The 72,089-nt window shown below is 36.6% G+C and overlaps 2 protein-coding genes across 3 annotated transcripts; both read left to right on the forward strand.

Moving 5' to 3' along the window:
- Nucleotides 1-8,601: 8,601 nt before the first annotated feature.
- Nucleotides 8,602-31,376, forward strand: LOC106095953 (tubulointerstitial nephritis antigen-like). Its single transcript, XM_013263412.2, has 6 exons — nt 8,602-8,791; nt 28,954-29,196; nt 29,265-29,720; nt 29,794-29,977; nt 30,040-30,385; nt 30,452-31,376. The coding sequence occupies exons 2-6, from the start codon at nt 29,010-29,012 to the stop codon at nt 30,605-30,607; spliced, it is 1,329 nt and encodes a 442-aa protein (XP_013118866.2). The 5' UTR covers nt 8,602-8,791; nt 28,954-29,009; the 3' UTR covers nt 30,608-31,376.
- Nucleotides 31,377-43,954: 12,578 nt separating this feature from the next.
- On the forward strand, nt 43,955-63,065 carry LOC106095943 (uncharacterized). 2 transcript variants are annotated; one of them, XM_013263398.2, is made up of 3 exons: nt 43,955-44,430; nt 56,512-56,712; nt 62,188-63,065. In XM_013263398.2, exons 1-3 carry the CDS (start codon nt 44,382-44,384, stop codon nt 62,568-62,570), a joined length of 633 nt encoding a protein of 210 aa, XP_013118852.2. In that variant the 5' UTR covers nt 43,955-44,381; the 3' UTR covers nt 62,571-63,065. The 2 variants fall into 2 exon arrangements, with proteins under 2 accessions (XP_013118852.2, XP_013118853.2); XM_013263399.2 differs by having other exon boundaries at nt 62,191-63,065.
- Nucleotides 63,066-72,089: the final 9,024 nt, after the last annotated feature.

Consider the following 72,089-nt stretch of genomic DNA (forward strand, 5'->3'; position numbering starts at 1 on the left):
AAGGCACAGAGGCAGATGAGTGACCTAGCGACTGTTGGAATACAAATTGGGGTGCCCAAGAGGGTACAGTGATTATTTATGATCCCATGAGTCCAGACAGACATACAGACAGCGCAGCGGAGCAATCCTTCTCGAGTAGACATGACCCAAATTAAATTGACTCCGACTTCGATGTACACAGAGAGGCGGCGATGGGGTCTGAGGGATATCCAGATGACAGTTTCGTTGAATTTATGAACTGCAAAAGTCTTTACGGCAATGCCATTATCATCTCGACGCAACTTGAAAATTAATAACCAAAAGAACCTTCGTTTAATGACTTCGGCGTAAACATGAGATCATATTTTCAATATAGAATGTACAAATCATATTTTGAGTTCGAAAAAAAAAAAAAAAATAAAAAACGATAAAAAAAAACTGAAAATATTCAACCATAAATTTTTAGCACTCCAAAAAATTCCTTAAATACTGAAGTAAAAAGTTTTTTTATTTTTTTTTTAAGCCATCAACACCTAAGTGGAAAATCAAGTCAAACTCCTAATAGGCCAAAATGATAGAGGGCAGAATTATTTGCAAAAATGGGAGTAATTTGACGCAATAGCTTTGAGCTAAGTACCATACACTCAAGCAAAAATTATGCTTGATAAAATTGTACTTGTACGCCATTATTCCCAATGCCAGGTGTGTGATTGCTATCCCATGTACTTAATTAGGGCTGATGGCTTACGTTACTCTTGTAAAATACTTCCCTATATGGCATTGCCCACTTCCTACCTTCGACAATCGAATTTATTAAAACGTGTGCGTTGATCGTTATCAAAATGTATTCAATTACATTTTAACTTTTGTGTAATTGTATTAGTACGTGCTTGGAATTTTCTGGGAATTGTAAAAACGGCGTCTATGAATTACATTTCAAAGGGAAGATATCATAACTTTAACGAAAATTCATGTTTTGCTCAATCTGATAAAATTATTATCAAAATTTTCAATGACGCAATTGAGGTATCAATGTCATATTAACTTAAGATTTACGAGGATTTTAACATTGACCCCTTTTTTAAGACCTTAAGTGGTTGAAGAAGTGTTTGCAACATTACCATCGGAATGGGGGGCTTGGAACAGTGCACTAGTGAAACAGAGAAACATGCTAGCCCGTCAGAACTGGCTATCAATTACACTGGTCATCACGACTTTTCTCTTAGCCCGTTATTTCCAAACCAGATAACAGTTTTTCTTCATCAGCTTTTGTCTTCGAGGTATAGCTCTGGGCCATTAGCCGAACGTACAATGTACGATTTTTACACACATTATTGTATGTTGAAGGAAATTTTAAGGAAGATTTTGTGTGCTTGTTTTAAAGAGTTTTTTTCTATTTTCCGCGTATTGACAGTATTTTAAAATTGCGTATTTGCAGCGTTTTAATGTAGATTTATGTATGTCATCACTAAGAAAAGCCAGGGGTTGCTCAAATTTTGTGTCAGAAATCCACGGTTATGGCCCAGTGGAAGAGGTGATGTCTTTAAGTTCATAACTCCCATGATTTGGCGAGAACCTCTGGCGCAGCACCAACCATTTATTTATTACATTTATAAGACATGGCTGCGTATGTATACTTTTGTATCATCATGTTCACATATGTCATACCTCATACGCCACCGTGTTCACTCATATTACACACATAAATACTTGTTGTAGTTGTAAATAAAATCGCCGATTCACGGGTGCAACGGATTTTATGGCATTTCTTTTTTCACTGGAAAATGGCCGTGCACATACCATGCATTTCTGGCATATAAAATAGGGAACCCATAGCTTGCATTGACGATATAATTCGATTAATATTATAATATTTATTTGAAAGGAAAAGGAAATGGAAAGAGCGAATTAAGATGTACAGAAGTCAGAATGAAGTCCGGAAATTCTACCAAAGCATCAAACATCAAATCGATGGCTTTGGTGTAGGTACATTCTTCTGCAGAGACAAAGAAGTAAATCAGGCAACTTATACAGATAGTGTGCTGCAGATATAGAAAGAACATTTTACCCAGCATCAACAATCCCTGATGATGGTATAGAAAGTTTACCTCCTACCCAGAATAAGGTCCACGAAGCTGTGCCCGACAGAAAAACAGCATGGGTTGCCCACTGAACAATTTTAAACCAGAGGCGACACTCTGATAAGGCGTATGTATCAGCTTGTCTGCGCGATCTGGCTAGAAGACCAAATGTCCGATGATTGGAACCTCAGCTTACTATGTCCCTTACACACGAAAGAAGACAAGGCGGAATGTGCCAACTACGAAAGAATAAGTTACCTCCCCATCGCATACAAGATTCTCTCGAGCACACTGTATAAAAGAGTAAAACCTGAAGTCAATGAAATAATTGGACCCAATCAATGCGGCTTTAGACCTGGCCAATCCACTATAAACCAGAAATTCACACTGCGCCAAATCCTGGAAAAGACCCGAGAAGTATAAATCTACACCTACCATTTTTGTGTAGAGTGCAAAGCCGCTTTCGAAAGCCTTATACGTTCAAAGGTATTTCAAGCCATCCCTGTGTTTGGTATCCCTGCAAATCTAATAAGACTCTGCAGGATGATACTTGACGGCACGCGTTCCCCAGTAAGAATAGGAAAGAATCTCTCTCATTTAATACCAAAAGATGTTTCAGACAAGGAGATCGTGTGATCTCTTTAATATTCTGCTGAAGAAGATTATACGAGATGCAGATGTGAATAGATATGATACACTAATCACAAGAGAACACATGCAACTCGCCTATGACGACGACATCGATATCATAGGTCGGTTACCGGAAGTAGTAACTGCAGCCTTTGAAAGAATCGAAAGAAAGTGAGTGCAAATGGGTGTGGCAGACAAATGGCATCAAGTGGCATCAACTCCCAAAAAACTACCTCATGCAAACGAGTAAAAAAAGATAAAGAAAATGGAAAAAGTTGGGAACCATAACATTGAGATAGTCAGCAACTTTATACTCGGCACCGCCATAACCGAAACAAATGACCCCAGTTTTGAAATAAAGCAAAGAATAATACCAACGTCTGTTTGCTACTTTGGATTAAGTTGGCAGTTTAGAAACAAGGCCACCTCTCGACAGATGAAGATTACATATAAGACACTGATACTACCCGTGTTGTTATATGGTTCTGAGCCACGGATACTTGTGAAAGCAGACGAGGTAGTACTTGGAGTGTTTGAGAGAAGGATTCTTTGTAAAATTTAAGAACCAGTTTGCATTGATGAAGAGTATCGGTGCCGTATGAACCACGATCTGTATGATGACGTTTGCATAGTTAAACGTATCAAAATGCAATGTCTGCGTTAGATACGTTAGGTTTATGTGGCAGCTATATCAAACCACATACCGATTTAAACCATACTTAGCGCAGTTGCTGGAAGTGATACCAAAACATCACGAGCAAAATTTCAGTCAAATCGGACAAGAATTGCGCCCTCTAGAGGCTCAAGAAGTCAAGACCCAAGATTGGTTTATATGGCAGCTATATCAAAACATGGCAGCTATATCAAACATATTGGAAGTGATACCAAAACACCTCATGCAAAATTTCAGCCGAAACGGATGAGAATTGCGCGCTCTATTGGCTCAAAAAGTCAAGATCCAAGATCGGTTTATATGACAGCTATACCAGATTATGAACCGATTTGAATCATACAGTTATTGAAAAAGATACCAAAACACTACGTGCGAAATTTCATTCAAATCGGACAAGAATTGCGCCCTCTAGAAGCTCAAGAAGTCAAGATCCCAGATCGGTTTATATGGCAACTATATCAAAACGTGGACCGATATAGCCCATTTACAATCCTAACCGACCTACCCTAATAACAAGTATTTGTGCAAAATTTCACGCGGATGGCTTTACTCCTTCGAAAGTAAGCGTATGTAAGTTGGACAGACATGGCTAGATCGACTTTCAATGACATGACGATCAAGAATATATTTACTTTATGGTGTCTTAGACGCATATTTCGAGGTCTTACAAACAGAATGACGAAATTAGTATACCCCCATCCTCTGGTGGAGCGTATAAAAACTGTTGCAAATTTGGAAATAACACGCCAATTTAAGATAGCGATACTAAAGAACAGGAAACAGACGGTTTTTTTCAATCTCTGGTCAAAAACCAGTGTTATTTATTAAGGGCGTCACTTTGGTGGCTATCGGCGGGGAAGAATTAGCATGCCGGATAACACACAAGAAGCCTGGCTTCAAGTTTTGGCGAGAAAAATCCATATTTTCCATTATGTCTGCTTTATACCACTTGCTTATAAGTTTGACTTTATAAGATTCGAGGTTCAAATTCAAATGAAGTCCAGTGTATTGGATGTCAAACGATTTGAGGTGCCAACATCGGTTTAAATTCATTAATGGAGAAACTTGCAGGGTTTAGACTATCAAGGATGCAATAGGCAGCATAGCCCAGTGTGCTGGATCGGAAAATCTGGGCCGCAGCCGAGACTGCTTAAATTTGTTGTGGGACTATGTTTTCCATAAACTCTGTGAGAGCAATTTGCCAGGCTCCATCGAGGGTTCGTTATGGTCTGAGTACCGTTTCACCAGGGGAACTCAACAGCTGGTTATGATCATTCGAAATGTCTTTAGGTCAAAGGCTCAAAGCGATGCATATTATGATACGAGGATAGGCACGACCACAGGAATAAAACAATAAGACTGATGACAAGGGTTGTCTTTTATATTCCGCGATTGGACAACCGTTGTGTTGCAATCTGCCAACTGACAGCTCTATCGTAAAGCTTGAACTTTTTGAGGTTATACGTACTCAGAGCGTTTTGACATACGAGCGCCTTTTGTGTTGTTTACTGTAACTTACAAGATTCATCTTGCCCCAAAAATGTAATAAAATCGTGATCATTTCTGTGCGATTATTTTTTACAACTTTCGACAACTTATCAACAGTGCATCGATGAACTTAATTCAATTTTTGGCGATAAAGTTCCATCAAGAACCAGTGTTTATCGATGGTATGGTGAATTCATGAAGGTCATCTAAAAACAATTGTTGTTCCAAAACCTATCGTCATGTTTTTTTGGTCGAAAGAAATGCTCCAAAAATGCCATACACCTGCGTTTTGAGTACTCAAAACATCGATTTGATGAGTTATACGCCGTATAGTCCTGACTTGGCACCGAATGACTTCTCACCTCAGGTATATATGTAAACCACCTTTCATCACAAACCGGTGAAAAATGCATAATTTATGCCCCCATAACAGCTTAATCGAAATATGGTCCGATTTGGACCAAATTCGACACGGATAATGAGTGGTCTAATAAGTAAAAGTCACTTGTGTAGAACAAAATATTGGTCTTTTTGGTAGCTATAGAAAAATATAGACCGATCTGAACCATATATGACACGGATGTTGAAAAGCCTAACATAAATCACTGTGTCAAATTTTGGCGCAATCGGATTATAAATGCGCCTTTTTTGGGTCCAAACCTTAAATCGAGAGATCGGTCTATATGGCAGCTATATCCAAATCTGGACCGATCTGGGCCAACTTGAAGAAGGATGTTAAAGGGCCTCCCACAACTCGTTGTCTCAAATTTCAGCAAAATCGGATGATGTGGCTAATGTGGCTTTTATGGGCCTAAGACCCTAATTCGACGGATCGGTCTATATGGGGGCTATATGAAGATATAGTCTCATATAGCCCTTCTTCGAACTTAACTTAGCTGATGCCGATAGTTTATCAGCTGGGACAAGTTATAACTAAATACTGAGGTGACTTGTATTATTCCATATTCTGTGTTGTTGGTTAATTTTTTCGAGCGTATACCTACAATTAAAAGTTCTTAATACTTTTCAGGAAATACAGTAAAAACAAAAATGCAAAAAATATTAAATATCTGTAACAGAAATGGAATAAATACTCGTACATAATAAAAATAGCGATGTATGGTAAACACTTCTGCAAATGTCTTTTTTTGCTGTCTCTTTGTGTTGGTGTTATGTCCATTATGGTGCTTAATACGGTTGTTATTCATAACAACACACACACTTACTACATACATATGTAGCCATTTGAAAGCCTTATCGGCATGAGTAATCGAAGAAACGTTTTCGAATATATATCAATTGTCTGTTTTAGTTTGTCAAGCACCTATGTTCCATCCATCACTCCCTGCATTGGCTTGCTTTGTGAAATTCTATGAATTGAAAAAGTTCTTTGGGCGCGTATGTGTGTGTGTGTATATATGTTTGCAAAATAACGTCATTTGGATATTTGTGGCGAATCATTTCAAAGTTCAGCATTTAAACAGCGCTGCATCGAGTGACGAAAATCGGTAAATCTCCGAGTTGTTGTTGGGCCGTCTGCAGAGTGTGCCAAAAGAATTACAGGTGTAGTACAAACGCGAGCAACTGCGTGTGGGTTGTCTATTGATGTGATATAGAAAACAAAGTCTCTGTTAATGTAACAGCGCTCTTGAGAATGTAGCCAACAGTAATGTAGGCGATCAAGTACATACTTGCGAAAGCATAACGTTAATATGGTGAAAAAGAGGAGAAAGAGTAGGTGTTTTGCATGTTATTTGCAATTTTCAATAAAAACTTAATCCATGGTATTTAATATATGTATGTATCCATGGTATTTATAATATGTAAAATATCGAACTTTTCCAATAAAAACTAAGATTTTTGTATTTATGTATGAGGCCACGTTTAAATGCATTCGTCACTTAGGTTTGACATCATGTGATCGCTGAAGCTCTTCTTAACGCAGTTTGTTTAGAACATAGTTTTCCTGTTTCATTTTGTATTTCTACCTTAATCGATGTTATTTGAAGCTGGAGTCTCTATTTCTGATAGTAAACTATTTTTAGATTTTTAAATCTGTGCAGGTCTCGATCTACAAGTTTTCAACTCATGGTCCATTTTAACAAAGTACAACCTGAATTTGCCAATGAACATTTCAATAAGGAACACCAGGGAGATTCTTTGGTAAGAATGCTGCACGACTCAGATTTTAACGTAATGATGATGGACCTTCACTTTATAGGCTGTTGAATATCTCAGAAATGACACCAGCATTAGGGAGGTGACAACCGTAGCTGACAAATATTCGGATATTCTCTCCAGGATTCGAACTCTATTGCATAACACATCTTTTTTCATATTTTAAAAGAAGATTCTTTTTGGTGAAAGTTATTTTACTTTAAATTACGGAATTTTTGTCCCAAATATTAATAAACGTTGCGTCTTATTATTAAATACATAAATTTTGATACAGGTACAAATAGCTAGGTAGATACATAGATCGGAGGGAATTTCAAGGTATCGGGTTGAAATCTGAGCTAACATCTTTATTACCCAATCTTCAAATTTTACGCTCCGGTTGCTATTATTGGATGAAAATATGGCTTAGTGTTAAATTTTTTGACCCATTTAAAAAATTCTTTTTGTTTTTTGGGGCACTCTAATGTAGGGTATATAACATACGACCAGACAAATCTTATTATTTATGCTACGCTGACAAATTCGTTTTCCCCAAAGGATGCTTGCTTTAGCGTCTGCATTCAAAATTCTTGCGTTTTATGTTTTCGGAAAAATTTTGTATATTATTATCTGAAAAGTACAAATATTTCTAAATCAACTGAGAAAAATTTCATAATTTCTCCAAGATTTGTTCGTGCCATTTGATAAAAAATGTGTTTGGTTCCTTTTTGCTGATTTTAGCTTCATTAGCGCATTTTATTTTTAATAGTAATTTACTATTTTTGCCTTTTTATCTAGTTGCTAATTTATAACCACATAAATATTCATTTTATTATTGCTCCATCATAAATAAAGCCAAGTGTTCGACGCCAGGCCACTGTGCTGTAATTTAACATATTTACAGGCCAGAGCTAGACAAGACATTCGAGAGTATAGCAATTAAGAAAACTCTTTGTAAGCTTTTTTTTAGCCGGCTTTCAATAACCATTGAGAGACATTGGGGCACACATACGAATGTCTGAAATTGACATTCTAACGGCTTTTAATTTGATTTCAAATTCATACATATTAATATCAATAATACGAGTAGTAATAACATTTACATAAAAAATATTTGTTTTTTTTTCTCATTGGCTTTTTGATATTTATAGGGGGTGTATATAAACAAACACATTCATTGAGTTGTTCTTGTTCCGCTAATTACTATACGGTGTAATTGTGCGTATGTGTGTTGGTCAGCTTCTCTCACGCCAGAGGGTCTGCTGAGTAATGAACGTTACTTATGGGCGCTCTCTGTTGTGGGTTGTAGAACTGACTCTCTGTTGTTTTTTCATCTTTGGCCAAACACTACTCACTCTCTCTCTATCTCTCTTTCATTGCCCAGCACCAACGAAAGGCCCCACCAATACACCACAATCCTCTCGGTTCATTATTGGTGTGCAGATAAAGTGGGCTAAGTGTTGAGCATTGAGTGGGGGGGGGGAGGTGCTGTGTGTTTTCGCGTTGTTTGGCCAAAAGAAAAAAAAACAGTCGCCGCAGCAGCAGCAACAGCAACAATAGCAGTGTCAGAAAGTTTTGTTGTGTAGCGAATTTATCTGTGAATTCAGTTGACACCGAGCCGTGATCGCGAAATATCATTCTTCTTGTGCAGCGTTTCGTTAAGACAAATCAAAGTCGCAGGATAACTGCTGTCCTCATTTTCGAATAAAAAAGGACGAAATCTTAGTCGAAAGTGAAATAAAAGAATCTTATAGAAAACGGTTTATTACAACAAAAATAAAACGTAAATATCTCCAAAGTGATTTTGAAACTGTGTTTATTTATAGAATTTATGGAATAATTTCTTATTTTAAAAACTTGTGAATTAATTCAATAACTTTGTATGTAATAACTTCCCGCGCATTTTTATCGTAATTTTTTGAGTTTTTTCTATACAAACTATGAACTACATATAATAAGAATTATTTTGAAAAACAATGCGTGAAAATCTATAACATAAACAATCATCAGTGTCAGGGATAAGAAAATTAAAAAATTCTCACCTTCATTCAAATAACCATCAAATACATTGTCGAAATTGAAAAATGATTATTTTATTATGTTCAAGTATGGTGTGAATGACGTGTTCCTGAAAAACTTTACAAATATTAATGTCATGTTTGCCACACTGAAAAAAAAATTGCAACTTAAGTGGCAACTTGTATGCAAGATGACTTGAATGGTTATGGAACACTTATTATGGAATCCTTTAGATATGTAATACAAAAGATTCAATTTGCAACGAACTCATCCTTACACAAAATGTTTCTTAGGAATATTTTTCTAAGCAAATCTAAAACAAAAAATGAATTCGCACATTTTAATGCATATATGTCATTTTAAATGGAAAGACAATAAAAAAATATTCTTCATTGAAAAAATTGAATTGAAAGAAATTGGTTTCAAGAAAAAAAACTGAAACAAAAACATCATGTTGAATTTGTCATTACTTAATCATTTTCATTACTTGTATATATTTTAACCAAAGCTGCTTAACTTTAGTAAACACTGTTTGCTGTAAACAACAAACTTAGATTTCTTGATGTACTAAAAAACTACTTCATGAATATTTTAAATACCTGATCAGATTCCACCTGTCCAATTTTTCATTCTCAGTATATATAATTTTTATGCTTTGAAAGTAATTTGAGCAGATTATTATCTCTTCTGTTTCTTTTCTCTCCACAAAATTGTTGTTGAAAGCAAAATGGCATGTAATCAAAAAATTACCCAACTATTGTCTGTTTGCCTATTCACCCAAACTTAAGCTGATTTATTTATTTTACTTTAAAGCAAATTTGAACTACAAATTTCCTGTGTTATATTTTTTATTTACTTTGTCAATATTACCTTGAGTTCTTACATCAGTTGTTTGCGTTTTAAAATCTGTCACAGGTGAAAAACTATTCCTCAATAACTTGACAAAAAAGTTCTTTGAAACATTATTGTATTACAATATTTTGAAACGTTTGTCATATTTACATTTGATATCCATAAATACAAGCAACAAGCTGAGCCCACTTTTAGAAATCGGAAATTAAAAAACTTCAAATTATATATATATAACCCAAATTTAAAAAAAAAAAACCAAAATCTGTGCTTTGCAATGCAAATGCACAGGGGCAAACTTCTCTCATATCAATGAGTGCTGTCCGATTCAAGTTCAATGATAAGGGACCTCCATTTTATAGCCCAGTCCGAAAGGCGTGCCGCAGTGCGACACCTCTTTGTAGAAAATTTTTACATGGCTGCCACACCAAATGGTACAGTACGTCCCAAATGTCGCCAGCATTGGGAGGGAATAACCACCACTGAAAATATTCATGATGTCCATAAAAAAATGTATGTTGAATGTTTCCAAAGTACTATAGTCATGTATTATCTAACAACTTGCCTCATTATTGAGCAAATAAAAGAAATAAAAATTTACCTATATATGGTCTTGTAAATTGAGATCATGTTCTCAATTCTCGCAAGCCTTAATTCAAGAAAATAATTCGGCAAAAGAATTGACCTAAATGGAAGCTTCATATAGCTTATGTTCCCATGTTGGCATCTCGGAAGCTGAGTTGGTAGCATGCTGTGATTACCAGTGTGAAGGACGAGAATTCGATGCTATCCAGAGGCTTTAGTCTGTCACAATGAACTAAACATTTCCCATAAGAAATTTTGGTGATGGGTGCATCGATTTGAGCGAACAGAAATCTGGTGGTAAAAAATATGGGTCAAGAAACTTTAGAATGCAGACCGATCGTGACAATATGCATGTGAAGTGAAAGAAGGTTATTGAGGGTTTCCTATTATTTAAAAAAAAATGGGACAAAGATTCATTAGATTGACTAGAAAGAATGGAACCCAAAATTAAGGTCTTTGTGAGTTGAGAACGAATATGATATGAGACAATATGGAAACCATTGAGAATAGAGGCCGTTTCTTACTTCAAAATTTGAGGTCAAGCGTAGGGGAGCCCCTCACACTCAAGCCTCTGTTGTAGGCCCTAGGGAGCTGTGTAATTTAAAAACCTTTAATGAGGTAATTAAGGGACTCAAAAAAGTTTACGTGTCTGTCAATAATATTTGAGGTCAAGTGGCTTTGAGTCAGCTCCAACACCCTATTCCAATCAATAGGACATGGGGCCAAAATTAAAACCATTTAAAGCCATTAATCTGACATCCCACTTAAGATATATAAATCGATTTGTAGAATATGGGAAATTAGGCGAACATTACAAATCTGACATCTTAGTTATGGGTAAAATGACTTTTTGTGCGTAATTGACAGATTTTTTTTCTGAAGAAAATTGTCTATATTTTGGTTTTGTTGCAAAAGTTTAAATATATGTGCTTATGTATATAGCTGAAAGCCTATCCAGTCCGCAAAGGAGGTCCTTATCTGAAACAATTTTGATGAAGTTTAGCACAGCTTTCTGTTTGGGTAATAAAGCCATTCGAACCAAATTTATTCCAGATGGATTGATAATCGAAGATACTGCTGTTAATAGGGTGGTATATATGGGAGCTTTATTTACATCTAATGTTCACCATAATCAGTTGTTTTTATCCTTGAGCCAACAAAGTGGAGAAAGGTTGTGGAAATTCACGTGACGATTTGATAAAAATGCGAGCTGTTTCAGTTCTGTCTATGACCATTGATTTTTCGATCACGAATTTCTGTTTTTGTGACTTTTCAAAATCTATCTTCCCTTCTAATGAAATTCTCATGGTCGAATAGGTCGTCTCCCTTAGGAGAAAGGTAACTTTAGAAGACTTAATATGATAACACTAGTGATTCTTGTACTCCAATTATTGTTTGCACATTTGTGAAAAAGTTTTCTTTTTATACCCAACGCGCCTACTGTGGTACAGGGTATTATATCTAAGTGCATTTGTTTGTAACAACCAGAAGGAAGAGAAATGGTCCCATTTAAAATTATACGGATCGACTCAGAATCACATTTCTGTTCAAATAAACTATGTCCATCTGTCTGTCCATATTGATTTGTGTACAAATTACAATCCGCAATTTCCATCTAAAAATCTCCAATGCGGCACACGAATCCTATAAAACTTTGAAAGAAATCGTTTCAAATTTGGATATAGCTTCCATATATACAAATGTTCTTCCAATTTGAGCTAATGTTCCAAAAATGTGGTCACTTTTTAATCGATCTGCAGAAAATTATGAATCTTGACATTACTGGTGAATTTCATAAAAATCGATACACATTTAGATATAGCTCCTATATGCATGTATTTATCGGACGTCAGCATCTTTGTTCAACAATCATCTCAAAATTTTGCACAGTACGAGTATCTTTTATTGTGATTTCTACGATGTACAATAAAGATTTTGCTTAAAATCGTTTTGAATTTATCTATACACCGAAAGAAAAGTTGATACCGTATGGTATTGATAGTAAATCAACCCCATGAATAAATACCACAACAATACCGTATGATATCTGCAATGCTTCACATAATCCATGCGGATTTGTTTTGGTATTACTATACTATCAATACCGTTTGTATCAATTGTTCATTCGGTGTAGCATCCACCTAATATGTCCGTCATAAGTCCACTAGATAAACTATCCAGACGAAATTTCACTTCTGCCATTTTTTTATGACTGTTCATATTTTGGTGAATCAAACTTAGTTGAGATCAACAACAAGTTCCGATATATCAACCGATGTTTGTTCCGATATATCAACCGATGTTTGTGATTTGCCCAAAAACATCTGCCGAAGTACATCAAAATCGATTCAGAACTAGATATGACATCCATGTAAGGATATTGTCTGGTTTACATTTAAATGATTACTGAATATATTGTAGTCAGCACCACTCGACTTTTGGCCCACATTTCAGTTGCAGCAGTTGATTATAAAAGAAAAAAATACAGTCAAAACACACCTTCCCCCAAAAAATATATATATATCTATATTTGTGTCTGATCACTTTTAGCTTTTTTCATGGATTTGATTCATACTTGTGACACATTTCAATAAAATTCTATTAGTCAATAGATTCCAACTACTACTGTTCTCCACAGCACCGCACTGTAGTGTGTGTGTGTGTGTGTGTGTGTGCTGCATTGGACATTCTACCCACTTGAGAACATGAAAAGCAAACACCATCGAATATATTTCCGTTACCCGATATGGTATCACTACTTTCGGTTTGATAACACATGTAATTGGTCTTGTGCCTATCGTGTGCGTTCCTTGAACTTGACAGCTATTGCGGATGGCCTCAAATTTCATTACGAATAATTGCGAAATGCAAGGGAAGAAGAATGACAAAACACACACACACAAGTATGTTTACCAAAAAAAAAAAAAACAATTTAGCAGCCTTTTTATTAAAGGTAGAAGGTGTGAAACACTGACGAATTCAAAATATTTTCAAAAATTAATGCGGCTGTTAACACTATTTCTTCGTTTGTCTGTCCGTCCGTCCGTCTGCCTGTGGTTTGTACTTTGGAATAGGATTGTCATTAATGCTGTAGTTTTGATTTGTTTTTTCTTTAGTCAGCATTTCTTAAATGTTTTATGCTGAAAAGTGTGAAAATTGTTATTATTTGGCGTTTTGTGTTGTTTTGACAACTACCCAAACTTTGGATGGTGGTTGCTCGCTTACCTTTGCACACCAAGATGTAATTAAAAACTTGAGGAGTAATCAGAAAATGAAGTGAGGGACTTTAAAACACTAAAATCAAATGAAATTTGAGTGGGCGCTCGTAGCAGAATCACCGACGCCGCCACAACAGCTCGCTTCAGGTCCCCCATAAATATTGTCGCTCAAATTGAACCGTAAAACTGTCTGTGCCATGCGGTTGCCATTAAACTGAGCATGAAAAGGAAGCTTCAACACCACAGCAGCCAGCAAATCAGCCAAGCAGGCGGGCAGCCATCCATCCATCCAACCGCGGAACCAATCTCCCAACTGTGATCTGCCTCACATCTTGGTTTTTTTTCCTGTTTGAAATACTTTGGGCTTATGATGCAAATTTTGACCACAAAAACTTCCAGTCCGTCAGTCTGTTGTTGGGACGCATACAGATGTTTATTTTTTTTAGAGTCAGTGTTCGCTCAGCTGAAGATGATCTTTTTTGTTTTTAGGTAATCGCATGGCCCCATGATCGACGTTTAGACAACACAGGAGCAGCAAACGCAGTTAGTTAACGGTTCTGGTTTCGCCCCATGGTGTTATCAGAATCTTGATATCTACTCAATTTGCAAACAGAATGGCCAAAAATAAACAAAAACAGAGGCAAACTGACAACTTGACTGAGTCTATTGGAGTTAAAATAAAAACAGCAAAGACGCACACCATTTCCCACAATAATTATGGCGACAATGAAAATAACCACCATCAGAGCGCAACAGAAATTTATTTGCGGCTTGAAAGTCATTTGTGGTGGTCAATGTTCTAAAAGGCCCATCTAGTATTGTTTTTTCTCTTCTGCTCATTTGTTTGATTTCTTTATGTGGCAATCATTTTAGCCAAAAAATAATATAAATCTTGTACGACACGAGTTTTTTAGCCTCATTGTTGTTGATTTTGTGGTTTGGGATGAACGACACCTGTGGTGGCCCGGTGGTGGCCACATGACGATGTTGTTCACCGGGGCACATGGCAATGGGCCAGCGGGCAAATGTGAAACAAAAAAGCCAAGCAAAGCCCCGTTCATCGTTGATGTGGTTGTGGCGAAAAAACTATAACCACAAAATAAACTCAAATAGCCACAGGGAATCAAATGACCAAAAAATATTTGATTATCTTCGAATAGGTAGGCAGCAGTGACGCTGGTTTCGAGATCCCATTCTAATGAAGGGGGAGTTTGGCTACTTAACACCAGCCTAAACGCCTATGTTAAGCATTCAAAATTATTATTCTAATTAAATGAAGATGTCGGATATTGGGTCTAGATACGATTTGTCAACCCATCAATAAACCGGTCCAATTAAATCGCCCAGTAAGGCCATCCAACTGAAGCCAGTGACTTTGGGTTTGTTACATTGAAATGTTTCACATGATTGCTAGACTCAACAGACATTTCCAATGTGCGGACTTCCTGGAGTGGAGTAAAGCTGTTACATAGACAGAACAATGCCAAGTAATACCATGATAACGGCCCATTTTGTACCACCCAGTCAGCATGAGATCATCTGAAGTTGTGTGCTAATTTCGAACATGAGCGGATTATCAGAGAAGCTTCCATTCTTTTCCAAAGCCATGTAATGTTGCGTGTTTTTGCCAAAAATGCCCATCATAATTTTACAAGTTTTTCGGTGCTTTTTTTCCAAATTCATTTTTAATTTTTGAAAGCCAGAGAGAGAGAGAGGCCTTTGTTGTAAAACATAAATGAGAATTTATTAGAACTAATTTAAAGAATTTTTACATTCATAGTTTTATGGCTTAAAGCCTTTCAAGAATTATGGCAGGCGGTCATGTAAACAATACCTTTTTCATAGTACCCCATGTGGGGTTATTACTATGAAAAAGATGAGCGATTTACAATCCCAGTTACAAAACTAATTAGCGAACCCCCCAACTGTGTATGTGCTCATATAAAGCAAAAAAGATTTAGATTTAAATTTATATTTATATGTTTTATGTACAGGTAAACAATTTTAATTGAAAAAATTGATTTAACATTCAAATGTGTGAGATCATTTTTAAATGGTTTCCTAATTTTAAAAGCAATGGCTCTTACAAATCTGTAGACTACAAATAAGCTAGATTTTGATTACCGATTAAACCCAACTGCAAGAGAATTATAGCGGGAAAGATCAGATTACAAGCGTTTCCTTGTATGATAGTGAGACCTACTGTTTATGCCGATTCCGAACGGCTTGTCACTGAAAAGTGACACCTCTTGGTTGAGAAGTTGTACATGGCTGAAATACTCACAAATGTTGCCAGCATTAGGTGTGGGGATGACCACCGCTGAAAAATGTTTTAATGTGTTATCGCGGGCAGGATTTGAACCCGGGCGTTTGAGCACAATAGGAGGGCATGCTAACCTATGCACCACGGTGGCTCCCCATTAACTTGATGTAGCTCGTGCATATATAGTGAAAAAGTCATTCAAAGAAATTGACAGATGCGATCCATTGCGGAGGGTATATAAGATTCGGCCCGGCCGAACTTACCACGCTTTTACTTGTTTTTGTCTCATATTACCCCGTTAAAACCTAATGAAAAAAGTGTTTAGTATATGATTTCTAACGTGCTCATTTCGAAACAGTTGTATGATACCTAAATTCAACCGCCCAGTATGGATAAAATAAACAAGTAAAAGAGTGCTTAGTTAGGCCGGGCCGAATCTTGGGAACCCACCACCATGAATTCTGCTATAATTTTATACAAAATAAGTTTAGTTCAAGGGCATAAGTTTATGTTTTTTTTTTGGACCGCACTTGGCACATTTGTTGGAAGTCATAACAGAACGAATGTGAAATATTTGAACTAAATCGGACGAAAATTGCAGCTTTCAGAAGCTAAAGATATCATATCGGGAGATCGGTTTACAGCGCATGGACAATTTTAGCAAAATCGGAAAAAAACGTTGCGGCTTGTAAAGACTCATTAAGTTGAATCGGTAGATATGTAGGTTTACATGGGAGCTATATCAAGTTACAGGCCGATTTAGACCGTTCTTCGCACAGTTGTGGGAAGTAGTAACCAAACAATACATGCTAAATTACAGCCAAGTTGGATAAAAATTGCGGCTAGTAAAGAGTCAAGAAGTCAAATCGGGAGATAGGTTTACATGGGAGCTATATCAGGTTACAAGCCGATTTAGACCGTTCTTCGCACAGTTGTTGGAAGTGGTAACAAAACACTACATGGGCAAAAATTACGGCTTGTAATGAATCAAGAAGTCAAATTGGGAGATCGGTTTATATGGGAGCTATATCAGGTTAAGAACCGAGTCGGACCGTACTCGGCACAGCTGTTGGAAATCATAACAGAACACCGCGCCAAATCGGACAGAAATCGCGTCTTTCAGGTGCCCAAGAAGTCAAATCGGAAGATTGGTTTATATGGGAGCTATATCTAAATCTGAACTAATATGACCCATTTGCCGCTCCAAAGACCTACATCAATATTAGGTATCTATGGAAAATTTTAGGCGGATAGCTCTACGTTCGACCGCTATCGTGATTTCGATAGACGGACATGGCGTTTACGAATCAGATCTTCGAGACGATCAAGAATAAATATACTTTATAGGGGTATATTTCGAGGTGTTACAAACGGAATGACAAGATTAGTATACCCCATCCTATGATGGAAGGTATACAAACTATTATTATTGATTGGCATCATTCATATTATCATTATTCATAAATACTTTTTACATCAACTTTTGCCTCTTCTAGTAGAAACCTTTTTTTTTATAAACCTTGTTGTGTTACCCGTTGTTTGGGGGATGGGGCATTCCTAGCATTTTCTTAGGTGTAAAATTGTCATTCGACTGCCAATTTTTTTCCAGTTGATCAACATGTCCGGTTGGGGTGTTTATGGAGAAGTTTAATTATACTCTAGGAATATAAACAACATTTCGATTAACTTGGTTCTTTATCTCCGAGATACTTGTATCGATACATTCCTTCATAAAATTTGCCGTTTTAGCAAAAAAAACTCTGGTATATCATCCAGTAAAACGAATTTGATGCGAAATTTGATCAAAACATGTAGAATATCTTGTTTGATGAGATGATTATGACTACTATAAAATGGACTTAATTTTCGAAAGACATTTCTCAAAATAAACGAGCTACGGTAAAAGATATTTGTCAACATGTTTTTAAAGCTCTAGGGAGCTGTTCTTGAATATATTTTAGCTAAGATTTATCACCTTTTTTAAATTTTAATTTTGTCTAGTTTTAAGAAATTCTTGCCTTGCTAAACATTTCTCAAAATAATTTGTAGCAACCACAGGTATATTTACTAGGAAAGTATCTTCTATTTATACCCTACACCACTACTGTGGTATAAGGTATTATAACTTAGTGCATTTGTTTGTAACACCCCGAAGGAAGGAAGATAGACCCATTGATAAGTAGAAAGATCGACTCAGAATCACTTTCTGATTCGATTTAGCTATGTCCGTCTGTCTGTCCGCCTCTCCATTATGTACAAAGTAAAGGCCACAATTTTTTTCCGATCTTTTTAAAATTTGATACATGCATGTTTTTTGGCCTAGAGACGAAGCTTAGTGAAATTAGAAAAAATCGGTTGAGATTTGGATATAGCTCCCATATATATGTTCGTCAGATTTTTATACCCTCCACCATAGGATGGGGGTTTACTAATTCCGTCATTCTGTTTGTAACTACTCGAAATATTCGTCTGAGACACCATAAAGTACATATATTCATGATCGTCGTGACATTTTATGTCGATCTAGCCATGTCCGCTCGTCTGTCCGTCCGTCCGTCTGTCTGTCGAAAGCACGTTTACTTCCGAAGGAGTAAAGCTTGCCGCTTGATATTTTGTACAAATACTTCTTATTAGTGTAGGTCGGTTGGGATTGTAAATGGGCCAAATCGGTCCATGTTTTGATATAGCTGCCATATAAACCGATCTTGGGTCTTGACTTCTTGAGCCTCTAGAGGGCGCAATTCTTATCCGATTGGAATGAAATTTTGCACGACTTCTTTTGTTATGATATCCAACAATTGTGCTAAGTATGCCGCAAATCGGTCCATTACCTGATATAGCTGCTATATAAACCGATCTTGGGTCTTGACATCTTCTAGGGCCTTCTAGAGGGCGAAATTATTATCCGATTGGACTGAATTTTTGCACGTAGTGTTTTGCTATCACTTCAAACAACCAAGCTAAGTATGGCGCAAATCGGTCCATTACCTGATATAGCTGCTATATAAACCGATCTTGGGTCTTGACTTCTTGAGCTTCTAGAGGGCGCAATTATTATCCGATTGGACTGAATTTTTGCACGTGGTGTTTTGGTATCACTTCAAACAACTAAGCTAAGTATGGTTCAAATGGGTTAATAATCTGGTGTAGCTGTCATATAAACCGATCTTGGGTCTAGACTTCTTGAGCCTCTAGAGGGCGCAATTTTCGTCCGATTTGACTGAAATTTTGCACGTGGTGTTTTGGTATCACTTCCAACAACTATGCTGAGTATGGTTTAGATCGGTCCATAATCTGATATAGCTGCCATATAAACGGATCTGGAATCTTGACTTCTTGAGCCTATATAGGACGCAATTCTTATCCGATTTGGCTGAAACTTTGCAAGAAGTGGTTTGTTATGACTTCCAACAACTTTGTCAAATATGGTTTTAGTTGGTCCATAACCTGATATAGCTGCCATATAAATTGATCTGGGATCCTGACTTCTTGAGCCTCTATAGGTCGCAATCATTATCCAATTTGCCTAAAATTTGGTACAACGACTTCTCTCATGACCCTCAACATACGTGTAAATTATGGTCTGAATAGAACAATAGCCTGATTTAGCTCCCATATAAACCAATCTCCCTATTTTATTTCTTGGGCCCCTAAAGGACGCAATTTTTATTCGAATTAGCTGAAATTTTGCAATTCTTTTCTTTTATTATATGTTGGCCTAAAAAGAGATACCGGGAAAAGAACTCTACAAATGCGATCCATGCGATATATAAGATTCGGCCCTGCCGAACTTGGCACGCTTTTACTTGTTTTGCAATAATGTAGTCATTTGTCAACCGTAGTTATTACAGCTGGAACATATATGTCTTTTTGGAAATTTGATACCGATTGTTTAATAACCCAAACATCCGCCGAGGTCCATCAGAATTGAATATAGCTCCCACATTGTACTTATAGGGTAGGTGTAGGATATTATAAAGTCGGCATTGCCCGACTTTTGCCCTTCCATATGGGTTTTGAGGTTGATTTCTTGCAGATTTTTTTTTTTCGAATATATATTCAAAAATACAACATACATAAATTAAAATTAATTTAAATAGGCCTTTTTGCTTGATACTCCTATACCAGTGGTGTTGTGGAGGTAAACATTTGCTCTGGCACATGCTATTTGCTTGGGAAAATTTATTAGTTGGCGCAAATTTAAATATCACCAATATCAGGGAAAACAACAAATAGTTTATTTATAAATAAAAACCAATTGCGGAGAAACAAGTCTATAAAACAATCTACCAACCAACATTGGGAAGGATCGATACACTTTCGAAATAGGCAAATTGAAATGTATTTTGTCTAATAATAACTTTCAAAGAGCAAACATGAATAGCAGTTGACGTCATTCCTTTTTTTTGCTGTCTAAGAAGTATGAATTGTTTACAATAATTTTAGGCTAAATTTGCATAAATTTGTGAACAGCAAACCTTTTGTTTTTTTTAATCAGGAAAGTTCGCATTCCGGTTTGTTAAGCTGGCATTTATGAGATTTAAAATGCGATCATTTATAAGAATCCACAACTACCTCCCTGCCTTCACCCATGGCCACTCGGGCAGCTAGAAATATTAAGCACTGAATTAAGTTCTGGGTGTCTGTCTGCCTGCCATATTTATGCTGTTGACTGACCACCCGAAATTATTTTGTCTTCTAATCGAAGCTTCTACCACCACATTCACCCAAAAGAAAGGAGCAGGCAAAGACAAAAGTTATCAAAATAATCATAATCGTAATAATAACAATGCTTGACTAGGTTCCTTCTTAAGAAAATGTTTTTGTTTTGCTTTAAATTTATTTTAGCCCATTTGTTTATCAAGCATTTTTTAGCTTAACAATATCAGCTCTTATGGTGGGTTTTATGTTGTTTTTGCTGCTTCTGCTGTGGCTGCCTCCGTTTTTTTGGCTATTATTTTGGCTATTAGTTTTAAAAAGAGGTGTGTGATTCAACTAGAACAACATGTTTGAATCACTTCGACTCAAAAGAAAAGAAATTTAAATGTAAATGAACGGAGACGCATAACAATAAAGACCATTTATTGACACAAAGTCATTAAAATATAGATACTCTAGCCATTCTTTTGGCACAAATTTCTTTATTAATTATTCATAGATCGCTCTGCACTCACGATCTCGTTTACAAGTTTTGACTTTTATCGTCGGCCGCTTTTTATTTATGATGTCTAATGCGGTTTGAACAGTTTTTGTTTAAAAGGTGCTGCAAATTGTTCTCATTTTGCGGTTATTGTCATGTACTAACTGCTACACTGTGCTTAAGAATTTTCGGTAGAAAGTTAAAATAAAGAAATAAAACAATTGATAAAAAATTGATTGGATTATAATTTTTAAATATTAACCAAAAAAAAAAACTTTAAGGAACGTTTCCAAAAAAATAAATTTATACACATTTCATATAGTGTTTTTTTTACATCTTATATATAAAATTCAATTGTTTGTTTGTTCCGTATAGACTCACAAACGGCTAAACCGGTCTGGAAGGAAATAAAGGCTATATAATTTTTTGATATCGGAAGGGGGGGCGGATCCTCCCCCTTACCCCAAAAGTACTACCCAAAAATAAAAGTTAACCGATCGGGACAATATGGGATTCAAATGAAAGGTATTCAAGAGTAGACTACGAATTTCATAATAAAAGTTGGGTCCAAGTTCTTGGGGGGTCACCCCAGCCCCAAAACACCCCATAAAATAGGTTTAATTGGCGATCTTGACAATATGGGACTCAAATTAATGGTATTCGGGAGTAGATTACGAATATAGTCAGGAAATAGGAAAAGGCTTTATAATTTATTGATAACGGAAGGGGGCGGATCCTCCACCGTTACCCCAAAAACATCACCCAAAATCTAAAGTGGACCGATAAGGACAATATGGGTATCAAATGAAAAGTATGCGGGATATATAACGAATCTGGCACACAAATTAATCTCGAAGTATAGAAGGTCACCCCACCCCCACAAAAACGCCCAAAATGGGCACATTAGGCAATCAAAACCCAAAATCAAAAGTGGACCGATCGGTACAATATAGGTATCAAATGAAAGGTATTGGAGAGTAGAATACGAATATGGTATTAAAAGTAGAGTCTAAGTCCCCATCGGGCCGCCCCAACCCCAAAACTCCCCCCAACCAGACTTATTGGACGTTCATTTCAATATGATGCCCAAATGAAAGGTATTTGGGAGTAGATTTCGAATCTGGCATACAAAATCAGATTGAAGTATAGGGAGTCACGTCAACCCTCAAAAACGCCACTAGACCAATTATGACCATATGATACTTGGCTGAACCGATTTTCTTAAAATTTTCATAGATTGTGTAGGTTTGTTTGTAAGGAAACATAGGTTATATAATTTTTAGATATCGGGAGGAGGCGGACCCTCCCCCTAACCTCAAAAACGCCACCAATATCCAAAAGTGGTCCGATGGGCACAATAGGGGTATCAAATGAAAGGTATTGGAGACCAGAAAACGAATATGGTATTAAAATTTGGATTCAAGTACCCAGCGGAGCCCGCCGCCCCAAAACTCCTCTAAACCGATATATTCGTAGTTCATGTCAATATGGGACTCAAATGAAAAGTATTAGGCAGTAGATTACAAATATGGCATAAAACATTAGGTCCAAGTAATGGGAGATCGCCCACCCCCAAATGGGCATATTAGCCTACCATGACTATAGGGGACTGAACGGTATTAGGGAGTAAATTACCAATATCATATTAAAATTTGCGTTCAAGTCTAGGTGGCCTTTTCCTCCTTAAGATACGTTGATTATTTGACCCATTATGACAATATGGGACTCAAATTAAAGGCTTTTGAGAGTAGAAAACGAATTTGATATCCAATTTTGGAGCCAAGTGTTTTAGGGTACGCCCTAAAGCACGAATTTGATATCCATATTTGAGTCGAAATATCTGAGATGCCATCCTTCTCCTAATGAGAACATTACCACCAGGAACCGAGAAGGGGCAAATTCTCACACATCAATGAGAGCTTTCCGATTCAAGTTTAAACTCAATGATAAGGGACCTCTTTTTTATAGCCCAGTCCGAACGGCATCCCGCAGTGCGACACCTGTTTGGGGAAAATTTTTTAAATGACCATGCATTGCATTGTACCTGGCAAATGTCGCCAACATTAAGAGGGGATAAACACCGCTTGTCCGATGTTCTCGCCAGGATTCGAAGCCGTTCAGCGTCATAGGCTACAGTGGCACGAAATCGATATCCGCATTCAGGGCGAAGTGTCCCCAACCTAAAAACATATTAGATAGTTAAAAAGGCCCGGTTCGGCTAGTTATTTTTTATTATTCAGTTTTTTGCTAATTTTTTATATTTATTTATGATATTTTATTTTATATTTTTAAATTTTGTATTATTTTATTTTTTTAATATTATATTAATTCTATATTATTTTAAAATAATTATTTTATTTTACTTTATTTCATTCATTTCATTTTATTTTATTTTATTCTGTTTTATTTTATTTTATTTTATTTTATTTTGTTTTATTTTATTTTATTTTATTTTATTTTATTTTATTTTATTTTATTTTATTTTATTTTATTTTATTTTATTTTATTTTATTTTATTTTATTTTATTTTATTTTATTTTATTTTATTTTATTTTATTTTATTTTATTTTATTTTATTTTATTTTATTTTATTTTATTTTATTTAATTTTATTTTATTTTATTTTATTTCATTTTATTTAATTTATTTTATTTTATTTTATTTTATTTTATTTTATTTTATTTTATTTTATTTTATTTTATTTTATTTTATTTTATTTTATTTTACTTTATTTTATTTTACTTTATTTTATATTATTTTATTTCATTTTATTTTATTTTATTTTATTTTATTTTATTTTATTTTATTTTATTTTATTTTATTTTATTTTATTTTATTTTATTTTATTTTATTTTATTTTATTTTATTTTATTTTATTTTATTTTATTTTATTTTATTTTATTTTATTTTATTTTATTTTATTTTATTTTATTTTATTTTATTTTATTTTTATTTTATTTTATTTTATTTTATTTTATTTTACTTTTTTATTTATTTTTTTTCTTATTTTACGTTATTTATTTATTTTTTTTTTATTTTACGTTATTTATTTATTTTTTTTTTTATTTTATTTTATTTTAATTCATTTTATTTTGTTTTATTTTAATAATTTTTTATTTGTAGGCTCTGAGAGTAATCTTTGCAGGCGTTAAAATTGAAAAATTGATGTAGTTAAAATAGCTATTCATTCCATAGCAGTGGATGTATGATATAGATGTTAATTTAAAAACTGGAATTCGCACTTGCAATCCAAATATTTTGAAAACGAGATCTAAAATTTGAAGATAATGAATATTCTGAAACAAAATTTGCCTGAGCAAAACAAACAAAAGAGAAATAATTTAAAATTTAATTCAAAGGAACAAATAACATTTGAATCTTTAGGTATGCCATATAAATCTTATCCGAAACAAGCCATGAATTTGTGGTGTGATTTGATTATATATTCCACAATACAAAAGAGAACTTCTCATAGATCGAACTGTATTAACCATATATGTATGTATTAAATTGTTATTGAAATAGTTTGACATTGTTTGTGTGTGTGTTTTTGTTATGAATATTTTCCATCACTATATCAGACATTAATTAAGATATTTTCAAAGGTTTAATGTCAACTTAAACGGCAATTTAAATTGCAAAGGTGCATTGAATTACTTGGACGAATTCCTTATTTGTTTATTTTTGTTTTCGAAATGAAGAAAGTACCCAACGTACTTTTGTATATTTATTAAATCCACACATAATGAGTTCTACAACCATGACTGTATTTCAATGTTGTTCATTCCCTTTTTCAACTAATTAAGAATTGCTTTGAAAATGAATTGCCGTATGCTTTGAAAACGTAGAATAAATAAATGAAGAACTGTGTTTTTGTTTTCTTTCCGTTGTCTGTTGACAATTTTAGGTCATTCAAGCAAAGAAAATAAATAAATTTATAAAAATGGCAGTAAAAATATTTACAACGATTAATGTGCAGCCGGTATCTTATCAAGATGCTGTATAGATATATGCAAAAAGAATGAGATCAAACTTTTGTTTTTCATTGCTTAAGATTGCAGAGAATCTGCATTAACCTTTGATAATTTAATACCTGGTTAAAAAAATCCTTATGTTGCTTTCAAGAAATTTAGTATGTGTGAGGTGTTCTTTTAACCATTGAGGGAACAGGAATGTAAACCGATTGGCATACAAATTTTTTTCAGCAAAGTTTGCCATTTCATGATGAAAAGATAAAAAGAGCCAACAACGAGTGGTAATTATTAAAATTTACTACCGAAATTCGGAGTCAGTGGCCTCATCGTTTTCATCGAAAAATCATTTTCAGTGATAAGGCTTATTTCTGCAGACAGCAATCCACACGTATTCCATGAGTCATTATTGCATTCCGAAAAAATTAGGGTTCGGTGGGGTTTAAGAGGCGGCGGCGTCATTGGGCCGTACTTCTTCCGTGATGATGAAGACCGGCACGTTACTGTGAATCGGAATAACTACCGTTCAATGGTAACAGAATATCATAGGCTCCAATTGGAAAACAAGTTTAGAGAACGTGTTACTTCACGAAATGGTCCCGTTGATTAGCCGCTTAGATCGTGCGATTTTACGCCGTTAGACTATTTCCTGTGGGGCTACATCAAGTCTATGGTCTATGCCAACAAGCCACCGACAATTGATGAACTTCGTACGAATATCGAACGCCAAAATGCAGCAGTATCGGCCGATTTATGCTTGATTCTGCAAGCGTGCCCGCGGTGGCCATGCAAAAGAAATCGACTTCCATACATAACGGCATCGAACGTACTTTCACAGAAATAAAGAATTTCATTGATATCACAAACCTTTTTGTTTTATTTGAAAAAAAAAAATTTTGAAGCGCTCTTATTAAAAAACTCGATATAAATTAGGTTACTTATTGCCTATCATTGGGAGGTTTCTTTGGAGTGGCGCTGCCGCTCATGACACTTAGCACCAAGTTTATATGTAAGATACGCCCTCTACACCTAAATACATTTAATTTCAGTTCAATACTTTACACTCAACCAAAATTGTTATCCGAAACAGCAAAATGTTTGCCAAAACAGATGTTTTTGTCTGCTAAAAATGGGAAAACAGACAATACTGGTGTTCCAGCAAACATAGTGCTGCTGTATTAGCAAACATTTGGGTCAGCTAATTCAGCAAACAAAATCTGCTGTGTTAAGTATACAAATCTGCAGGAAAAAATTTTTAGGCAATTTTTATAGCCACCACCGAAGGATGGGGTATATTAATTTAGTCATTCCCTTTGCACAACATCGAAATATCCATTTCCGACCATATAAAGTATATATATTCTTGATCAGCGTAAAAATCTAAGACGATCGAGCTATGTCTGCCGTCTGTCTGTTGAAATCACGCTACAGTATTTAAAAATAGAGATATTGAGCTGAAACTTTGCACAGATCCTCCGAATTAGGGTCTTAGGCAAATAAAAGCCCCATTTATTGTCCGATTTTGCTAAATTTTGGAACAGTGAGTTGTATTAGGCCCTTCGACATCCTTCTTCAATTTGGCCCAGATGTGTTTAGATTTGGATATAGCTGCCTTATAGACCAATTTTTGATTTAAGGTTTTGGGCCCATAAAAGGCGCATTTATTGATACAGTGAGTTGTGTTAGGCCCGTCGACATCTTTCTTCAATTTGGCCCAGATCGGTTATGATTTGGAAATAGCTGCCATATAGACCGATCTGGTGATTTAAAGACTTGGGCCCATAAAAGGCGCATTTATAATCCGATTTCGCTTAAATTTGACACAGTGGCTAAGGTTAGGCTTTTCGACATCCGTGTTTTATATGGTTCAGATCGGTCTATATTGGGATAAAGCTGCCAAAAAGACCAATATTTTGTTCAACAAAATTGAACAGTGACTTCTATTTATTAGGCCACTCAATGTCCGTGCCGAATTTGGTCCAAATCAGACCTTATTTCGATATACCTGCTATGGGGGCATAAATTATGCATTTTTTTTTATCGGATTTGGACTAAAGTTGGTTTGCATATATACCCGAGATGGTAGGTATCCGCCCGGACGAAATTAATGCCTTTTTGCTGGTTTATGTTCGGTTGTTACTTGTTTGGATTACTTTAGGCATTTTTTTAGAATTGTTTTTAGAAATTTTGTTGGAAATGTTGCTGAGCTCGCTCGCATTTTTATGTCCTCCACCATAGGATGGGGGTATACTAATTTTGTCATTCTGTTTGTAACTCCTCAATCAATGATGTATATATATTATTGATCGACATGAAATTTTATGTCGATCTTGCCATGTCCGTCCGTCTGTCTGTTGAAAGCACGCTATCTTTCGAAGAAGTAAAGCTAGCCGCTTGAAATTTTGCAAGACTATTTCTTATTAGTGTAGGTCGGTTGGGAATGTAAATGGGCCGTATCGGTGCATGTTTTGGTATAGCTGCCATATAAACCGATCTTGGATCTTGACTTCTTGAGCTTCTAGCAGGCGTAATTATTATCCAATTTGGCTAAAATTTTGAACAAAAGATTCTCCCATAACCTCCAACGTGTCAAATACCACATAAACCGATCTCCCTATTTTACTTCTTGATCTTCTGGAGGGCGCAATTCCTATCCGATTTGGCTGAACTTTTGCTTGAGGTGTTTTGTTAACTGTGTTTAGTATGGTGCAAATCGGTACATTATCTGATATAGCTGTCATATAAACCGATCTGGGATCTTGACTTCTTGAGCCTCTAAAGGGTGCATTAACTATCCGATTTGGCTGAAATTTTATATAACTTTTTCTCCCATGACCTTCAACATAGCCTGAAACAGCACAACAGAGATACGGGAACAGAACACGAAAAATTTTATCCATGATCGAGGGTATATAAGATTCGGCCCGGCCGAACTTAGCACGCTTTTACTTGTGTATTATTACTCTACTAATTTGTACATGACATGACATGGCCTTTTGATTCTAAATTTAAAAAAAAAAAAAAAATGGTTGTGGAAAGTGTACATTTAGTGGTGATTATAAACATCCACTTAAAACACACATTTGATTTTTATTTTTTCTTTTAACATCCCCTCCATAATTAAGCAACAGTCGTTTTCAGCAGTAAGTCTGCTGCTCTGAAATTGCAGAACTATTGTTATAATAGCAGAACTTTTGCTATAATAGCAGCAAAATTAACTACTTATATGCAGCAGACAGTGTTTGCTATTATCAGCAAACTTGTCCCAAGGGTTGGATAAATCAAATCTGAAGTCGGCTCCCAAATACCTTTGCCATAAGTCCCATACTGTACGGATCGGATATTTGCTGAAGATGGGACAGCAGTAATTTTTGGTTTAAACAGCCAACAGTTCTGCTGTTTTCAAATGGAAACAAATTAAAAATAGTTGAAAATTAAATGAAATATGTAACAAATATATTAAAACATTTCAATACTACATCTCAACATTTATTTAAGTGGCATATAGGCAAAAATCGTATTTGGAACAGGATTCTAATAAAATCTGCTATTTTATTATTATGTTAAATTGTTAATTTAGTTTTATATACATTTTTATATTATTTAGTCGTAAAATGTAAGCGCAGACTATATGCAGTGGATGGTGATTTTTTAGTATAAATTTTTTTTTAAAACAACACTAAAACCCAGTGGCTGGTGGCAAGCAATATTTACTATGAAATTGTCACCCTTATCTCCCTAACTTAATAAAGTAAAACTTATATCTATTATATAAAGGTGCAGTTAAAAGCTTTTTTATGTTTAATTTACATTAGCTATTTAAGTGATATTTCGATACTTCCTCTACAAACGTTGAACTAATTGTGGTGTGGTGTTTGTTTCCCCTCCTATCTTCCAACAGATAAAATTGTTTTTGAAATATCTCCACACAGAAGGATTGATTGATTTTCTGTGAATATGGCCAAAAGTGGTATGCCAAGCCCAAGGCAGCTGACAGTGTGGGCAGCGTGCTTGTTCGCCTTGGTCGCTGTATCGCAGTGCTATTTCGATGAGACCTTGAGAAGGGATTTTCCAGGACCCTACTGCGCCCAGATCAAGAGATGCTGTAGCGACAGACAAGACAGCTGTTCAGTGCCTATATCAGGTGGGTCCACTTTTTGAAGGAACAAAAGTAGAGCACTTTTCTTAAGGTTTGCTTCCGATTACTTTCAGATACTCTATGCTACTGTGATGCTTTCTGTGATCGCGAGCGCTCTGCCGATTGCTGTCCCGATTATCGTTCATTCTGTATGAATGAACCAGATCCAATCATCAGCTGCCTGCACAATGGCATACACTTTAGTATTTACAACACGACTCGGGACAATTGCAACGAATGTCGTTGCACAGAGGGTGGTCATGTGGTGTGCGATAAGGATCTATGCTTGACCGATGAAGACTTGATTCACAATGTCAACTCGATACGTTCTCTGGGCTGGTCAGCTCGCAAATACAATGAATGGTGGGGCCACAAGTACTCCGAGGGTCTGGTGAAGCGTTTGGGCACCAAAGAACCCACCTATCGTGTCAAGGCCATGATTGGTCTACACAACAAAGCTGATCATTTGCCCAGAAACTTCAATGCCGTTGACAAGTGGTCCGAATACATTTCCGATGTACCAGATCAAGGTAAGGGTTGGGGGTTGGGCATTGGGCATTGGGCCAAATACATTTTCATAATTTTTGCATTCCTGTTTTTAAGGCTGGTGCGGTTCCTCTTGGGTCATTTCTACCTCCTCGGTGGCTTCCGATCGTTATGCTATTCAAAGTCAAGGCAAGGAAGTGATACAGCTCTCACCCCAAAACATTTTGTCCTGCACCAGGAAACAACAAGGCTGTGATGGTGGTCATTTGGATGCTGCCTGGCGTTATCTTCACAAACAAGGGTAGGCAAGAATGATCTTAAGTCAATGCGTTCCTTCTAAATTCCCCCTGCAATTTTTTACAGTGTATTGGATGAAAATTGCTATCCCTATGTTGGATATCGTGAAACATGCAAAGTTTATCACAAAAAACGTTCTCTATCATCCTATGGTTGCCGGCCAGCACCTGGAGTCGATCGCGATGAGTTCTACACAGTGGGCCCCGCCTACTCCATCAGAAACGAGACTGATATAATGGCAGAAATTTACAACTCGGGACCTGTGCAGGCCACCATGCGCATCTACAGAGATTTCTTCTCGTACTCGGGCGGTGTGTATCGCCACAGTGCTGCCAGCCGCAGCAGTCCCACCGGATTCCACTCAGTCAAATTGGTTGGCTGGGGTGAAGAGCATGATGGTCTCAAATACTGGGTAAGTTGAAGCATGAAATTTGAGTAGGAAGCGCTTATTTAGTCTACACTTTTACTTCATACCTAGATTGCGGCCAACTCCTGGGGTCCTTGGTGGGGTGAGCACGGCTACTTCCGTATTTTGCGCGGCAGCAATGAGTGCGACATTGAAGACTATGTGCTGGCTGCTTGGCCCAATGTCTACAACTACTTCAAAACTTCCAGTTTTACCAATAAATATTAGGACTACCATAATTAACCAACGACAAAGAGACCTCAGCCAAATTAAGCAACGCCAATTAAATCTCGTTACTTTTCCATAAGTTTAGTGTCGTTCTCTTTTGAAAACAAAACGAATCTTATACTACTTTTAAACTTAAGTCTAGATTTTAGTCCAAGCACCTCCGTGAATACTCGGGACGACACACGATGACTTGGTCCACGCTCCCTCAATGTCTTTGTAACGGAATGCGAACATAACAAAACAGTAAAGTATTTATAGCTTTGTTCTTTTTGTAATATTAAGATTTACTTTTATTATTTTTTTTGATAAGTTAGTTTTTTTTTGATTTTATTTATAACATAAAATTTTTTTATTTTTGTATTTGTTATTGTCAAACCTAAAACTGCCCCCTATTCCCTTCAGTCGGAGAGGAAGGCAATTCTGCCAGTTTTGCTGTTCATTTAGTTTGATGTAGCCTCCTGGCAAAGTCTTTGGAACTCTCTCTCTGCCTTTTATCTTAACTGCCAATAATTCCCTTATTAATAAAATAAAATACAAAATTCTTCCCTTATTTTAATAGACTTTTCAAATTGTGCATCCCAAAATTGCATGTTAACACCAACATCTAGTTTAGCAAGTCCCTCAAATTGTATAAGATTGTAAAACTATTAATAATAACTAAAATAATATTTAATATGTATTATGATACAAAATTTAATAATGTATACACATTTACACATAACTTATGTACAAAATCAAATAAAAAAACAAAAACATGAAAACACTAAAATTATTTTTTTTTTTCGATTTTATGGTCCCACAGAGATTTGGGCAACGTCGTTTGCTCCAAAGTCAGTTTTTACCCATTGTCAGAGGGATGTATCTATCGATTAAGAGAGGAGAAAAACGTAGCTGTGATTTCTACATACATAAGTTTATGCTGTATTGTCATTGTGTTATCATTTGGGAGTAGTGAAAAGATATGGGAAGTAGTGACAAGATATGGAGAATGGCAAAATAAATTTCCTTGTTCTTCTTGACCATTCTAAGGCATTTGACACTGTGGATCATTTCTTGTTATGTGATAAGATGAGACATCTTTACAATCGGCAATGGCTTCGTTCGATTTATTTCGAGCTTTCTCAGAGATCGCACTATTCGAGTCGTTATAGATGGGTTCTCATCCAATGAGCACAAATTGACCGCAGGTGTACCCCAGGGCTCTGTTCTTTCTCCTTCTCTTTTTCTTATTTTCATCAACGATCTGTTGGGTCACACATCGAATCCGATCTACTCATTTTCGGATGACAGTAAGCTATTTCATTCGTACTTATTCGATCATATGCCTTCGAGTCTTCGAGAGATTGAGGACAAGAGGCGAGTTATGGACGATACACTCTGCCAGGATTTGCCATTTCTGAGTAGGGTCGAATGAATCGAGTAGATTTTAATGCACGGAAGACTAAGTGCTGCTTGTTGTCACACAAATGATTCGCTGACCCATTACGATCATCTTTGTCTATCAACGGTGTAGATGTTGAGCAATCAAAAGCTCTTGATGTTCTGGGCATGAAAATACAAAGTGATGTAATGTGGTTGTTCACAAAAACAAAAATTTCAACATGCGACAACCGGATATTTACGTTAATGGTCAGACGATTGATATTGTATCTAGTGCGAAGAATTTAGGCGTGATTAGCAACAGTTCTTTGAGCTGGTCTGATCATGCTAACATTGCATTTATGGATCACACACTCCTTTACACCCACAAATATCCGAATTCTTCTGGCAAAAACAATCCTAGTTCCAGGTTTGATATATGGTTGAAAACATTTTTCGAATTGTGATTCTTCGATCCTCCGAAAATTGAATGTAGCTTTTAACTGCATACTCCGTTATGTGTATGGTTTAAAAAGGAGTCAGCATGTTTCGCAATATGTAGATTCTCTATTTGGACTTTCGTTTCAACAATCTTCTAAATACCAGATCATTAATATTTGTACATAAGATTATTGGAAACGGCTTATTCAATTTTTCTCATAGTCAGCTGATATTTAATTTCTTTAAATTTTGCTTAAACAATTTTTTAAATTATTTTGTTTCTGTATTAATTTTTTATTTGTGCTTTTTGTTAAATTCCTAATAACATACGGCTGTTTTTTTTTTAACACTTTTTATTTGTAAACACTGTTTTGTTCCACTTTTTATTTAGCCTTGTTTATTTATTAAGAACCTACTTTAGTCCGATGTATTATATAACAATAAATCTACATTCTAACTATAAGACTTTTATCTTGTTGTGTAGACAATAAATCCATAAATAAATAAATGATGTCCGTGGGGCTAAACATGTATTTGAAGTGTCGAAAGAAGCATTCAAGTGTTTAGGCTTCCTTAAACGGTGTAAGAATTACTTCAATCCTTCTGATCTTCATAACATCTACACCACTTTCATAAGGCCGAAAATGGGCTGGAGCTTCAAAATCAACCCTGGAGCTAGTGGACCGTGTACAGAGGAGAGCGATGGCGTTGATTGGGGACAGTGGGGTATCCAACTCTATTGCCTACCTTCATCATCGTCGCAGTGTGGGTTGTTTGGCGCTGGTCTATCGGTACTTTCATAGTGTGTGTTCATCTGATATTAGTCTTCTTATTTCTGATGTAAGGATGTATGTCAGGAATACTAGACATTCCAGGAACTCACACCCGTTTGTAATTGATTGGCCAGCGGACCGCATAATGCATTAAAGAGAGAATTCTTATTTCGTCCGAACCGTTCGTATGTGGAATCGACTTCCGGCTAATGTTTTTCCCACCCACTTTGACAAATGTCAATAAGCACTACATCCTTTTCCCACCCTCAAAAAAAAAAAAGAAATTAAGGTAAGTATATAAGAACAAAAATAAATAAATAAGTTAGTCTTAACATTCATCAAGTTAATGTAGTAAAATGTTTCCAAAGTCTGGTTTTAAATGTTGCCGAGTTACTGAGTAATTGCAGATCGTTAGGAAGTGAGTTCCAGAGACGTACAGCCAATATGAACATATGCCATTCAGATATAAGTCTTCGATGAATTTTGTGAATGGTTTTTTACCTCTTATAGATCTGGCGAAATCAATGAGTCCATACAGATATACAGCAGGAAAATAAGCGACCGCAGGTACAACAAGTGCTGTAAGGAGACGCTATACATCGATAAAGAGTATTCAGAGATAGAGTCGCGCCAGTTCAAGCCAAATACATAACGAGTAACGCTATTAAAAAAGGTGATTAGCTTACGTCTACTTACCTAGTCGCAATTAGCAAACAACCCACAGCCGTAGAGAATGCCAGGAGAGACCTTTGCTAAGAGAGACCTAACCCGCAGCGGAGTAACCGACTGAGTGGCCCACAGAGCATGCTATTTTAAATATCCCTGACCAACGACAGAGTCGATATGATTACTCCAAGTCAGAGTGCTGTTAATAACCACGCCCAAGTTCTTTGCATGATTAATGAATGTACCGACATCACATGAAAAACGAGACAGCCTGTTTCTTGGACTTTACAGGGTTGAGACACAGGCCGTTGGCTTTCGCCTACGTGCTAACTCTTGATAAATCATGATTAAGCAGACGCATGGTTTCAGCAATCTCATCCCTCGGACTGCCGATATATATCTGTACGTCGTCGGCGTACATATATACCTCACAATAAGACAATTGACTCGCCAAGCCGTTACTGTACGATGAAAAGAGAAGAGAACCCAGAATTGATCCCTGAGGAACACCTTTTAAAACAAGCAGAGGCGACGATACAGAAGACTTATAACTGACGGACTGAGTGCGGTGTGACAGGTACGACAAAATAAGACGAACGGACGTAGAAGAGAAATTGTAAAGATGTCTTATCTTATCACATAACAAGGAATGATCCACAGTGTCAAATGCCTTAGAATGGTCAAGAAGAACATTCTCCAAAGTCACCCTGATCCTCTCAGTGACCTCTGCCAAGGCAGTTACGAGGCTGTGGTTAGGTCGAAATCCGGACTATCTCACATATAACAAAGAGTTCTCGTTGACAAAAGACGACATTTGCAAATACAGCAATTTTTCAAAGACCTTTGACAAGTAACAATGAATCGCAATTGGTCTATATTTCTGGGAATTCTTAGGCAGTGGGATGACCTTGGCATGCTACCATGCTAATGGAAAGTAACTCGTGGTCAAAATCCTATTGAAAATATAGGTTACATGAGAAATAATAAGGGGGAGCAAGAGTCTTACAAATCTAGGATCAGTGCAATCATATCCGACAGTGTTAGACTTTACAGTCGCGATACACTCAAGGACATCGGCGGGACCAATACAGCTGAAGCCACAACCAGAGTCGTCATCGAGAGAGGGGAAGATATTGTAGCCATAGAAATTGGGATCAACTGGGATCTGTGGGACATTAACAAAGGCATTATTAAGCCCATTGATGTCCAAGTTTGTTGAACATCTATTAGTATCTTTCCCAATTCCTATTTCTCGAATAACCTTTCAAGTTCTCTTGGAGCCTATTGAAGAAGTAAAGCGTCTGTAATAGTAGTCTTTCTTGGCTATTTTAATCAACTTATTGACGTGGTCTCTTGCTGAGCGAAAGGCATCATGTAACTCAGACATCCTGAAACGTCTCCACCTGCGATGCGACATATTCCTCTCCTGAATAGCCGAACGAATATCCCGGGAGAACCACGGTTTCGATCTGGAGGACACTTCTCCAGTCTTGAGTGGAACCGTAAGTTCTTGTAGGTCACGGATATTCCTCTGTAGAAAGTCAGTTGGTTCATCGATAGTTTCCATACGAAATATCAGATCTCAATCGATAAGTACAGCACTCGAAAGCAAAAAATCATGGTCTAAACTGGAAAAATCTCTATATAATAAGTTTCCTTAGTCCTGGTGAGCTTAAATTCATAACTTAAAAAGATCAAGTCATGGTTCAAAAAACATGAGGCTGACAGTGGTCGTATAGGAGGACTTTAAAAGTGTCACTAATAAAGTACAGATGGAGAAGCGTGCTGGAGGATGCGGAAAAATGCGTAGGAATTGTTGAATTGACAGACAAAAGCCCCAAGGAAGACAGTTCAAACGTCAAACCCGTGTCTTGTAAAACGTTAGAGTTAAAGTCCCCAGCAACCACAATGTCTGGGTAAGCAAGAGAGAGAGAGAGAGAGAGCAAGGTTCAAGGACAGAAAAAAAAACTCGCGTGTCCGTACGGTTGTTCAGTCTATAAACGCACCACACTAGGAGCTTGTTATCGACAGCAGACACCTCAACAAAAACATACTGAATTGGGTCACCTGGGTTACACTTTATACATAACTGAGTATTCAGGAAGTTTCTCACATACAGAGCGGTGCCGCCCCCACGACGTAATCTATCAGCTCTGTGCACCATGTATCCTGAAGCCTAATTATGCATTTTCAATCTTACGGAGTATACATATTAGGCGTCGTAATATTCATAGACGATCTAGCCATGTCTGTCCGTCTATGTGTTAAAATCATTTTACAGGCTATAGCTCAAAGATGGTCTATATTTTGATATATTTATACCGATCTCCTAATAAGAATTCCTGAGTTCACAAAAGTCGTGTTTTTGCCCCGATATCAATGAAAAATGAATAAAGAGATCTCCCGATTTGACGTCTTGAGTCAATAAACGCGGATTTACCACACATTTTAGCCGTTACAGTGAGTTCCATGGACCCCTCAACATCTGAGTAGGGACCAGATTTGACAATATTTGATTATGACAGCCAGTCGGATGGATGGACATTGCTTTATAGAGGAAAGATACTGGGTAAGGAATTTATATTTCTATGTGTGGCAAACGAAATGACAAATTTTATGTGTTTTGCATTCTATGTTGAGGGGTACATAACACCAATTTATATTAATTTTAAGATAAATTTGTTTTTCTTTTATTTTGTCTTTAATGGGTTAATTTAATAATCCCTTAAGGTATGCAAAAATTTCTGTTTTAAGTTAGTTTTCAAATGGGTAGGGCTTTGGAGCATATCTTAAGGAATTGATTGTGCAATGCAGGCACTCAAACAAATTATTTGGTATTTGTAAATAGAAGAGTCTCTTCTTGGTTTCACTTTTGGTTATTTGAAATGCAAATTGGAAATTTGTCCATGAACATATCATTTAAGGAACAGGGGCAAACTTTTCACATATCAATGAGTGCTGTCCGATTCTAGTTTAAGGGCGGTATGCACTTCAAACCAAATTTTCGTTGCCATAAGAAATGCATTGACATATCCTAAGATTAATGTGCGGTTTTCCTTGCGTTACATGGTGACATTCAAAGCATTTCATATTTTTTAGTATCATTGCAAGAAAACTATTGGTTTTATCATTTTTGCACCATCAAAGGGATTTATTTCTAAATTGATAAATGTGTACATATCACACAAAAAAAAAGGATTGGCCAAACTAATGCAAAGGTTTTTGTCACCATATGTTTACTACCGAAAATTTCGTTTGAGGTGCGTATTTTGCCTTAAGCTCAATGATAAGGAACCTCCCATTCCGAACGAGGCACAGTGTATTAAGTTCATAATAAAGTTGACCAATGATAGAAGAAGTTAACGTAGGTGGACGAAACTTGCCACAAATATTTTTTATTATTATAGAAGACCTAGGACCAAAAATGGACCATATAGGTCCAAGTTTCATACATACGTTCCATATAGGCCGATCTTCCGATTTTATTTCCCAAGACCACAAAATGTTCATTTTCTACCCGATTTCCCTCAAATTTGAAACAAAAACTTATTTTGGCTCTCTACCCAGCCATATATTGGCCAAATCAGCTAGTTTCTCTATATAGTTATCATATAAATCGATCTCCCCATTGATGGTTTAGGCATATAAAATATCTGTTTTTTAGTCGATTGAGCTGAAATTTGAATCAGGGAGTTATATTTGGATCATTAATATATATTACACCTCTCAAAGCCAGTACCGAATATGATCAAAATTTGCCCATATTTGGATATAACTACCATATAGACTGATCTTTCGATTTTGGGTCTGGGTACCATAAAATACATATTTGCCATCCGATTGCGCTGAACTTTGGAACAGAAATTTATTTAAGTCCTCTGTACTACCAATCTTTGGTCCCAATCGGGCCATATTTGTGTATAGCCTTTAGAGCTCTCTAGACCACTTTTAATCGATATCTGGTTTGTAAATAATGGTTAATGTACATAATCCATTTAATTTAAAAATGACTTGATTCAATTCTTTTTCAATTGAATTTGAAAAATTTTTTAATCACAATCTTGAATGAAAAATTTTCAATTTTCAATTAAAGAATTGATTCAATCATTTACTAATCAAATCTTCAAAAATGTTCAAACATGGTGCTTAAGTAAATTCAATTAAAGGCTATTTTGTCCCCTACAATATAAGGGGAAGGAAATTTCAATAACCCATACCTCCCACATTTCGATCTGCGTGCCGGATTAACCCGATGAAGTCCTTCATTGGCCAAGGGCTGCCACCTCAGTGCACACTACACTGTTACGACAACAACAACAAGTCTATAGGGGGAGTTGTTTTTTATGCGAGTGCCCACGGACCTTTGCGAAACAACGCACCTCAAGTTCAAGTTCCAGGAGGTAAATATCTATGTAAAGAAATAAATGGCAATTTTCAAAAAAAATTCAGTCGAATTTTTAATTGAATCAATAACAAATTAATTGAAAATTGCAAACAAATGCAATAATTTTTTTAATTGGACCAATTAAAAAATTAGATGAAAGGATCAATCATTTTTTTAATTTAAATTAATTTTTTTTTATTAAAAATATTTTTAATAATTTATTCAAAAACGGTGATTGGTATTATCATTTTTGTGATTGAAGCAGTTTCAATTAAAAAATTAATTGGATCAATTAATTTTGTGATTGACACTGATTTTTACTTTTTTCGTGTACGTTGGAAGTCAAAGAATCCACTGCGTGCAAAATTTTAGCCAAATCGTAACACAATTTGTTTGACACTTTTCCTTTATACAATATAACTGTTAAATAACCCTATTTTAGGTTTTATAAAGTTTTGTGAATAAGGCCGTTAATATAAGTGCAAAATTTTAAGATGATTGAATCTGCGATCTATACTTTGCACAGATAAGCATGGACAGAAAGACGGCTATGGCCTCATCAAATCAGCAAGTGATTCTGAGCCGATCAATATACTTATCAATGGATCTATCGTTGGTGGAACACCCAAAAGGAAATTTTGGGTGTTCCACTTCTTTGTTGTTCGACATCCATAATGTTTGCTGCTTATACCTCCCCGACAAACTACTATTTACAAACCCTTGGAATCAATTGGGTAGGTATATGAACAATACGGGAAAAATGGAAAGTTTATGTTTTTTTTTTCGCTTTTTCTCATCCAAGATCCGGTTCGTTACTGTCGCTAAAATTTGTTTCTGTGTCATTTGTTAATCACTGGCCAATTTAAATGTCTGTTTCAGAAACCGTTACTTGTATTTGTTTTGGCCTGGCTTATGGCTAAGATGACTCATGGAAGAGATGAAATTTACGCTGACAGAATGAGGGAGTCATAATTAAGAGTCGACTAAACGATTTCTACAGCGATAAGTGGACTGCAATATAATCTTATGCAAATTGAAAGATTTATGTGTGTATGTCGGCAGTGTTATAATGTTTGTTTTCATATTTGTGTTATTAGAGGATGCCTCTACAGTCTCAATACAGTTGGCTATAAATATCATAGCACAGAGTAAACTTAACATCTTTATAAAAATAAACTATCTAGGGGTAAACAACGCTGATATATGATATGGGAAATATCTCTAAAGGGTATAAATATAAAGATAAAGAAAATAAAAGTCGTCCAAACCATAATAAAGTTAAGTATCTTCAAAAAATTGTAGGTAAAGGTGACAAATTGTTAAGCTGATAAATAAACAATTTTATATAGAAAAATTAAATATTTGGTTTAAAAATGGTTAAGAGGGAAAAATTAAAATGTTTGTCTCCGAGAAGCTCGCCTTAGTCTCTGTTAAGAAGATCGCCTTAGTCTCTGTCGAAAATTGACATTTTAAAGAATTAAAAAATAACAAGAAAAAAATCGTGCTAAGTTCGGCCGGGCCGGGCCGAATCTTATATACCCTCAACAATGGATCGCAATTGTCAAGTTTTTGAACGACATTTTCAAATAGAAAACACCAGTCAAAGAAAAACACCACATCCAAAATTTCAGGCAAATCGAGTAATAGCTCCCTCCAGAGGCTCAAAAAGTCAAACTGGGAGATCGGTTTATATGGCAGCTATATCAGGTTATATACCGATTTACACCATACTTGTAACAGTTGTTGAAAGCCATTACGAAACACGTATGGCGACTTTATCAAGTTATGGAATGATTTAGACTATAATTGGCACAGTAGGAATTGAAGGGGGAAAAAGGATGTAGTGTTTATCGACATTTGTCTTAAATCTTTGGATGTCAAAGTGCGTCGGAAGCCGGAAGTCGACTCCAAATACGAACGGTTAGGGCGAAATAAGAATTCTCTCTATAATGCATTGAGCGGTCCGCTCGCCAATCAATTAAAAAGGGGTGTAAGTTCATGGAATGTCTATTATCACTGACAAACGTCCTTACATCAGGATTAAGAAAAAGAGAAGAAGAAAGAACAGAGCCCTGGGGTACACCTGCGGTCAATTTATGCTCATTGGATGAGAACCTATCTTTAATGACTCGAATAGTGCGATCTCTGAGAAAGCCATTACCGACACCAAATGTGACAAGCTTTGATAGTAGTGCGACGTGCCAGACCTTATCAAATGCCTTGGAGATATCCAGAGCCACAACCTTACTATCACCAAACTGGTGGATTGAGCGACTCCAACGTTCCGACAGAAGTTCCATGAGGTCGCCCGTAGAGCGATTTCTGTGGAACCTATATTGTTGGTCGCTAAGAAGCCCATTAGACTCTAAATACCTCACAAGATGGTGATTAAGCATGCTCTCCATGACCTTGGAGAGAGCGGAGCATATCGAAATTGGCCGATAATTCGCAGGTTTGTTTGCCTCACCCTTCTTGGGTATTGGATGAACGTTTGCAACCTTCAAACGCGCCGGGAAAACTCCCGCACGGTAAGCAAGGTTGAAAAGGAAGAGCGAACGTCGAAGAACACCTGCGTAAGACAAGTGTTGATATGCCATCCGGGCCCGGGGATTTATTTACGTCTAGATTCTCAAGAACCCTTTTAACTCCACGAGTTTAAAAAAGTATTTGAGGAATGACGCCAGAAACATTTTCGATTGAGGGGAGTGATTGAAGCGTTCCCTGCAAATATATCAGCCAACAGGTTAGCCTTATCAACCGGGTCAAAGAACGTTTGAACATCTTTTATATTTCCAGATTGGACACCCCTTGTCTTACAATCTGCCAACTGACAGCTCTATCGTAAAGATTGACATCTTCATCATTCCAAGATGAATTTCGTGAAGGTCGTCCAAAAACCCTTGATGCTGTGCGCCAATGGACCTTTCGTCATGTGACCTAATGTAAGTTTGAGACAATCTTAGGCATTAGCGGGACCAGCAAACATTCAATATTGCATTAACATTTGACTGTCAAAAAGAATTGTTCGCGTTGTATCCCACAACATTTGTCAATCGCTCAAAAAAGGCTCATGTCGATTGGTCTTAAAAAATGCTCCAAAAATACGAAACAACTGCATTTTTGAGAACTCGAAACATTGATTTTATGGGTCGTCCGCCGTATAGTCCTGACTTGGCATTGAATGACTTCTTTTTATTTCCGTACGTAAAAAATATAATGGGAGGTCAACGTTTTCGACACCTGAAGAAGCGGTTGATGATTTCAGAATGCATATTTTGAAGTAACCTCATTGAGAGTGGCAAACGTGCTTCGACAATTGATTCAAAAGCATGCAATATATTTTGAAAAAAAAGCTATTTTCGATGATCAATATTAGTTTTTGTATTTAGAGGCTCAAGAAGTAATATCGGGGGTTCCATTTGTACATGCAAAAAAATAATTCGTTTCACATAAAGGAAAATTTCCCAAAGTAAACTTCTTTTCTGAAAAAGGTTAGGCATAGTTTACAATAAAAGTATATTTTTGCGATAAATTCTTGCAAAAATTTGTATCCATACTTATGCATATGTTTATTCTTTTTATACCCTCCACCATAGCATGGGGGTATACTAATTTCGTGTAGCACATCGAAATATTGTTCTGACAACACATATATATTCTGTATTGTCTTGACATTCCTAACATAAGTCAAATCAAATTTCAATGAAATCGGAATATAAATGCTCCTTTTATGGGGCCACGACTTTAAATCGAGATATCGGTCTATATGGCAGCTATCTGCAAAAGGAAAATCTGAACCGATTTGGGCTTAGTTTCAGAAAAAAGTTGAAGAGCCTAACACAACTCACTCTCCCAAATTTCGGCGAAATCGGGCAATAAATGCGCCTTTTGTAGCCCCAAGACCTTTAATCGAGAAATGGGTCCATATGACAACTATATCCAAATCTGGACCGATCTGAGCCAAATTGAAGAATGAAGTCGAAGGGCCTAACACAACTCACTGTCCCTAATTTGAACGACATTGGACAATAAATGCGCCTTTTATGGACCCAAGATCTTAAATCGAGAGTTTGGTCTATATGGCAGCTATATCCAAATTTGGACCGATCTAAGCCAAATTGAAGACGAATGTCGAAGGTCTTAATTTAACTCACTGTCCCAATTTTCGGCGACATCGGACAATAAATGCGCCTTTTTTGGGCTAAAAACCTTAAATCGAGAGATCGGGGTATATGGAAGATAGCTTTCAAATCTGGACCGATTTTGGCCATATTTGTCCTTCCTATATGGGCCATATAGGAAGGACAACCTCACTCACTGTCCCAAATTTCAGCGAATTTGGACTACAAATGCGACTTTTATGAACCAAAAACTTTAAATCGAGAGATCGGTCTATATGGCAGCTATATCTAAATCTGAACCGATCTGTGCCATATTGCAGAAGTATGTCGAAGGGCTTAACATAACTCACTATCCCAAATTTCAGCAAAATCGGATAATAAATGCGGCTTTTATGGGCCTAAGACCCTAAACCGGCGGATCGTTCTATATCGCAGCTATATCCAAATCTGCACCGATCTGTGCCATATTAAAGAAGACTGTCGGAGGCCCTAACACAACTCACTGTCCCAAATTATAGCAAAATCGGATAATAAATGTGGCTTTTATAGGCCTAAGACCCTAAATCGGCGGATCGGTCTATATGGGGGCTTTATCAAGATATAGTCCGATATAGCCCATCTTCGAACTTAACCTGCTTATGGACAAAAAAAAAAAAAAGAATCTGTACAATATTTCAGCTCAATATCTCTATTTTTAAAGACTGTAGCGTGATTTCAAGAGACAGACGGACGGACAAGGCTAGATCGTCTTAGATTTTTACGCTGTTCGAGAATGTATATACTTTGTAGGGTCTGAAATGGATATTTCGATGTGTTGCAAAAGGAATGACATAATGAATATACCCCCATCCTTCGGTGGTTGGTATAAAAAGGAGTAAGAGGTAGAAACCCATTTGGATGTCAACAAATGAAGTACCCTCTATCTCTGCGAAACTTGAAATTCTAATTTCAGCAATACCAGCCTAGTCGTTTTGAAGTTGACATGACTACAAATTTCTTTCCCACGAGAAAGCCCCATATCTTTAAGTCTTTGCTATTAACTACGATCAAACAAAATTCACTTTCTTTTCTAATAATCTGTATTCTGCTAATCTGGCCACCCCATTGCAATCGCATTGGTCTTTTGGTATGACTCATCGCCACGAAACCTGTTGGCCCCCAGTTTAAGCCTACGTGCTAAATCGATGCTGGAACTCTGTTGCCAAAGCGCCAAACTCTTTGTCTGTTGAAGTTCGAGGAAAATTTGTGAAATTACTGTTAGTCGTCGGCATACGGTTGATTTGTCGAAGCTTTTGCTATCTCAGTAAGGGCCCACATTGATTGAGCCGCTCACTGCCGATGATGAATCAATTCAAAGGGAAGAAGAAGAAAGTAAAGCCAATCCAATTTCTTCTCTGCAGTTTTGTTGTGTCACACAGCATTTGGCAAATCCCAACAAATTTATGTAAATCACCAGAGAGGGGGGCATACATGAGCGGCGTCGTCATTATCGAAGCAGCAGCAGCAGCAGCCACAGCAGTGGTCTGTCTCTCCTCTCAATTCAATGATCGTTGAATAGCTTGACGACTGTTGGTCTCCTCTATCAACGTTCAGTAACGTAAACAATCTTGAACTTGACAGTTGACAGTAGAACGTACCGGTGTGCGCGTAGTATATTTCGCAACTTGGACCGGCGTTTGCAAAAAAGGCAGAACATAAAATTGCCACACACACACACACACAAACTGTGATACAAGACAAGATATAAACAAATTTCGCCGAGTGCATAGAGATTTCGGTTGGTGTTGTAAAAATTTTGATTTTCGTTTACATCGTCTAAAAATATTTCTTTGCCTACACAATTGAGGAATAGAGCCATAAAAAACAAAAGTTAACAAATATTTTGTGTCTTTCAATAAACGTGGGCCTTTAAGTGTTTTAGACGGAACTGAGACAAACAATTGCTCGAGTGATTTTTTTTTTTGAAAAGTCAAGAAACTCTGCGGAAGTTGTCAAACAAATAGCATAGCAACAAACGGAAGCCAGAAACAATGACGTCGCCAAAGCCTCGCAGCCATTGCTGGCCATTCATAATTTTAGGTAAGAACATGAAACGCGTGTTTCTCCGTCTGTCGAGCAGCTACCATGCTATTGACTGTTTCGACTGATTACCAGACATAACTATAATTGTCTGCCGCGGTTATGTGGAGTGAAGCTTTCGTTTGCTTACACCATGTTAGACTGTCTACTGAATTGAAAGGCTCGGGTTATACTTTGCAATTGTTGGCCATGAACCAAACCAATCCATTAAATTGAAATAAAAAACGATAACAACAACACCAACAACAAGCCAGACTACAGCTCACATTTATTTATCATAAAATTGTTAACAAATTGAAACAACAAGTGAGACAAATTAATATTTGCTCTGTATATGCAAACATTTATAAAAGCAAAAAAAGCACTTCCACTCCCCATGCCCCCCCCTAAGAGATCGTGAAAAATTTCACAAAAACGGGCCCCGACAAATGTTGTGACGCTGATTTTTCTTCTGGGTAGGTTCTAGCAATAGACCCACAGATAGATCACTTTGTTGTGGTGTGATTGTTCGTTCGGTCGGTTGGGCAGTTCGATTCGATTGAGGTGGTTTTATCTTTGATTGGAATTGACTGTAATTGAATTGTTTACCCAAGTGTTAGTGTTGCAAAATATACGAATCAGGAAGAAATGATAGGTTAGACCCCATTACATATTGAATTAACCCCCACCAACAAGTGGTTTGATTCCTATTTTCAATTGGAGTAGACCTTTGGTGTGGCATTTGTTTGCTGTGCTCGTGACAAAAATCTCAAGGTGATATGAAAACAAATAAGGGAAGGCAAAAGTCGGGCTGTGCCGACTGGGTAGCTGACACGAAGTGTTACCAATTCAAACTACCAAATTTTTCTTGTGAAAATGTTTTTTTTTTATTCGGATGTCAAGTGTGTCTAAATTTCAGAATCCACTCACTTTGCTCGATTTGTCCACATTTTCTCTTGGCTGTTGCCCTGAGTAGCTCAAAAACCGAGTTGCAAACTGCCCGAGAGTAATCTGACGGTATTTTGGCCTATTATCGTATAATGGCATCCATACGATTGGAGAGCGGATATTAGCGGTCACAACTCTCCATACCACAACTTGAGATGGAAAATTACTTTGGGTGGCCGTTCGTAGGCTGAAATTCTCGTATGTGCGCTTGGTTTAGTAAACACGATTATTTGTGGAGTTTACGAGTGGCTTAATTGAGACATTTTTTTCGCCAGAGAACACAATGTTTGGAAATTCTCCACGTTCGTGCAGGGACAGCAACTCCTGTGCTCATTCGAGTCTACATTTTTTGCTTTAGTGTAGGTTAAGTTAGTTTGGAAAAGGTTGATACCTCACTGCTTCAGCTTCGGTGTAAGTTTGTAGGCCTTTACATTGAGCTTGTATTACAATATATTTTGTATTCTTTCAGGGCATATTTTCAGATCTTTAGCCATTTGATTGCCTTTACGCAGTGTACTTCGGCCTTTACTCGCTGCAGCATTTTAAGTGTTGTTCCAGTTTTATTAAAAACCGCTATGGCGTTTGAAAACGCTATCAGAATCATTTTAACGATTTATGGTGGGACACGCAAACATGTTGTTTACTTTGAGGTTTTTGAATTCGCCAACAATAGGCGGTTGTGACTTTCCAGCCAAATTTAAGCAATCGCACTGTTACGCTTGAAGTCCATCTCGAGTAAATTTCTTTTCAAAGAATATCAGAAGTACGTGTTTTTACTGGTTTGTCAAAAATAAAACAAATATTATGAGGGATATATCAGGGTGATCTTGGTAACACTTCATATCAACTACCATGTTTATATTTGAGAAATATTAAAATTATACGGACTCTGTCAGAATTGCGTTTTAGCAGTATCTTAAAGGTGACCATCGAATAGGGATCCCAAGTTGGGACGAAAAGTTGACTTTTAGAGTTTTCAGGACGTTTTTGAATTTTGAACATCACATTGCATTATGTATCGGCATTATCAAAGACCATTTTTCAAAAATGTAGATTCTTGCAAATTTTGTTGTTGTCGTCACCATTAAACAGACTGCCTGCCCCAAATAGAAGTGTATCTGTTCTAAATTCCATCTAGACTTCACTAAATTCGGTGCAATAATCCCCATTTGTGACATGTACCCTTATAAGGGAGCTGATACAAAATATTGGTTGATTCATCTATGGATTGAAATATACTTTCGACAGGCCGAGAAAAAATCGCTTGCCAAATTTTGACAAATTAGTATATAACAAATTAACAAATTAGTATTAACATATTAGTATTACTAATAACCTACACCCAAAATTGGATCGATATGGACCATATTCAATATATTCGCATTTTATGGGCTTAAGATGATTAACGTGGAGACCGAACTTAATGGTAGCTATATCAAATATGGACTGGGATGAGTATATTATTAACAATTTTTCCAAAATTTTGCAAGATCGGTCATTAAAACCCCTTTTAGAAGCTGAAGATTTTACACCAGAGTATGCGTGGGCAATAAAAAGATGCAGTGCTATGCATCCCTCCCGAATATAAACGCTCAATGGATAAAAAATACTTTTCTGCCAAAATTCAGCTTCTATAAACATGAACTTATTAAGATAAACCATACACTAATACGGACGTAATCCCTAAAATTTGACTTGGATATGCATAAACTTTGGCACGAGTTATTGTTACCCATCAGCAGCGGTTATTGTTACCCATCTACCGCTGCTGAAGTCCATCAAATCGATTCAACCATGTAATGATATAACCATGTTTTGCCTTCCTTTAAATATTAAATTTTAAGGAAATTCTATTAAATATTAAAATCGCAAACAGCAAGGAATCGAAGCACTGGAGAATTAAGTGCCCAAATGGATCTCAGAAAAATTGGAACAATTCTTTTTTAACATAAGCAACATAGGTGTGATCTTGGACAGGAAACTGAATTGGAAGTGTCACATTCAGGAGCGTACTGAGAAGGCTCACAGATGTTGGGCACTATGTAGACGGGCAGTAGGCTCGAAATCTGTTTTAGACTGCCTTATACGGTCCTGCAGGCGGAGATCCGGTTGATCGCGGACTGCGTGAAGTGGTGTGGTGCTAATGTAAGAACGTCGAGTGTGAACATCTTTACCGACAGTAAAATTGCCATTGGCACTAACAACCAGGACGGTAAGGTCACGAACAGTCTTGCAGCGTAAGAAGGAGATTAACGCCTTCTCTGAGGATCGCAAAATCCGCATCGTTTGAGTGAAGGGCCATAACGGAGTATGGGGAAATGAAAGGGCAGACGATTTGGCGGTAAAGGCCAGAGAACTACCGTCAATAAACTTGGTTAACCCGAAGCCTTTCGGTTCGACGCAGTCCGAGTTAAGGGCGAACAGTCGGTAGGACGGCGAAAATCCTATGGGGGGATCCAGATCGTGAGAAGTCGATGCTATTACTGAAATGAAGCAAGAAGGAGGCCAGAATAGCTATTGGTATCATCACGGGACACAGGACTACGAGCTCACTTATGTAAAATCGGTGCGGCAAGTGATAGCATGTGTAGGACATGCGGGGAAGATGATGAGACGTTGGAGCATTTCCTTTGTCATTGCCCAGCTTTGGCGTCTAACATATACCGGCACTTAGGTGAAGACACAATACCAGACATGAACCAACTTAGGGGAGTGGTATTGAGAACAAGTAAGGATTTTGTAAGTAGCATGGAATTCCTAAATAAAATTTTCTTTTTAGAGGTTACTTTATAGTTTTTAGAGCGCACAACAAGCCGATTACTGGCTTAAGTGTATGTCCATAGTGGCATGGGCGAATTAATATCTGCACCCTCTATTCAATCTAACATAACCTAACATAAGCAAGGCCAATCTTGTGCAACTCTGAGTAGCTTTCTTTTCGACTTCAAAATCGTTTATTCGACTTTTTAATCATTGACTTCGACTTTTTAACATAAAAAGACTTTTTTACACAAGAAAGTCGAGTTAGGGATCCCTACCACCGTAGCATTACATGCCTAAGACGCTGAACACATGTGATCGAATCCTTGCAAGAACATAATAAAAAAATTTTGCCGTTCGGACTCGGCTTTAAGAAGGAGGTACCTTATCATTGATCTTACCATATCATTGATCTTAAACTTGAATCGGACAGCACTCATGTATACGTGAGAAGTTTCCCCGTGATCCCTTAATTCGCAGTATCTAAAAGAAGTAAAAGCAGTAAAGACCACCGTGGCGCAGAGGTTGAACAGAATTTGAACAAAAAACAAACCATTTGAAACAATTTCTGTATTAAATTTACAGCGCATGGTTGCATATGATTGTTTTTCGATAGTTATGCGATCATATGCCATACATCATACGCCGCCTTGAGGACATATTTTCAACAAAGAAACACTTGGCAAACAATTATTTGAAAACCATACCAACAAGTCATGTGTGCTACAGTTGTTTTGTTTCCAATGGAACATAACCGTAGATATACTACGCATTTCTAGCGTATAATTTGACGCAACTATGCTTTGTTCCAATGACGTTATTATATTTTAAAGTACTGCCAATACGAAATTTTAACAAAGTCCTCCATAGGTTTCTTAACTTTTTTTTCCCAAATATGTATTCAAAAAAAGTTTAGCAAAGGGTCTTTAGAACATACGTCTTCTTTGCGAATTTGCATCGAAAAACACCTACAACATATATTTTAGTATTCAAAAAGTCGAACATCTGAGCAGTTGGAGTAAATTTTTAGCAGGATTTGAAAATAATGCGCCAATTTGAGAGAGAAACTCAAGAAAATCCGGAGGAAACAGCAAACATTTTTTTTTATTTTGTTAACCAGTATTTTCTATTGAACTTAATTTTCAAGTGCTGCCCAACTGAGAATTCTTTCCAATAACAAAACCCTATCCATTTGTAGTGTGTTTTAAAAAATACGGAAATTGTCAGAGTATCGCTATCTGTGAATTGCCCACAATGGGTTAATTTGCTTACTAAGTCACTTAATTATCACAATATCTATAAAGCCCTGCTATTTATAAGTGTTGAATGGATGGTATGGAGCACCATACATGTGATTTTAAAGTATTATTTAATTATTATGATTTTTTAAAGCAGGCGTTTGATTGATTGTTTGATTTTTTAAGCGAACAACTATTGACTACCGCATTACATTGTTGACGTGAACCACCATGCACCATTGAAAGTTGCTGCTCAACCACTCAGTTCAGATCAGTTGAATTTTATTTGTAAACAAATCATAAAAAATATGTTCGCTGTTTCAAACTGCTCGTTGAGATGAATGGACGGACTGACTGGTATCTATTGTAAATTACTTCCCATATTTGCATAAACAATATTTTTTATTACTTTTATATTATCATAATAACAAATTTAACACCTGTTTTGGTAAACAATAATTTTTAATACGATTGCATTGTGGCTAATAAAAAGTTGGTTTTCATAATTACCTCGATTATTTTGAAGATCAAGGGATTGAGTTGGAAGAAAACGGTAGTTTTAGTTTTAATGGCAATTAGAGTTATTCGCAAACCACATACATCGCAAACAATATTAAATTTTCAAACAGGATAGCTTTCACGAAGTGTTACTACCCCTTGTGTGAAAATATTTTTTTATCGATTCTAATGAAAAAAAAAAAAAATATGTGAGGAAGTTGTCAAATTTTCAAAACTGCTTTGATATTACCACATTTTGCTCTGAGGTTGAAATTAAACTGCAACTGTAAGAATGTAATCGGTCGGTATCATGGCCATACTATGGATTTCTTCAGCTCATTCATACTGGTATAATTTTTGAAACTTACCTTGCTCTCTAAAATGGCCTTAAGTCCAAAGTCCATCGGATTGGCATCTGGTGAATCGGACAGCCATTTGCGGCCTCAACTACCCATACCATCACTTGAGACAGAAAATTACATCCGGTGGCCGTTTGTAGGTTCATATTTTCGTGCGCTTGGTTAAGTAAACACGATGATTTTGGGAGTGTGCAAATTGCAAATTTTGCCTATGAACATTCCACTAAGGAACAGGGGCAAACATATCAATGAGTGCAGTCCGATTCAAGTTTAAGCTCAATGATAAGGAGCCTCATTTTTATAGTCGAGTCCGAACGGCGTGCCGAAGTGCGAAACCTCTTTGGAGAGAAGTTTATACATGGCATAGTAACTCACAAATGTTGCCAGCACTAGGAGGGGAAAACCACCGCTGAATTTTTTTTCTGATGGTCTCGCCAGGATTCGAACCCAGGCGTTCAGCGTCATAGGCGGACATGCTAACCTCTGCGCTAAGGTGGTCTTCATTTTGGGAGTGTGCGGGTTGTTTAATTGGGAAATTTTTCTCGTTAAATTCCTTAATGATCGAAAATTCAACACTTTTATCAAGGGTCCGTCCGTTTGTCCCTCCGTCTGTCGAAATTACGATAGCAGTCGAACGTGTAAAGTTAGCCGCTTGAAATTTTGCACAAATACTTTCTATTAGTGTAGGCTGGTTGGGATTGTAAATGGGCCAAATCAGTCCATGTTTTGATATAGCTGCCATATAAACCGATCTTGGGTCTTGACTTCTTGGGCCTCTAGAGGACGCAATTCTTATCCGATATGACTGAAATCTTGCACGTGGTGTTTTGGTATCATTTCCAACAACTGCGCTAAGTATGATTCAAATCGGTAAATGTTTTGATATAGCTGCCATATAACCCGATCTGGGATCTTGATATCTTGAGCCTCTAGAGGGCGCAATTCTCATCCGATTTGGCACAAATTTTGTACAACGGCTTCTCCCATGAACTTCAACATACGTATTCAATATGGTCTTAATCGATCAATAGCTTGATACAGCGGCCATATAAACCGATCTCCCGATTTTACTTCTTGAGCCCCTACAAAGCGCAATTCTTATCCGAATGAACTGAAATATTACGCAATGACTTCTGCAATGTTCAGCACTCATTTGTGGTCCGAATCGGATTATAACTTGATATAGCTCCAATAGCATAACAGTTCTTATTCAATATTCTTTGTTTGCCTGAAAAGACGTACCGCGCATAGAACTCGACAAATGCGATCCATGGTGGAGGGTATATAGGATTCGGCCCGGCCGAAAATGGCAAGCTCTTAAATGTTTTTTATACGGATGGCCATGGACGCATCTCAAGTTCATGTTCTTGGTACACATCTGTGTATCAAATATATAAATTAATTGGAATTAAAAAAAAATCATTAATATTTTAATTGGATCAATTAAAAAATCATTGAAATCTTTAAAAACTGGAAATAGATTTTAATTGAACCAATTAAGAAATTAAATGAAAATTTCAATAATATTTTTAATTGAATAGGCAATGTTTTTAATTGAAAAATTTTGAAATTACTTTTACAAAAACGGTGTTTGATATTATCATTTTCGTAAATGAGGTAGCTTAAAAAATTAAGTGGATCAATTAATTTTGTGATTGAAACCGATTTTTATTTTTGTCTATTTATCTTCTTTCTGGTGTTCTCCCCAAAGCCAGACAGGTATCATACTGGTCTAAATCATAATTACATCTCCAGATAAGTCACGTTAATAATCCCTTTTCCTATCAATCGGAGCAAAACAATTTAATATCCTTTGTTTAGGCATGAATCTAAGCAAAATGTCTCCAATTTGTGCCAAACAATTTTCCTCTCAATCATATGCAATTTGTAACTTCACCAATTTCCTTGTATTACATTTGTATTTTTGTTGAAACTGTAAATAATTTTTAAATTGTCATTTAAAAGTACAATAGTTATCTTTGACCTCTCTATGAATGATTTGACATTTAGATCTACATGTGCAGCAACAATAGCCAGAATTACAAAATATTGTTAAAATATAGAATGACTCATAATGTTGACTTGGAATTGTTGAATGAAAGGTAATTATTCTTTGCAAAACAAGTTTCAATAAAAAATTTATTGGCTATCAAAATAAATGGTAACATGTTTTGCATTCAAACTGATGAACTCATTCTATGTACTATCGAAAGAATTCTTAAAAAAAATGTTGATTAATGCATAAACCATGGTGGCTCAAACTTCCATTGTAAAAGATTAAAATTAAAAAAGTGTACTTTTTCATTAATTTGCCCTTGATTAGTCATCTATGTAACTAAGTGCCGTTTAATTTATAAAAAATAAAAAAATTTATTTTTTGTCACCATCAATGAACACATATTTATTGCGAATAGGCTTTTGTAAAAATAAAATAATACTAACATTTATATATTTGTGTATTTAGCATTGGCATGAATTTGACGAGTTAGTGATTCACAATGGTTTTCATAAAAAACAGAGTGAGTGAAGTTTCCTCAGTGGAATTTAAGCTGACCAGGTTTTTTTTAAATTTGATGTTGGAAAATGGTAATGAACGAATTTGTTCGCAATTAATCCAGAAATTTTATTCTCAAAACTTAATGTAGATTTTAAATAGTTTTATTTGACATATTTTCATTAAAGAACTGTAAAATAAATCTACTTTAAGGCTTCATAAAGTTTTGTGAATAAGGCCGTATATTTATTCAGTTTACTACAATTAGCTAAATTTTCCATGAACATTCCATTATGGGACAGAGGATCCTTCTCTAATATCAATTAGTGCAGTCCGATTAAAATTTAAGGCTCAATGCGATTAAATTTTAAGGCTCAATGCGCACTTTTTATACTATTTGGGACATTGCATACGATTCCTTGCCAGCCTTACTGAATAAGGTTCAGATTTGATCATATTTAGTTATATACTTCGATTTGTGCTTGCACGATGCGTTTAGATTTTATAAGGAACTAGTCGAACCGGGCCCGCTCCGCTGCGCCTTCTTCAACTCTCTAATATCTTTTTAGGGTGGGGACACTTCGCCCTGAATGCGGATACTGAATTCATGCCATTGTAGCCTATGACGTTGAGCGCGTTCGAATCCTGGCGATAACATTAGACATTGCGGTGTTAATCACCTCTTAATGTTGGCGACATTTCCGAGGTAAAATAACATGCATGGTAATTTAAAAAATTTTCCCCAAAGAGGTGTCGCACTGCGGTACGCCGTTCGGACTCAGCTATAAAAAAATGTCCCTTTTCATTGAGTTTAAACTTGAATCGGAAAGCACTCATTGATGCGGGAAAACTTGCCCCTTCTCGGTTCATGGTGGTAATGTTCTTCCTTATGGTAATGTTCTCATTAGGGGAAAGGTGGCACCTCAGACATTTCGACTCAAATATGGATGTCAAATACCTTTCATTTGAGTCCCATATTGTCATAAAGGGTCAAATAACCCATTTGACGTATTTTTAGGAGTAAAAGCGCCACCTAGACTTGAACGCAAATTTTAATGTCATATTCGTAGCCTACTCCCTAATACCTTTCATTTGAGTCGCATATAGTCATGGTCGGCTAATATGCCCATTTGGGGCTTGGATCTAATGTTTTATGCCATATTTGTAATCTACTGCCTAATATTTTTCATTTGAGTCCTATATTGACATGAACTTCAAATATATCTGTTTCTGGGGTTTGGAGGAGGGGGGTCCTCTGGGTACTTCGACCCAATTTTTATACCATATTCCTTTTCTGGTCTGCAATACCTTTCATTTGATGGCGTTTTTGGGGTAGGGGGGAGGGTCCGCTCCACCCGATATCTAAAAATTATATAGCCTCCAGACAACCGTCCACAATTTAGGAAAATTTTAAGAACATCGGTTCAGCCAAGTATCATATAGTCATAATGGGTCTAATGGCGTTTTTTGAGGGGTGGCGTGACCTCCTATACTTCGAGGTGATTTTGTATGTCAGATTCCAAATCTACTCCCGAGAACCTTTTATTTGAGCCCCATATTGAAATGAACGTCCAATATGTCTGTTTGGGGGGAATTTTAGGGTTGGGGCGGCTCGATGGGTACTTAGATTTACATTTTAATAACACATTCTAGTTCTACTCTTCAATACCTCTCATTTGATACCTATGTTGTTCCGATCGGCCCACTTTTGATTTTGGGTTGTGTTTTTGGCATAAGGGAAAGGGTTCGCCCCTTTCCGATACCGAACAATTATATAGACTCTGTTTCCTTCCAGACCACACAATATGCGAATATTTCGAGGAAATCTGTTTTGCCGTTTCTCAGTCTATACGGAACAAACGCTGTGCCCATTTTGGGCGTTTTTGTGGCGGTTGGGTGCCCCATATACTTCGACATGAATTTGTAAGCCAGATTCGTTATCTACCCCCGCATACTTTTCATTTGATACCCATATTGTCCTTATCGGCCCACTTTTGATTTTGGGTGGTGTTTTTGGGGTAACGGTGGAGGGTCCGCCCCCATCCGTTAACAAAAATTAATAAAGCCTTTTCCTACTTTCTGATCATATTCGTAATCTACTCTCGAATACCTTTCATTTGTGTCCCATATTGTCATGATCGTCAAGTAAACCTTTATTAAGAGGTTTTGGGGCTGGGGCGGCCCCTCAGGTACTTGGACCCAACTTTTATTATGATATTCTTACTCTACTCGTTAATACCTTTCCTTTGAATCCCATATTGTCCCGATCAGTCCACTTTTATTTTGGGTAGTACTTTTGGAGTAAGGGGGAGGGTCCGCACCCCCTTCCGATATCAAAAAATTATATGGCCTTTGTTTCCTTCCAGACCAACCAACACAATATGTGAAAATTTCAAGGTAATCCGGTTCAGCCGTTTTTGAGTCTATACGGAACAAACAAATAAACACAAATTTAATTTTATATATATAATATTTTTAAATATTATATATATTTAACTGTCTTCTATTAAATTTACCTTGAAAAAGATACGATAACACAACTATCGGTCATAGCATATTTGGACTTTCCTTATAACTGTGCCATAAAATACAAAATGCCTTTCCCTTCACACTTCTCTTCCAATGTGACAACATCGAAAACTGTTAAAGAAAATCCAAACATATATTAATTTATTCCTTCGCTGTGTGTTGTCTGGGAAAGTTTGTCTGAACTTATTTTGTTATAAATATTGAACGTCGTTCTTATTTGAAATCCCGGCAATTCCCAAAAATTGAAGAGCTAGGTGAAATATAAGTCAAGGTGTCTCAAAGTTGAGTAACGAATGAATGGGTAGTAACAGTGCTGCACACTACCCTTACCCATATTGATGATGAAAGTGTATATTTTATTGGAATGATGTAATTTGTATGTTTTTAGAGTATGATATAGTATATACATCCAAATTTAGAAATCTAATTTAGATAAGGAATCTAAATAAGATGAAACAAAGCAATATCGACGAAGAGAGTTTTCGCAGTTTACATACGCCAATAGGCCAATCCCTGGAAATGTCCACTATTCTTTCTTGGTCAATTGTGCGCACAAACACCTTCTTCGCAAATTGAACTTGAATTGAATACAAACGCTTAACATTTTAATAATGTCGGAGGAATAAGTAACAGTAGGGGAGTTGTATTGAAAACAATTAAGGATTCTGTAAGTAGCACGGAATTCCTAACTTAAAATTTTCTCTTTAGAGGTTACTTTATAGTTTTTAGATAGCACACCAAGCCGATTACTGGCTTAGGTATATGTCCATAGTGGCATGGGGCCGATTAATACATGCACCCTCTTTTTAACCTAACCTAACCAATCGTACTTCGTTAATATACACTCGTATATCAACCTACAAGTCTTAAATACCCGTAGCATAATTTACATCACCCTTTCCGATAAACATTATCGTTGTCTGTGCAATCTAGATCGGCACAGAAATGTTTAATTAAAATGGAACACTAACACCCACCCGGACGTAATGTGTCCAAGTATTCAAACAATCACTTAACGGACAACGTTCTTTTGTGTGGGCCATCCGCTAATATTGCAAATAAATCGGAGCCGTGTGCGTAAGGCAGAGGCATCAACCAGATAAGATATCGATTTTTTTTGCCCAGGTATCACCTGCTAACTGCTTTGTCATACATTTCCAATTCCCTAGTTCCCTTGCTGAACTTGTTGTTGTTATCTATCGCATGTTGTTATTGTTGCCTTTATAAAAATTTCTTTTTTAACATTTCACCGCTTTGCTCTTGTTTTTAATTTCAGTTATAAGCGTTTTGTTGCATGGCACACATGGCCAGTCGTACCACATTTTAATCGGTCATCATCCACGAAATTTTGATCAGCTGTACCGCGACCCACCACCCAATAATCGGCAATACGTAAGCGAAAATAATTTAACGGACTCGAGCTTAGATTTGGAAGGCGACAACGATAATAATACAACATTAATTCTAGTTCAAAATTGTAAGTAAATGAGTGGAACTAAATATTCTAAATTGCATTGCATTGTTTTTGGAACTTGGATACTTCGTGGAGATATTGCTCCTAAAATTTTTGGCAAAAACTCAATGACCAAATACACATTATATTGGCTCATAAAATGAATTGTGAGTTGAGTGACCGAGGAATTGAATTTTTTTCTTTGCAAAAATAAATGGTCAATAAAATTGATTGCTTGCTAAAATTAGGACAGTGGTAAAATTCTTTGTCTGACCCAAAACTTTATGGAGTAGTAAAATTAATATCGTTAATTTTGATCAATGCGTATAAAAATCGAATTTTTATTGGGACCTCAATTATCTTTAAAAGTGATTTCTTTATAAACACTCAGTTTTAATGGGTTATTTGAACAAATTATATCGAGCCATAATTACCGATTTGACCTATTAGAATTCATACCGGTTTAGTAAATACTGCAAAACATAAATTGCTATTTTTAATCTCCACTTGCTAAATACATTATAATGAATAATTGGAAGGAGAGTGTGTGCTATTGATATGAGTCTTTGCGCTCATGTAGCTTAACTAGAGATCCATAAAATTAGACACCTTCCCGGCGGCCGATAAAGAAATGTATTCCAATTAGATTTTTAAAACAAAACCAATTACTAAAGAAAGTTGTTAAAAAATTTTAATAAATTTCGCATAAAATAAAAATGCGAATAGTACCAACTCCAATGGGACTATTCCCAAAGCAACTACGACAGGATGTCTATAAAATTGTAATTAAATTTGAAGAACAGGAAGTCAAAAAGGCTAAAGATGTGGTCATTTCCATTACGGATTGTTCTGCAAACACTCTTTATGGATATGAATATTACATAGAAGTGGGGTAAGAACAAAGGTGATGGCGTTAAGTTAATAATCCTTTTCAAAGACCCTTGGCCAAATGCCGACGGAGGTTAATGTGGAGATATTTATAGAGAAAACAGAAATCATGTGCGAAATAATGAAATGTACCAAACGGCATGAACTGAAAATACCAAGAACAGATAATGATCCGTCTAACAGCAACGGCGATCTTAATGGGCTGGAAGTACCCTTTTCTTAAGGCTAAAAAAGGGCCTAATTTGTGTAACGTAAATTAGTTTTTCGGGTTATTCATATGATTCTAAAGGTTCTGTTAACTATAATAATTAGTTGGGTAATCCTTTCGCGCGCTTAAATTTGGAGGAAGGTTTGCAACTAACATTTATTGCGAACCTGGTAGATATTAAGCCAAAATTCTTCTATATTATGGAATATCTCTTTAGAATTTCAACTATTTCTCCTCCCCAAAACTATCTTGGCATCTTTCGGTAGTTTTTTCAATGGGTTTTAGTACGATGACCTGAGCGGATCAGACCAATAAATATTTGTATTTAACTCCACTATGGGTCTAATGGCGTTTTTGAGGGATGGCGTGACCCCCTATACTTCAATCTGATTTTATATGCCATATTTGTAATCTACTCCCCAATACCTTTCATTTGAGGCCCGTATTGTCATGAACGTCCAATATGTCTGTTTGGGGGAGTTTTGGGGTTGGGGCGGCCCGATGGGTACTTAGACTTAAATTGATATCAATCTTGTCCCGATCGGTCCACTTTGATTTTGGGTTGTGTTTTTGGCATAATTATATAGCCTATGTTTCCTTCCAGACCAACCTAAACAATATGCGAAAATTTCGAGAAAATTGGTTCTGCCATTTTTCAGTTTATACGGAACAAACAAAGTGAGTCCCATATATTCGTGATTGGCTAATGTGCCCATTTTGGGCGTTTTTGTGGGAATGGAGTGACCCCCTATACTTCGACATGAATTTGTATGCCAGATTCGTTATGTACTCCCGCATACTTTTCATTTGATACCCATAGTGTCCACTTTTAATTGAATTTTATATAGGGTTGCCAAAAAGTAAGAGCGGATTTTTTAAAAGAAAGTAAATGCATTTTTAATAGAAATTAGAATGAACTTTAATCAAATATACTTGTTTACACTTTTTTTCTAAAGCAAGCTAAAAGTAACAGCTGATAACTGACAGAAGAAAGAATGCAATCACAGAGTCACAAGCTGTGAAAAAATTTGTCAACGCCGACTATATGAAAAATCCGCAATTACTTTTTGGGCAACCCAATATAAATTGAATTTTACATATATAAGATAAATGTGTGGGTATTTTGCTTAACGGGTAAAAGTTGTTTCTGGAATGCTATTTAATCCTTTACAACATTTTGTAAGGCTCACATTTAAAAAGTATTCGAGTTCCCGATAACTGGAAGCATTAGCGCCTACATGACGAAAAACTTTATTTCTAGCGCCAATTGTGTTAAGAAGGGTGTTTCACACTTCAAGGGCTGAGCCGAAAAACTATTTCTTATATTAAAAAGCTATAACCATTACTTAAAATTGGGTACTGTGGCTGGCCCTGCTATCGTTAAATTTTCTAAAATGAAGAGGGCATCAATGCTTTATTCTATTGAAATCGAATAAGATGTATCCATATTCGAGCTTTTCAATGATTTTGTGATAAAAAATTTAAGTAAAAAGTCATTTCGTTTGATTTTCAGTAGCTGACATCTCAATTGGGGTTTACTTGGAAGTAAAAATGTGAATGTCGTTATTCAATTGACGGGGAATTCTTTGATTTATGACACATCATGCAATTGAGATCTAGTACAAAGATATTTTTATACTGATACTACTTTACCATGTGTCCTGTTCATAAACAACACATTACACGTGTTCTTCAAAAAGGTTGAATTGCAATAGCATAAAATGTTAATAAGTTCTTTCGGCATTTGCCACCATCGATAAAAGTTCATTGTCATAAATTATTAATGCAGTGCCATCGTGTATTGAAGTGATGATAAAAATCCAAGAATTGTTACAAAATTACAACTCTACCAAGAATTTTGGCGTATCAGCATTTCAATAACCACCCATTTGCAGAACAATGGTGGTGTTGTCGACCAGTTTCCCATATCAAGAGTTAAGGGGAAATTTGTTTATCTTTTACATAGCTGATTTGGCCATTTCCCTTCCGTGTAGTAAGTTATGCAAGAGCTACGTCAAGTGATTAGATAAAGCCAATTCGATTTTTTGCAAGATTGGCAAATGGTACTTAGATTTCCCACAATATTTATTTTATCTCTTTTTATGTGTGCAGGCAGTAAGCATAGTGCTCTTGTTTTGCACATAAGTTTAATTACAATTCAAATACTAGCTATAATTGCTTTACAGTTTTACCAGTTTTATTAAGCCCCAAGAAGTGCCATGTACTCGAAAATAGTAAAATAATTAATTCTTATCAAATTTGTGAACAGTGAATGTAAATACTTGAATTGTTTATTATACAAATTTACCTGAACGAGAAAAACTAAATATTCCAGAACTTGAAATGGACATTTGAAAAAATAATAAGAAACATCCGTAAACAGATTCTAGAATTGTAGATAACCTGTTTAACTACAATTTGTATACCCTACACCACGAGTGTGGTACAGGGTATTATAAGTTTGTGCATTTGTTGGCAACGCATTGATAAGTATACCGATCGGCTTCGAATCACTTTCTGATTCGATTTAGATATGTCCGTCTGTCCGTCGGTCCGTCTGTCTGTCCACGTATACTTGTAATCAAGGTACAGGTCGCATTTGTTGTTCAACTTTCACAAAATTTTGCACAAGTCACTTTTTTGGTTTAAGGACGAACGCTGTTGATTTTCATAAAAATAGGTTCAGATTTGGATATAGCTCCAATATATATGTATCGCCCGATTTACACTTATAAGGCTGTAATAAACACAATTTGTAACCAATCTGCACAACATTTGGCACGTATTGTTTTGTTACTGATCTTAACATTTGTGCGACATTTCATCAAAATCGGTTCAGATTTAGATATAACTCTCATATACATATATATTTATATATTGCCCGAATTTTTAATTGTAGGGTAAGTGTAGGGTGTTATATAGTCGGCTCCGTCAGACTTTTGCCTTTCCTTACTGGTTTTAGAATCTATTTGTTAGATTTTGTAGGGAGTTTGAAGTTTTCTAGGGTGGCTTGAACTGAATGACACTGAACGGCTGGTTTCGAATCCTGACGAAAACATCAGAAACATTATTAGCGGTGATTATTCGCTCCTAATGCTGGCGAAATTTGTAAGGTACTATGCCATTCGTAGGAGCAAAGAAAAAACTAATCCCCAAAAAGATATGTTGCCCTGCGGCACGCCATTCGGACTCGGCCTCAACTGGAACCTTCATTATCATTGAGGTCAAAATCTACTATACCTTAGTAGTAGAGCTGGGTGACCAGAGAATTTATATTGTCTTCAAGGTGTTAAGTTATAACCAAAATAGAAAGTAAATAAAAACCATTTTCTTGAAAACATTAATCTGGGAGGGATTTTTAGCACTTGGAATACACACAAGCAAGCGTTTTTCTTAAAATCTGTTAAATGTCTGTGCTATCTCCTTCATGCCGGGTAGGGTCCTAACAAATCAAAAACAAATAAAAATAAATTCCAACTTAATTATTAGTTGGAAAAGACAATGACGAATGATTTTTTTTAGTACATATTTGGCAAACATATGCTCATTTCTCATTTGGCATTGAAGGTAAACACTTGATAATGATAGGTCTATTATCTGTTTGTAATCTAAAATTTAAACACTCCTTGTACTTTGTTTACCCCAACGACACATAGCCATGACTATTTCAATATAAATAAACTATCACCTCCATATATATATAGGGTGTGGGGCTACTAAAATGAGACGTATTGGGTGATTTTTTTGAGGTTAGGATTTTCATGCATTAGTATTTGACAGATCACGTGGGATTTCAGACATGGTGTCAAAGAGAAAGATGCTCAGTATGCTTTGACATTTCATCATGAATAGACTTACTAACGAGCAACGCTTGCAAATCATTGAATTTTATTACCAAAATCAGTGTTCGGTTCGAAATGTGTTCAAATTTTGACAAATTTTGTTCAGCGATGAGGCTCATTTCTGGTTGAATGGCTACGTAAATAGGCAAAATTGCCGCATTTGGAGTGAAGAGCAACCAGAAGCCGTTCAAGAACTGCCCATGCATCCCGAAAAATGCACTGTTTGGTGTGGTTTGTACGCTGGTGGAATCATTGGACCGTATTTTTTCAAAGATGCTGTTGGACGCAACGTTACGGTGAATGAACACATTTCGAACCGAACACTGATTTTGGTAATAAAATTCAATGATTTGCAAGCGTTGCTCGTTAGTAAGTCTATTCATGATGAAATGTCAAAGCATACTGAGCATCTTTCTCTTTGACACCATGTCTGAAATCCCACGTGATCTGTCAAATACTAATGCATGAAAATCCTAACCTCAAAAAAATCACCCTTTATAATAATAACCAATAGAAAAAGCATGTACGTATTTAATAAAATCTATCTTCTTTTCTTTTTAGCAGTGCGTGAATCCCCCAACGAATTATCACAAACCGCCATGGACATCATCACCATTGTTTGGTATGTGGCAACATTCCTGGCCTTGGCCGCCTTCTTCTTGCTGATGGCCTGTTCCGATCGACGCTGCGCCGATGCCTCGCAACGCAGCAGACCAGCGAATACGAGCGAAACTCCCATCCCTCCCCCGACGCCCTCGCCCTCCTACAGTGAGTTTGCTCCGCCCAGCTATGACACTGTGATGAAGCTGCAACATGCCAACAAGCCAAGCATATTTGTCATTCCCTTCCCCAACGAGCAATCGCCCCCCAAGGACAACCACACCCCAAACACCGCCAATTACAATGTCTACACCATTGACGAGCTGCAAAAATTGGGCAGTTAGCTGCATATCACCCCTTGAAAAGGCATCTAGTCCGACTGGACAAGCCCATGTCGGAAGTATTGTTGGATTCGTCTCATACAAATCTGTGATATTAGAGCATTTCCTCGGTCCTGGAGTAGAGGGTTGCCATTATTTGATAAATGTATAGTTTTAGCATGTAATGATTATTTAATACATCTATGACATGTATGTTATGTACCTGCCAGGTACAGTTAGTATATGTAGATCTGTGCGTACTCTCTTTACGAGGTATAACTTATTGTGATAAGACTGATGTTAGCGCGTATCTGGCAAATTGTGCCGCAGTAGAAGTAGACATAAGAGTGGCTACGGCTTGAGTTGATGGATAAAAAGTAGTTTAACCACAAAGTCGTAGTGTTAGCCAGCCGCAGTGCCTCTATTTTAGTATTTTATTGATAAAATCTATGTGATAAGATGTGTGTACGTATTCCATTATTAATTGTTAGCAAATAAAGGAGATGTACAGTAAAAATATTTGAATGAGTCAAATGCTTTTTTTGAATACATATATTTTTCGCATTTGAACGCTCAATTATTTACGGAATGCTTATATAAAAAAATGTATCGAATCTTATAACCCCCCTACAAGAATCGTGTATGCCAAGTTCTTCAGTCTGTATGGTAGTTTATGGAATTTTTTACCTATATGAAAATTTTTTAGGAGTTTGACAATTGGTCATTGCGAAACCTTCATTGAAAGTAATTGTAATGACATTTCCTCTCATCGTGAAGGGTAAGCAAATGCAAAATTGTCCATGAAGGAACAGAGGCAAACTTCTTAAATGTGAATAAGTGTAGTCAGTTTCAAACTTAAGCTCAGTGATAAGGGACCTCCTATTCTATAGCCGAGTCCGATCGGTATGCTGCAGTTTTTTTTTACATGGCTGCAATTCATTGTAATATGGCATAGTACCTCACAAATGTCGACAGCGTAAGGGCTGCTACTATGTTCGCCTTCGCGGCGAAAATAAATATTTTGCCGCGATTGGTTTTTTGAATCACTACAAGAGGCTTATTGATAATTTTATTCAAATGTTGCCATAATAAATGAGTAGAGTCCGGAATTTTATGCAAAATCGATAAATCTTAGATATAAAAATTAATTTGTGTTTGTTTGTCTGTTCCATATAGACTCAAATACGGCTAAACCGATTTTCTTGAAATTTTCACTGATGGTGGATAATGATCCCGTAGTGAAAATAGGGTACTAAATTTTTTGATATCTGAAGGGTGGGCGGACCCTCCCCCTTACCCTAATTTTCAAAACAATAGATATCGGAGATGGTTGGTGCGATTTATGCGAAATTTTGTGTGCCCTCTTATAGTAACCTAAAAACAAAAATTTGGTATCTATACTTCAGATGGGGTACCTTGATGGGCCGCCCACCCAAAACTTACCAAATATATATAAAGACCAATCACGACAATATGGAACTCAAATGATAGGTATTTCAGATTAGAAATTTTATCTGATATCCAATTGTAGGACCAAGTGTTTGGGGGACCATCCCAACCTCCAAAACACACCTAAATAGGACATTTTTACCGACAATGGTAGTATGGGACTCAAATGAAAGGTATTTGCGAGTAGAATATGGACTTTTTTTACTGACCATAGTAATAATGGGTCTCAAATAAAAGGTATTTGAGTGTAGAATACGAATCTGATATTCAAATGTGCGCTTCTTCCCAAAAACACCCCGAAACAGGTCAAATTTACGACCATAGCACTATGGGTCGTAAATGGAAGGTCTTTTTGAATAAAGCACGAATCTGATATCAGTGATCGGAAAAAGTGTCTATGGGGCCACCACACCCCCATAACACCACCTGGATATGACGCATTTGCTGACAATTGCAATATGAGGCTCAATTAAGAAGTATTTTTGAGTAGAACATGGATCTGATAGATATTTGCAGAGCCAAGTTACTGAGTGGTTGCTGAACCCCATCCCCCAAAACACCCCCCCCCAAACCGAACATGTTTGTCGTCTATGGAAATATGGGGCCAATTACCTTTCATTTTAGGTAATTGACAGAAAACCACGAATCTGAAGTCATTCGGGACCAACTGTCTAGGAGTCGTCCCACCCCCATAATAACCCCCAAATAGAACGTATTCGCATGCCACGACAATTTGGGTCTTAAAGAGAGCGGAGCTCGATATTGGTAGTTTTTGGGGCCCATATCCCAAACCGGACATATTTGCTTTATTTTCAGGGCTAAGTGTTTGAGGGACCACCCCATTCCCAAAAACACACCTAAATCGGATATATTTACCGACCAGGTCAGTTTTGAGCTCAAATGGATTGGCCACTTCCGCAACTAATTTTCTGGGGGTCTACCCCTTTCCCAAAATAAACAGCAATTATTTAATGACCATCGCAATATGGGGCTTAAATAAATCTATTTGGGAGTAGAATACGAATCTGATAACCATTTCTGTGGCTAAGTGTTAGGGTGACTTATCATACCCATAAACTACCCTAAACCAATGACAATATGGGGTTTAAATAAATGGTATGGTGTATTAGAGTAGAGCACGATGCAGATATTTTATTCAGACTGTCTGGAGGACCACTCAACTAAAACGGACATACGTATATATCGATCATGGCAATGTGGGACTCATATGAAAGGCATTTGGGAGTAGAGCTCGAAATTCATACCCACTTTCAGGACCACGTTTCTGGGGGTCCACACCATCCCCCAAAACCCTCCAACCACCAACCAGAGGCCATTCCATTCCCAAAATCCCCATGAGAATATCGGGCTCTTATAAAGTATTTTAAGAATGGGGTCCATCTAACGTCTAAACGTAGATGACCCTAAAAGCGCCGAGGGAATTCATAGACCAATAAAGATCATATGGGATTCAGATAAAGGCATATAAATTGTTATACTGTTAGTGGAGCGGCATACAAGTACCAATTTCGCAGCATGGTATTTCACTATAAGCTCTTTAATTGTCGAAAATAAATATTCAAAGAAGGCAGAGCGGAGCGGGCCCTGTCCAGCTAGTAACCGATAAAATAGCCAATGCTGAAAAAAAATATTCTGATTTTCTCGCCAGAATTCGAACCTAGGCATTAAATGTCATACGCGGTGGCCATTCTCATACATATGTCATACTTTATATTTCGTCTTCTACTTTGAAGTATTTATTTATTCCTAGTTTAAATTGATTTTGTATTATACCCTTGATTTGTTAACTTTCGAATGTCGCCATCTGTTTCTAATGAATACCAATAGCTGATGGTAAATTAAGCACAAACTTTCGATGGAAAAGCTTTTCTGCTGTAAATAATGTTAAGAAAAGCTTTTAACTCGTCGAAAGAGGCAAATAAGCTGATTCATAACCTTACACATTGGGCTTTTAAATGAATTGCCAATTTTGTTTGTAGATGCCGCTGTTGTCTCTAGTGTCTAGACTAAAAAAAGTATGTGTGGTTTGGCTTAGTGTACATCAGCTATGTTGAAATGCCGAAAGGGCCTTGGGCATACAATAGGGGTCTGAACATTAATAAGAAAAAAGCTGCAATCGGTTTGTTTACGAGGAAGACATAGATTGGTCAATTCAAGGCGCCACATTTTCTCAAACAGAAAGATTTAAAGGTTCGACAAGAGGAAACTGATTTGAAAGTGTTGTACCCCGGGGCCGTACTCAGAAGGCGCACAAATGTTGGGCACTATATGAACGGGACGTAGCCTCGAAATGGGCCCTGACCCAGAAAAAATCCAATGGCATCAACAGACCAATACTAATTTGGGCCTCTGTAGTATGGGGGACGGCAAGGGAGAGGAAGTGCAATATAAGGACATTACAGCACACTCAAAAAAATAATTCGTTTTATATAAAAGAAAATTTCGCCAATTAACCTTCTTTTCTGTAAAACATTTGATTTTGTTTACGATAAAAGTAGATGTCTTTCTACGATAAATTCTTATAAGAATTTGTGGCCAATATAAACTTTGTTTTGCTGCATACATAAAATGTTATTCGGGTTTTTTTTTGTTACTTATAAATTAATTTAACGGCATGCTTATATTTGTGTATATTCTTCGTAATTTCTTTGAAATATATTGCGCATACTGAAAAGGCTGCCAAGTTCAATTTAATGTGGATACAATTCTAACTCATATTTCACAAAGTATAAGGAAGTCGTCGAGAAAAGCGTTGTACAAAATTTTTGAAAGATTGGTCAATAAATGCGCTTGCAGTGGCTCTAGGAGTGGAAATCGGGAAATCGATATATATATGAGGCCTATATCTAAATCTGAACCGATTTCTATGAAATTTGCCCGTAATATCGAGTCATAAGATCCATCTTGCGAAAAAATCGGTTAACAAATGACCATTTTATTGCAATATTACTGCAAATCGGACGAACATATATATGGAAGCTATATCCAAATCCGAACCGATTTTTTCCAATTTCAATAGGCTTCGTCACTAAGCCGAAAAACATGCCCATACCAAACTTGGAGACGATCGGATGAAAATTGCGACTTGTACTTTGTACACCAATTTACATGGACAGACGGACAGGCAGACGGACATAGCTATATCGAATCAGAAAGTGATTCTGAATCGATCGGTATGCTTATCAATGGGTCTATCTCTCTTTATTTTGGGTGTTACAACAAAATGCACTTAGTTATAATACCCTGTACCACAGTAGTGGTGTAGGGTATAATACGCATGAGGTGAATAATGAGATGAATGTGGAAGTTGATGGAGTACGATTCCGACCATCGAGTAATCCTTGGCTTCACATTTGACAGCTCTTACACATTCTCCGCACACTGTAGAAACAAGGTCCTCAAGTCACTTGCATGCGGCACTTGTTGGGGTGCTGACAAAGAAACCTTGTTGACCACCCAAAAGCAATTGGCCGGTTTGTGATAAATTATGCAGCGCCAGTGTTGTCTCGTTAGCTATGTAACACGCAGAGAAATAATATTCAGATATGTTAGAATTGAAATTTTGCACAAATACTTCTTATTAGTGTAGGTAGGTTAGGTGTTTTGATATAGCTGCCATAGAAACCGATCTTGGGTCTTGACATCTTGAGGGCGCAATTCTTATCCGATATGGTTTAAATTTTGCACGTGGGGTTTTGGTATCACATTCGACAACAGTGCCGAGTATGGTCCAAATCGGTTCAAAACCTGATATAGCTGCCATTTAAACCGACCTTGGGTCTTGACTTCTAGACATTCTAGAGCGCGCAATTCTTTTCCGATTTGGCTGAAATTTTGCACGAACTGTTCTGGTATGACTTCCAACATTTGTGCCAAGTATAGTCTATATCAGTCCATAACCTGATATAGCCGCCATATAAACCGAACTCCCGAATAGCCTTCTTGAGCCTCTAGAGGGCGCAATTCTTGTCCGATTTGGCCGAAATTTTGCATGAAGTGTTTTTTTTTTTACTTCCAACTACTGTGTTAAGCATGGTCTAAATAAGTCTATATCCTGATATAACCGCCATATAAACCGATCTTCTGAATAGAATTCTTGGGCTTCTGGAGGGCGAAATTCTTATCCAATATGGTTGAAATTTTGCAAATGTCGTTTTGGTATGAGTTCCAACAACTGTTCTAAGTCTGGTCTAAATCGGAATATAACCTGATATAGCTGCCATATAAACCGATTTCACAGTTTGCCTTTATGACTGGTGTTTTTCTTTTCGAAAAAGTCATTTAAAGAACTTGACAAAAGCGATCCATTGTGGAGGGTATAAAAGTTTCGGCCCGGCTGAACTTAGCATGCTTTTACTTGTTATTATACCCTACACTACTACTGTGGTACTGGGTATTAAAACTTAGGGAACTAGTTTGTAACACCCAGAAGGAGGAGAGATTGACCCATTGATAAGTATACCGATCGACTCAGTATCACTTTCTGATTCGATTTAGCTATGTCCGCCTGTCTGTCTGTCTAAAGATGGGCTATATCGGACTATATCTTGATATATCCCCCATATAGACCGATCCGCCGACTTAAAGTCTAAGGCCTATAAAAGCCACATTTATTATCCGATTTTGCTGAAATTTAGGACAGTCAGTTGCGTTAGGCCCTTCGACGCCCTTTGTAAATTTAGCCCAGATCGGTCCAGATTTGGATATAGCCGCCATAAAGACCGATTTTTCGATTTAGGGTCTTAGGCCCATAAAAGCCGCAGTTATTATCCGATTTTGCTGAAATTTGGGACAGTGAGTTTTCTTAGGCCCTTCGATATCTTTCTTCAATTTGGCCCTGATCGGTTCAGATTTGGATATAGCTGCCATATAGACCGATCTCTCGATTTAAGGTTTTGGACACATAGTAGGCGCATTTATTGTCCGATGTCGCCAAAAGTTGAAACATTGAGTTAAGTTAAGCCCCTAAGCCCATACTTCTGTGATATGGCAACGATCGGTTCAGATTCGGATATAGTTGCCGTATAGACCGATCTCTCGGTTTAAGGCTTTGGGGCCATAGAATGCGCATTTATTGGCCGGTTTTGATGAAATTTGAGACAGTGAGTTGTGTTAGGCTCTTCGACGTCCTTCTTTCAATTTGGCCCAGATCGGTCCAGATTTGAATATAGCTGCCACATAGGCCGATCTCTCGATTTAAGGCTTTAGGCCCATAAAAGGCGCATTTATTGTCCGATTTCGCCGAAATTTGGGACAGGTGGTAGGCTCTTCGACATTTTTCTGCAACTTGGCCCGAATCGGTCCAGATTTGGATATAGCTGCCAATATCTCGATTTAAAGACTTGACCCCCTAAAAGGCGCATTTATAATCCGATTTCATTGAAATTTGACACAGTGATTTATTTTAGGCTTTCGACATCCGTCGTATATGGTTCAGATCGGTTTATTTTTAGATATAGCTACTAAAAAGACCAATAGAGAGAGTTATTGGCTTTAACACTTATATTACAATCTGAACATAGTTGGGTTATTTGGAATTTCCAGGTTGTGAACTATAATTTAAAAGTGCCATATTTGTATATTTTCAAATATTGCGCCATAATGGTTGCATGTCCACTTAAAGCACAAAATTGATGTTTAGAATGGGATGCATTATCAATGCGAACGTCAAGTACACTTTAAAAACAACACAGACATTAATTGTTGGTATTTGCTCTTTGAGGTGAAGATTCCATCGAATTGTTAAATGGTGATTCACAGATTTTGATAACACTTTGTACAAAAACATTTTGTTGTTCTAGGTATTTCCAGATGATGTCACAGAATTATCGCATTTCAAATATTTCGACAGGTCTAATAGGGTTCCATGGAAGATTATGTTTATATACCAAAAATATATAGAGGTATCAAATCTGTGAATGATTTCTTTTTAGATGCTATCCAATAATGTCAATTATATTCGAATAAAAAGTGCTTATTCTATTGCAATGATTTTGCCTAAGTTTAACTCCTACTAGTTGATGACATACTCACTATGGAATAGTTTGATAACATTTCTTAACAATAATTCCGCAATAATTCATTTGAGAGGGATACGATTGCTAACTATAGATTATAATGGGCTTGCTTTGTAGCGGAAGACCTACTACTAAACAATTCCCGCCACGTATGAGAAGCATTCTATGGGAATGACCGAAACGTGCAAACGAAAATTAAATAAAAATTTGCTTATGTTATGTATAAAAAAAAAACAAAAAAATCATTTTTATGAAAAAGGAAATAACCTATAGCAGAACGACAACTTTCCATAACCTACAGCAGAACGACAACTTACTATTCAGGTTTAAAAGACACATTTCATTTTTGTTCCCCAAACTAATTGAGGTTCACTTTTTTATGTCATTATGGGCAACCCTCCAGACCTTCTGTCTCAGCAGTTGATGCCATTTGGGAAATTTTCTTCCATTATTTTAAAAAGACCTAGCAAATGTTGATAAATGCATATACACCTATAAAAGACGATCGTATCAAAACCAAGTCGAGCACTTGGAAATAAATAATAAAACATCGCCATGTGTGCATGTAGGTAATATTAGAATGTTGCTCACTAGCGTAACAAGCCAAATTCCAGGGTGGACTAGAACCAATTGAAAAGTTAGAAAATGTCAAAATGTAGCTTTAAATATCCTGGGGAGTTGAAACTTTTTCTCCCACCAGTGGCCTTTCTACGCTTATGGAATCGACTGTGTAAATTTACATTCACTTAAGCTGGTTTTCCTTGGTCGGAAATAAGTTTCGCAGATATGCATTGATAAGCGAGTTAAAAACCGGTAAATTAATCGCTCTTGACGAGCAAATGATGTCGCATCTGCCAAATGTAAACAATGTTTTGTAAAAATAAAAAAAAAATATATATTATACAATTAAACATTCAATAATAATAAAAATAACAACAACAACAGCGGCAGCTACACAATAACAAAGGCACACAACGCGAACTTACCGCGTGCTGAATGGGATGCGATAGTGCGAGCGAAGAGCACAAAAGTTAGTTGGTTAGTAGTGGCGTCAGCTGCGGGAATTTGGCATTCACTGATAAACTCTCAGTAAATAGGAAAAACGTTGAGATGCGTCGGTCTTATTGGTCGACTGATTTGTATGCTAAGACATAGTTTTTCATGGAGACATAACATAACATAATGTGATAACTCGTATAATATCTATGATATAAAGTTTGAGGAAATGGGAGAAAATCACTTGTGAAAGGAACAAACGAATGCAGTGAAGAAACAAACAAAAATGCTATCCATAGTCAATGAATTTTCTCCTTGAAAGTCCAGTCAACAGCGAATATTCATCAATCTACTTGGCAGCCACCCGATTGATCATATTGGGAGGCATATAGAAGGCTTTGCAATCTCTTTAGTGTGTAAGACTTACTCGTGCTTTTTTGAACCAGATAAGGTTTGTACCAGTTTTAGCATATAGAGTAATGAGTTAACATAATCTTGACGTCACTAATCTACATACCCAACAAACAACCACTCATTGTCCTAATGCTTTCACCGTTAAATGGTCATGTATTGTCATTGTTTTTATCATTTAATCGCAAAATGCTTAAACCTTGCCCAATTACAATTAATAAATATTAAAAATCCTGCCTTAGAAAGAATTTTGAAAAACATTTAAGAGCTAAGGCAACAAATGCCAATGGGTTACCAGCTGCTTTGCTCATCAAGTGATCATATGCTGGTATGATTGATTTGAAAGATATTTATAATGTACAAGAAAAGTAGACAAGTTATTATGTCTCTATTGGAAATAGGCTTGCCAGATTCTTAAAGCGGTAATTGAGGAAACTCTAATCTATAAATAGGGATTGATTAGTCGGAATTCTCAAAAAGAAAACGAAAAATAAATCACAATCCAAGATTTAACAAGTAAAAAGGCATGAAGTTCGGCCGGGCCGAACTGTGGATATCTACCACCTCGGGTATATATGTAAACTACATTTCGACACAATCCGCTGAAAATTGGATAACTTAAGAACCCCAATTCGGCACGGATATTGAG

The sequence above is a fragment of the Stomoxys calcitrans genome, chromosome 5 (genome assembly GCF_963082655.1).
Source record: "Stomoxys calcitrans chromosome 5, idStoCalc2.1, whole genome shotgun sequence".
NCBI classification, from domain to species: domain Eukaryota; kingdom Metazoa; phylum Arthropoda; class Insecta; order Diptera; family Muscidae; genus Stomoxys; species Stomoxys calcitrans.

What these genes read in the sequence shown, in the direction of transcription:
- LOC106095953 (XM_013263412.2), top strand. Translation starts at nt 29,010, where the DNA reads ATGGCCAAAAGTGGTATGCCAAGCCCAAGGCAGCTGACAGTGTGGGCA. An exon ending in CTGTTCAGTGCCTATATCAG is followed by an intron (nt 29,197 to 29,264) that starts GTGGGTCCACTT and finishes GATTACTTTCAG; the next exon opens with ATACTCTATGCTACTGTGAT. An exon ending in ATGATGGTCTCAAATACTGG is followed by an intron (nt 30,386 to 30,451) that starts GTAAGTTGAAGC and finishes CTTCATACCTAG; the next exon opens with ATTGCGGCCAACTCCTGGGG.
- LOC106095943 (XM_013263398.2), top strand. Translation starts at nt 44,382, where the DNA reads ATGACGTCGCCAAAGCCTCGCAGCCATTGCTGGCCATTCATAATTTTA. An exon ending in CTGGCCATTCATAATTTTAG is followed by an intron (nt 44,431 to 56,511) that starts GTAAGAACATGA and finishes TTTTAATTTCAG; the next exon opens with TTATAAGCGTTTTGTTGCAT. An exon ending in ATTAATTCTAGTTCAAAATT is followed by an intron (nt 56,713 to 62,187) that starts GTAAGTAAATGA and finishes TTTTCTTTTTAG; the next exon opens with CAGTGCGTGAATCCCCCAAC.